General features: G+C 37.6%; 1 protein-coding gene and 1 long non-coding RNA gene across 2 annotated transcripts; one reads left to right on the forward strand and one right to left on the reverse strand.

The window, feature by feature from the left end:
- Positions 1-8,415: 8,415 nt before the first annotated feature.
- On the forward strand, positions 8,416-40,408 carry LOC136711175 (glycophorin-C). The gene is made up of 4 exons (XM_066687234.1): positions 8,416-8,578; positions 10,517-10,695; positions 36,701-36,736; positions 37,373-40,408. Exons 2-4 carry the CDS (start codon positions 10,641-10,643, stop codon positions 37,567-37,569), a joined length of 288 nt encoding a protein of 95 aa, XP_066543331.1. The 5' UTR covers positions 8,416-8,578; positions 10,517-10,640; the 3' UTR covers positions 37,570-40,408.
- An 8,155-nt stretch (positions 40,409-48,563) lies between these two features.
- Positions 48,564-52,559, reverse strand: LOC136711534 (uncharacterized). The gene is made up of 5 exons (XR_010804737.1): positions 52,463-52,559; positions 51,847-51,925; positions 51,283-51,441; positions 51,077-51,172; positions 48,564-49,808 (listed from the first exon to the last, which is right to left on the reverse strand). It is a non-coding gene; the product is annotated as an uncharacterized LOC136711534 (long non-coding RNA).
- Positions 52,560-72,089: the final 19,530 nt, after the last annotated feature.

Here is a 72,089-nt window from a genome sequence, read left to right on the forward strand (position 1 = left end):
GTGTGTGCACCCTTAAAATGCTTGCAAGCCAACATGCAACTCTTTAGAGTGAAGTCCTTGATGTAATGACCTGTGATGCCAATGAAGGACCTCATATCCCTGCTTGACCATAGATCAATTGTTAGATATATATTTAGCGGATTCTGAATCTCCAGAGATAATTAATCTCTAACAGTTGTGGCAAGTTGTGGGATTAGTGTCTGACTCACATGTTTCCTGCTGGGCATGGTGAATCGTGGTTCTGCTTTTTGAAAGATTTTACGAAAGGCTGTGCTCTCCACAACAGAAAGTGGCATTAGATCCTTGGCAATAAACTGAATAATATTGTCAGTAAGTTTCACCTGGCAAGGATGTGTGCCATCCCACTTCCTGGTGTGCAATGTCTGCCCAGGTTCAGAGGTCCCTCCATAGATCTCTGGATGCTTTTTCTGAAAGTACATAATACATTTTCATTGATTTTATCATTTCAACCACAACTCAGATATAAATCATCATGTATTAGTTACAGTACTTTCTTTGAGATGCCTTATGAAGTCTGAGGTTGTTTTTTTTTATCCACAGACAAGTATTCCACAATGTTTACAGGAAGCATGACGGTTTCCTTCTTTGTTACCATCATGTAAGTTTTCAAAGTGATCAAACATCAGAGGCTTCTCTGACATTGTGAAAGTGTTGATCCAAATCGGTTGGTAGTGGGTGGTCAGTAAACAAAAAAGGGGTCTTTATCCAAATCTTCAGGTCCTGAGTCAGAACAGGTTCAATCACAAAATCAGGGTTCTCAGTAACAGTCTAAGTCCAAGTCCAAGTCCAAGTCACAAAGACAAGCAATCCTTCAGAAAAACTCTGTTAACAGAGTCAAAACAACCACAATCCTTCTATTTAACAAAAAAAAAAAGCAAGGTAGGTCCTTATATAGTTAGTTTTAGAACAATTGGGTAATTGCCAGTAATTGAGATGGTTCTTGGACACTGTCTAGGACACTGTCTTGTATGAGTGTCTATTGGGCAGGGTTGGGGTCAATTCCACTAATTCAATTTGAATTCAATTCTTTATCCCTTTAAATTCAATCAAATCAATTCATTATCCAAGACACTTTCCTAAATTCCTTTTCAATTCAATTCATCTCAATTCCAAACTCGGATCAATTCTGCTAACTCAATTCCAATACAATATTTCTCCCACACCAATTCCTTAATCCTTAATGGTTTCCTTATTTGTTACCATCACTTAAGTTTTCAAAGTGATCAAACACCAGAGGCTTCTCTGACATTGTGCAAGTGTTGGTCCAAATTGGTAGGCAGTGGGTCCTCAGCCAGTCCAGGTTCAATCACAAAATCAGGATTCTCAGTAACAGTCCAAGTCAAGAACACAAGCAATCCTTAAAATAAAAGATATGTTAACACAGTCAAAACCACTACAATCCTTATACCCAACAAACAAGGAGAGCGAGGTAGGTCCTTATATAGTTTGTTTTGGAACAGTGGGTAATTGCAGGTAATTGAGATGGTTATTGAGATATATCCTTCCCAACAAGAGTGCAGGTCTAGGACACTGTCTTGTATGAGTGTCTGTTAGGCGGATGAGGAACTCATTGTCTGAGATTCAGATAATAGAAATTCCTCAGATGCTAGGAGGCCAGGAAAAATTTACCCGAGAAGCTGCTGAGATGCATTTGCCCGTAATTTTAATAATAAAACATTGTCTTGTAAACATTGTATTGTCTAAATCATTGACAAGTGATGAAAACACAATTTTTACAAAATAAAATAGTTTAAGAACAGGTAATACATCATTATAGAGGATTCATAATGGATTAGAAAGGGTAAAATGGTCAAATGATTAAAACATGGCACATGAAAAGCATTTCCAATTCAAATTCTGAAGCATGAGATATTGACATTAACAAATTCAATTCCAGCTTAAAATGTCTAAATTCCAATTCAATTCCAATTCCATATACTGAAACATTTACAATTCCAATTCAATTCCAATTAGAAGAATCCCAATTCCAATTCATGAATTTGAATTACAAGAATCATTACAAATTCAAATTGGAATTGACCAATTCAAAAAAGTATAAGATCTGAGTTGGAATTAGCCCATTAGACCATCCACAACACACTTTTAAAGAAATAAAATGCAAGACTCCAAATCTCAAACACAATTTGAAGATCAGATTCCAACCTTTTTCCCGGGTCGTTGATAGCCTTGGCTGGGAGGAGAATGCCATTGGGTTGGTGCCTTGCCTGTTATGCTTTTGTTATTTACAGATTTATTTTACTTTTTATTTTCTGCTAATATGCTTGGCTTCTGAACGGTGACATTAGCATCACTGTAGCTGGACTGCTGTTACCCATTGAGGTATATCTGTACCTGTACCTCTTGGCTCATGTTACTTCATATTAGCACACAGTTCACTGGACTCCTGTGCCCACCTGTTCTCTTTAGTGAATGAGCAAATAGTGAACTATGAATCATTTATTCCATAGGTCCACATGCCTACATATGCCGTGGTACACACCATGCACGGTAGCACATATAAGAAACACGCTTAACACTTGTTATTAATACACATTGCTCAGTGGGTGGGCAGTGGATAGAATATAATTGAATGCACACAAAACGTTTTGATTGTTTAGCACTCGACAAATGAGTCTTGTCAAAAGAAAACTGTGAAACGGGTATCCTTATATTTTAGACAGAGAGCAGATTTATATATTATATTACAGAAAGTAAAGTATCATAATCAACCTTAGTGAGTTCTATACATTACTTTAAGGGTATCATGATATTTTATTCCAATAACAAGTGCATCTACCCTTCTGTTGTGCTACATATTTTAAAAAGCACCCTAAGGATTTCACAAGCTGGTTGGCATTTTCAAATGTTCCTATCATGTCCACAAACATAATTAACCTAAATTCGTAGCTAAATTAGTAAGGCATCGTCTTGCAACAGAACATAATTGAAGCACAACTGGTAATTTCTATGATTTTTTTTTTTTAATTTTGCTCCCCAAAGGATGTAAAGCAATGTAAAGACCTTTTTTCTTTCTTTTTATACTTAAATGTAAAAGACATAACAGCAGGTCCTGTTTTGTACCTACCAGAATATTCAATTTGTTCATAATGAACCCCCCCCATTTCATTTTAGCATGATCTACATTCTACAAAGGACATTGTGGTAACAGGATTTCTTTTAATCCCATATGTGCAGGGATTCAAAGGAGAATTCAATACATTTTTAGTCAAAATCCTATCATTGCTTCTTGCAGCTTTAGAGTATGACAGTTTGACAAATCCGATGGACTGGATTTATTCAGAATCACTTTAATGCTTGGATTTTAGTTAACCAGTTATTTGACTTACTCGATTAAGGTGAATGTTCAACCAGTGTGGCCTTCATTCGTTATTACATTTAAAATGAAGCAAGATGTGCAAAAGAAGGACGAACAAGATGTTGACTTTCCAGCAGCAGCAGCAAAAGAAATATGTTAAAATGAAACTAAAGAAAGCTACACCAACAACTAGAGACTGCTGTAGGCAAAGCAAACTGGACTACACTAGCCAACTGGAGGGGAAGCGTGGCCAGGAGTATTGATTTCTAAATCAGTCCAGCAGACGGCAATATTGCTGTGCTTTAAAAAACATAGGAAAGACTGGAGACAGTGCAGGCAAAGCAAGGGAATGGAAAACTCCTAGGTTAAACAACAAGCTATGAGTGTCAAATGCAATGTTCTTAGCGGTCAATGGTGGGGCGTAAATAGGATGCAACACTCAAAATGTTCAGTAGCAGTTAGCTTCATCGTCAAGTGTCCGCAGAACATCTGAAGTATGGACTTATAATCTACAAATATATGGCTACTACGCATGGTTACAGATAAGACCAGCATAAAGGTGGTTTAAAAGCTAAATAAACAGTAGAAATCACTGACAATGGACTTCAAAGCATATCCAGGGCACTATGTACACTGTGATGCAATACATGATGTCACCGCAAGCTTAGTAATGTGTGGGAAAATGTATTCACCCCTCAAACTAGAGGTCCGAGTTTCAGCGGGTCCTTGGGGTAACCGATTGCACACACCTGGACTTCAAACATGGGAAAAGCACACATGTATCAGCTACATCAGTATTCAGTCAGTGTGCACACAGACTTTGATGAAAATAAGCTCATCCTAACACCAGTCTGCAAACTACCCTAGTGCAACCAATGATTCATTACTCTCAAAAGCCCACAGGTGGTTTTCTTACAGGCGAGGCAGCTCCCAATTCGGCCAAAGCTTTTCACATCTTTCCTTAATCCTCGTAGCCCCATCAAGTGTCCGTGTGCCATAACCGATTCCCAGAATTTGACTGAGTGCACATTTAAATTATGGAAAATATCTGAGCTGGGATTTTCAACTTTGTATATACCCAAGGTGACTATAAAGACTTATAAATCTAAGGTGTAAAATAATCTACCATCAGAGTTTTGCAAAGAATGCTTCACACTTCTTATCTTATACATAAGTATTAAAAATATTACAGTCAATGTTAATATAATCCGAGTATTTTCATCTATTGGAATCAGGCCAGTAGTAGTAGTGCTAGGAGAAGTATACTGCTTATGATATGGTAAGCAAATAGAAACAATTTATCTAGAGTAAAACCACATGGGATAACAGTTCAGCGATTCACTAGCACCTAAAGTCTATATTTTAGCATTGCAATGTCAGTGTGTTAATGATGTGTAAATATGTCAAGTGTGCCAAACTGTGTGTATTGTGACACAATAAAAAAAAAAAAAAAAGGAGTTCCAACCGCAAAACCCAATTCCTATTTGGCCTCTTACTCTCTCAATAAAACCTGAAAAATGTCAATCACTGCGCCCATAAACCACACGGAATGTTAATTAGAATTTGGATAACTATTAAATGGATCATTTGTAACCACTGAAACAGACAACCTCCCTGGAAGAAATGTAGTCTTATCGTTTGTTACTCATGCATAATGCATCAAGGTTTTTTTGTGGGGGGGTTCTTGTTTTGGTATGACAGGACAAATTCATCTGTGACAGCTTTGAATCGCTTGAGAAACTCTGCAAATATAAAATGCTGTGTAAACCACTGGTATGTGCGGAATGCCAAAATACTTTCATATTGAAATCAACGTTTTTTTTGTTTTTTTTTAATGAAGCCTTTTTCATTTGGAACCTCTTAGGGGTACAGATCACCAGGAATGCAAGATCGACAAATCTGAAACACACACAAAAAAATCTTGTAAACATCCTCCCATGTGCATGAGAGAACTGTAAAATGTTAAATATATATTTATATATATCCTATTTAGACTAACTGTAATACCATCAGAGTAGTTTAAATGATAGCAATTCAGCCCATCTTGCTTGCTGATTGTCGATAGCTCTTATCACAGTATTGTATTGTGTTTCCAGAAGCAAACAAGGAGGAAAGTCCTTCTCACAGATTTATTATGTATATAGTCTGTATCACCTACAGATGTGCAACAGCTGACCTAAGCAAGAAAAGGGTATTTGCCAGTTTAAAATACTCTTGGATTTCCTGTGCTAATATAACTATACTGACTGTAGCTTTCAATTTCACACATAAATGAGTCTCATCCGATGGTGTATAAAAGCGACCGTTTAACATGAAATTCAAATGTGGACACTGGTATCTCACTCTTCAGAAGCAATGAAGTCAGAGTGTAGCTCCACCCAAACTCAGCTGTAGCGGAGTAATATAGATCTTGCAGAAATGCATTAGAAATAAGTAATGCAGAACAGAAATCGTGACTAACACCCCAAAGAGATTGTGTCTCCTAGTTTCTGGTCTGCTATGGTATTTCGTCACGTTTTTTTCTAGATCTGCAGGAGATGTATTTTGAGGTTTCTTCGAAGTGTAATAAACAAACAATGAAACAATCAACACATAAAAAGAGCAAATGCTCGATAAGGTCTGTCCTGTCAATGGATAACGTTAAACTGTATGCATATATACCTTGGTAATAAGTAATTCAAATCAAATTGACTGTGGGTAATAAAAGTAGAATTCTCAATAGTCAGTATGATAAAACTATGATGTTTGAATCAAAGGAACATTTGTATAAATTAGATCAGTTATGTTCAGGAGCGCAGAGTACAGAAGCTACAAACCTGTCTGTCTGGTACATGGAGGGCTGAATTAAGAGCACAAGCTTGTATCTGCTCCATTAAACCGCTGTTTTTATGTTTTTGATGGCTGGCAATCATCACAGAGTGAACTAACCATTTAAGGAGCCATTAGCAGAGGATCAAGATGGCTTCTGAGTGCAGTGTGAGTCCAGGCCAGCAGATAGAGGAAGATATTTACTGGTCAGGCTAATTGTGTAAAAAATATATATATATTTATAAAAAATAAAAAAAGGCTCTGTTTAGAGTCACCAGCAACCAGCACGATCAAGGGTTTTGCAATCACTTATAACTCTATGCATGCATTAATTATGTTTCATATTTTGGTAAATATATCTTAAAGAGGCAAAACTGTACCTATTCCAGTAATGGTGCTAAAATGCTAATTATGCTAATTATACAAATGATAACTGATAACATGTTTTCTGGACAGAGCAGGAAAAAAGGAGGGAAATCCTCTGCCAAGCATGTGGCTCGTACAGGTCAATGCTTAGTCCTCCTGGTTTCATACTGGGGATGACAGGGACTTGAGAAGATACTCAAAGGCCCAAGAATAATGAATGATAAGACTGCTGCGCCCCCTCCAGGCCACGCCGAGCTGACAGCTTAGCCTCAAGGTGGTATAGCAGCTGGTCGGTGCACAAAAGGTGAATCTTTATCAAGAAAAGTGAAGGCCCCTCTGGGACGCATGAGAGGGGGATCAGTTATTTTCCCAGAGGACGTGATGCATCTGTTGCTCCTGCTGCCTTCGTTAAAAATGAGGGATGGGCTGTAAAGAATACAAGGATATTTTAGGCACAGATTGGAGATTGAAATATTCTCCATTAAATATTGTGAATATGTTTGGTAAGAACTAAATCTTGTTCATAAATGCACTGGTATTGGGGTAAAATGTACTGTTTTGAGGCTCTATTAAGGCAATTTGGCTAGCTGAATTCAGTTAGTGTACTGATGTCTTTGAGTTACAACACTAATCGCTATTCCTATGGTCCCAGTGTAACCTTCTTTCTTTCTCCACCTGAACTATATGTAACCTCGCAACACTAAATTGATCCTTGAAATATAATAGGCAATTCTAGTCAATGACCTAAACTAATGTAACATAAGTGAGTTTTTAAATCAATGTTAACAGATAAAATGGCTAGCATGCAAACAGGATTAAGTAATTACTGATTTAACAAATGTAAATATACATAAATACAAAAAGACTGCCAACTGTAAATACTGTTGAGAAGCTAACTAAACATATGTATTTTACTGTACGACTCAGAAACAGAAGTGTCTTTAATAGTACTTATATGAAATTATGGATCTAACATCTCGTTGGAGAGAGTGGGAAAGCTAATTTGTGATTTTTATAACTCCTCCCATTATTGGATTACATAACAATGATGCCACAATACAGACGCTCATTTAAGCCCATGATCTGAAACTCCAACACAAACCTAACTTTGTCAAACGGTCTATGTGTAGCTAATCTAGGGACCCAGTACTGTTGTAACAGCGTCAGTACAGATCACCTGTTCGATGAAACAATACCGATCCCTGGAGATGCCTTGTTAAAGCAATCGAACTGAATAAGTGTGTAAATGCATTAAACGTCAGACAGAACAGTGGATTAGACATGTAAAGAGACAGATAAAAGTAAGATCGGAGATGAATAATGTGTTTGTTTTACAATCTCACTCCTAATAAATAGCTGTCTCTTCAAAGTGATTCAGGAAAAGCGTGAGCTCAAATTGTGGAAAGTTGGGGAAAATGTACTCAAATGTCTATAACTCATACCCTGCACCAGGTTAATTATGATAACAGAATTACTGACTTCCCCTTTTCCTTTATATCACTCCTATTTCACCATCAATTGTAGTTATTAGCCTGCAGGACATTGTAACCGAACCAGAAGGTGGAGAGACTGGAAAATCATCCCAGACTCGTCTTTCACTATCAGAGAGGCCTGGGAGTGTTGTTTGTCTTCGCAGTGGGCATTCGTATCAGACCCCTGCCCTGTACAAACAGCTCCTTGACATTTCGTGTGACCGGGTAGTGGTCTTCCAAAGCAAACTTGTGGCTGAAACGCTAGACCAGCTACCCCCCCTCCTCCTCCTCCTCTTCTCCATCTCTCTCTGGATCTCCCTGACAGCAGCTGTGGATGATTTGCATGGGAGGGGAGGGACCCACCAAGCTATTGGCCAAACGGAACAAATAATTAGCAAGGGGATAAGCAGAAAAGATATGGCACCACCCATACTAAAAACACAGAGCACAGCCCTCAGCAAGAGAAAAGACACTTTAATGTATTTACTTAGTAAAGTGCTATTTGCAGGACATTTAATCTGCATTTATCACTTTCCAACGTGGACCAAGAAGCTCTAAAGTAGAAGGAAAGTATTGCTTAGCTCTGGAAAACTTGGTGAGTATGCTTTTTTTTTGTTTCTTCCCAGCACTTCCAGAGGATGTTATCTGTATGGAAAGCATTAATGCAAATAAACTACTCGACTCATTCTACCTCCAGGGACTTTTATGTTAAAATGGATTCTCACAGCATTTGAGTAACGTCTTGTGACATGCTTTTATTAATGCATTTCATTTTCCAAGGCAGGCAGCATTCCGGCTAAATATAAGCAAGAATATGAGCTACTTGTTACTAAATTGCATTGTGGAAACAATTACTTAAAAGTAAAGCAAGTTTGCAAAAACAATGAAATTAGATTGTATTCTCTCATTAAGTACACAGCGGACTTCTGAAAAAAATATTGATTCATGAGATGCTCTCTCTCCCCTGTGAGTGCCCAGAGGTGTAGATTTAAATAGGAATTGCATCACTTGCATGTACCCAAACTGTCTGCATATCAATTCTCAAACACATGCCAAAACTCACAAAATAAAATGTCTAGCCATCATGCGTCTTTTGTGTGTGACTGACTCCTGTCATTCCACAAAGCTTTACAGTAACTACCAAAGTTTAGGAGCTTCTGGATATGCTAGCATTTCAGGGGTTGCGTCAAAGACACAGTGACAAGTCTTAGTGCCAAAGTCAGTTAAAGGAGAAATAAATAAATAAGAGTAAGATTTTTTTTCTGACAAACATACAGAAATGTCAAAGCAGAACCCAAAAATACAGTGTGTATTTGAAGGAATTGTAAATGCCAGGCATATGCCTTGAAACCTGTCTATGGCGGTCATTCTCCAATATACAACAGGTGTCAAAATGTTGTTCTTCAGCACCTGAGGGAGATAGACTCGGGATGAAATGCATGTTCTGGGAAGCAAAAATCACCTCGGATGGGGTTCAGAATACATATCAAAATTAGAACGAAGGCATGTGAATCAACACTTTATGAAAAAAAAAAAAAACATTGATGGAGACAAGTCGGTGAACTGAGTATCCCTTATCTCTCTGAAGCTTATTGACTTGCATTAAATACGGCCGTTCTTCTCCAGGGGCTGAGAAAGCAGAAATGTCATGGGTGGGACACTTTCACGTAGCTGATAAAACTCTAGGGAGATAACAAGGTCAGAATTTCACCACAATGCTGGTGGGGGATTTTTGTCAATCTTCTTTACATTGTCCTAAGGCCCCCACTTCAGACAGTGAACAGTCCAATTCACTAATTTAGATATTAAAACAAGCAAAAACATTTAAAAAACAACATAAAAGACCAATTAAGCAGCTATATATATGTATATATATTTGTTTCAGAATTAGGAAGCCTTTGGGAGTAATTTACCGCAGGTTGCTTGGTTTAACTGTGTAAAATTCACACACACACACATGCACACACACACAAAAAGTTACTGACTATTCAATACATGTTCAGTGTAAGCACAAGACAGTAACCCTCTTGTGTAACTTCAATTAAGACCTCTTTGATTTGCAAGCATATTTCAAAACCATGCTAACTGTTCATGAGTTATTTAAGATGAACTTGGGCTGTCAAGGGTGAAATAACTCAGACAGAACTTTAAGCAATCTCTAAATCAACCATTATTTAAATTGTAGGGCTATTTATTATTGCTATTGGTAGTATTATGCAGTTTTGGTTGTTGATTTTTATCTCTCTCTCTAATAAAGGGAATGTTTAAACAGAAAACCAACACTGTGAAATGCAAAACCTCAAACTTTGAAACATAATGAACTGAAACCTGCTGGAGGAATCTTCGAAACGATAGCCTTTTCGATTGTGACACAGCAGCTTTAATTGTATTCATTAGTTTGTTCAGTTAACCACACCTATTTTCATTTGAACTCCTGAAGCGAGTGAAGTCTGTGCACGCTTGTGTGCGTTTCCCAGAGCAAGCAAGAGGAAGAGAATGACACACACGCACTGCTTCCTCTTTCCACTTGCAGAGATTTGAAACCAGAGCCTAGCGTCCTCGCCCAGAGTTTCTCCCTTCAGGGTCTCCCGGCACAACCCCCATTCCCGGCCCACCTGTCCTTCTCAATCTTCACCCCACCAGCCCAGCAGCTCACCATGGACGGCAATAGTAGCACTACCGACACTACACAAGCTCCCAGTACTGGCCCCGGTGAGTACAATGTCTAGTTGGCCATCTCTCTCTCTTCTCACTGTACTGTGTTCTCTCAGTGGGTCGGGATTGGCGTTTGCAAGCTGCTGTTTGTTTGATACCATCATTTCCTGAAGTACTGAGGCAGGGGGTGCAAAAACAAAGCTGTTACATGGTTAAGCCCCCGGGGAATGGCCTAACACATGGCACAGCTAGCGGTTAATATCAGCTGTTTTTTATTTATTTATTTATTTATTTATTTATTTATGTTATACTCTATTTTGCAGGGTGAGAGCATCACTAGCTATAGGTTTTTTCCATCTGCCACTTTCCGACTTTTAGTGAAATATTACAGGAGCACAGGAGTAAAATTGCACTCCTGGTTTGATGTGATCATGAATCACAGGCATACTGAAAGTCTCCTTTTCAGCTCCAGTTATGATTCACTTTGGCAATATGTTTAAAAGGCCTTTAAATTACTCTAAATGGAGTTTTTTCTCCTCGTTTTGTTTTTCAGCACTCATAAATAAATAAAAGAAATGATATTAAAAAGACAGCTTGGAAAAGATGCGATGCCACCCTCTTATTTAAATCTCCTGAAGATATCACACAGTGCTTAATTGTTTTTGGCGATGTTTAATCAATAGGATGTGAAATCTAATGGATCGATTACAGAATTCGTCTACTCTGCTCAAATTTGTTTTATGAAAGGGTGCAGACTACACTCTAGTAATATTATTTCAATAGATCTGAAAACTGAAACCTTATTTCTCATGTAGAGTAACTGGGGATTATAGTTTCCCATAACATGCATACATACCTTGTTCATTAAACTATTACATTTTAGACATTCCAGAATTTAGCATTGATAAAAGAGAAGTCAACAACAAAGCGCTAATTTAAATCCCGTTTTCTGAATAGAAAGTCATCCAAGATAAATAAATACAGACAGAAATAAATATAACGAATTATACACTTTTGGATGTTCGAAAAGGAGTTTGATATATGTTTGCACAGACCAGGGATACTTCCGTTTCAGACAGCTGGAAAAACAATGCAGGAGCAAGAAAGTGCATCCTGTTTTCTGAAATAAGCCAACCCACAATTATCCGTCAAAAAACTGAACCCTCAAGATCAAACAACACTAAGTAAAATACGCTTTTTTAGATTTATAAGTATGTTTTTTTATGAGCAGAGCACAAACTCTGTATATATCGGTTATAAAAAGAGAAAGGTTTGGGTCGTGGTTTATGCAAATGCCAAGATTTCCATCGCGAGTCATAAACAGTGCATGCCAGGAGTGTGATAGCAGGCAACCCCACTGATAGTGAGAATGTCACCTTATGAAGTGCTGCAGAAGGAAAGCAACCACCCCCTTGACAGCTGTAAGTGTCTCTATTGTCATTTCTGGCAGCTGAACCTCACTGCCGTTAGGGTGAAGGCTTAGAGGATAAGCTATAGAAACACAGCGTCTCCGTGCATTTGCAAATGTTAGTCATTCAATTGCTGGGGTTTTAACAAGTACAGATATCAAACGTCTAATATCCACAGGACTCCACTGGTGAAAGAGCATATATTTACGGTATTGTTGTTAGTGTTGTTTAAAAAATAGCTCCTATGTGTAGATTTAACACTTCCCAGCCCCCAATGATGTGGGAAACCTTGCTTATAACTTGAGTGTAAAGTATATGCAAACAGTGCTAAACTTTAAAAGTTTTTGTTGTTTTTAGTATTCTTCATATGGTGAAAAGTACAATTGCTGTAGAAAATGCATAGTTTTAGTGCACTCCCTCCCCAAAAATATAACTGTCAAAAGAGAACTTGCGAGATGAACATTTTGTGTTGTTTTGGCGGAGTAAAACAAATTGGAAAGGGAGCAATGAAACATTTATGCAGAAGTTCCTGGAATGCTGAATCTCATTTATCAAAGTAGCAAAAAAAAAAAAAGTTATCTTAATAAAATCCTGAATATAATTTTCATAAACTGGGTTCTGGGTTTCCCATCGGTATAGTGCATACCTGCTGTTTAGATGAAAACACATGATTAAGCAAGCATAAATTAATTCCTTGCTCGGCTGCATATGTTTCCCTGATGTGCAACGCAGGTAATTTGTTTTTAATGTTAATTGTGTAATTACATAGTTATACCATTGACTCATTATACCTGAAGGGTAGGTGGTTCCTCAATGCAAAATCACATGGAAGTACAGGTAAATAAATTATATAGTATAATCACCGTGTTTTGCAAGTGGTACATAATTAATGCATTCCCTCATCACTACAAAAACGTAAGACATGCACACTGTGGTGGGACAATATAGTGATGGTAGAAGTATGTAAGGCATACAGATACAGTTTTAGAATTAACCGATTTTGAAAATGCATGTATACAAGTCTTTATGGAAAATACATGCACATCTCAGTATGTGGTCGTCTTCTAGGTATTTTGTGGTATCCATTCAATAGCTTCCTTTGTCCATCTTTGATCTGTTCTTCTTGCAGTGTGTCAGGCTAATCTCTTCTCCATATTCCAAGCATACAGCTTTCCATTCTCCTTTGTGTCGTCCGCAGTTTCTGTATAATTTTTGCATTAAGTGACCAGGTTTCCTTTCTACAGTGTGCCATTTCTTCCACATGTACTCCATGCCATTTTTACTCTGCTTTTGATTTCTTCCATATGTCCATCTGCACTGATTGTTTTCCAAGGTACACGTAACTTTTGACTTCTTCTTCGATCTACTTCAATTTTCATAGATTGAACAAAGATTGTATAAGATGGGAAGTAGACTAATGGGCGTATAGTTCTTCAGATCTTCTTTATCTCCTTTCCAGAGAAGGAGAATGACAGTTGCCTCGTTCCATTTATCTGGTATTTCATTATTTCTGAGACACTTTGTGAAATGTTTTGCCAGAATCTTCTCTATGTCTTCTCCAGCTTTGTTTAGGATCTTCACTGTGATTCCATCATCTCCAGGTGCTTTTCCATGTTTCATCTTCTTAATGGCACAGTCTACTTCTTCTGGAGTCTAATCGCATCTGGAATTTCACTTGTGTTCAGTGAGACCTTCTCTTCAACTTCACTGCCATCATCACTACCATATAGGTTTTTGTAGAATTCTTCCACTGTGCTGATAATTGCATCTGTTTTTGATCATTGTGCCATCATTTTTCTGATTTGATTCTTTCCAATTCCGAGGCCTTGTTTTGCATTTCTGAGGTTCCCATTATTTTCAGTGGTTTCGTTAATTAGGTTGCTGCTTCAGTAATATGTTTCAATATGGTTTTGCACAGCTCCATTTAATTAACATATGATTGGAGGTCTTGACAGTTTTTCTCTTAAGTTCTCTTATTTCTTGAGAGATCATTTTATCTTCTTGCGACGTGATAGTTCTTCCAAATTCTCTTGCAATTTCCATGGTGTCAATCAATAATTTATCATGTAACTGTAAGTACACTGAATCTGTTCATTTGGATGTGGTTTGATTTTACGTGACAGGGGTCAGGAAGCAAAACACAAGCACAATGTACATCTCAGACATAAACAGACATTCAAACATGTGTCTGCACTTTTTAAAATGAATATAACTGTTTACCGCAATCTGTCCGCCTCTCAGTTCATGTCCTTTCTATATTTAACGTAAACAACAATGTTGATCTGGCTCTATAAACAGGTACTGGTTGGAAAGAACAGTGTGGCTCAAAAACTCAACTTCCTGCAAAATCATTTGTTCTTTCGGGAACAGTGAGATTAGCGGTGCCAATGCAGATTAGAAAACACCATGCTGGGTGTGTGTTCTGTGTCCAGCAACTCCTGCATTGAACATAATGAGACACTGAGATGAAGGTCTGAATGTCAAAAGGGATTTGATTGAAAAGGAGATTCACAAAAGCATTTTCACAGTACAAACAACCTAATCCAAATATATATAAATCTTCATAGAGGGGAAAAATATACGCTTTTTCTGTTTGTTTGTCTTCCTGTGGCCTACTAATTTAAAAAACAAAAACCTTGTTGTAATTACTTAGTCATGTAAATTCCATAATGGTCCAGCATAACAATAATGCCATTCTTAAGAGCTTACTCTGGTGTGGCTTTGGAGAAAGCTGTGAGAATAAGAGAATTAAAATCCAAGCAGAACAGAGTTCAGGTATTATTATTATTTTGGCTTTCACTTCCTGGCATTCAGATTGTCAGCTACCAAGAACTCTCAACGCGTGACATTGCCCCATGCTATTTTTACTCTGAGCAGAGCACTGTTCAAGATCATCTGCAATGTGCTTTTTTTCCTCAGCTGGAAAGGGGCTGGTTTTTGTTTTAATTTTTGTCTGTGACTCTGTGTAAGATTTATGTACTGGTGGTGGAAAGAGAGACAGTAGTAAATATGTCGTAGAGTAGTAGTGTTCTAAAGCCTAAGATTTTAAAAAAAGTTGCAAAAACCAACTATACAAATCACTGTAATTCATAGTGACAGGATATTTTATTTACAGATATGCCATTAATAGATATTCTTATGCTTTCTTAAAGTATGTGTAGATATCCCACCATCTGTCAGCAACAAAAAAAACACACCCCTGTTCTGCATCTATATTGTACCAGTATTTACTTTACAATGAGATCTATTTATTTTAAAATGATTACCTGCTTTAGCTCCTCTTAGATTTTAAGAAAGTGTCCTTTGTTCTTAGAGCATGAAGTTTGGAATAATTATATTCATATTGGTTTGATGGTTTGATCGGCCTGACAAACAGGTTAGTCTGCTCATTCTAATTCACCCATTCATTCTGCATGTCGTAAACCACATACTAAGGATTAAATTGCCCTTTACTTTTAAACAAAACAGAATGGCATGTTGTTTGAAAGTGATATTATACCACTAAGATTATGAGGAATCTTAGTGTCATCAAATGGCAGTATCTAAGCATTGTAGGATTATTTTAGAATTCTCGGTTTATGAACAAATGTCGTGGGCAGACTGGATTTTTCCACCGTGTAGGGATAACACCTAACCAAGTTCCACTTCCCATATCAGATAAAAAAAACTTTCCGTGTTGTGAGCAAAGGTTCAAGCTACCATAATTGTAACATGTAGCACGTAGGTCATCCCAAAACCGGATCCGCAATAAACCAAATGAAATGGAAAAGGATAATCATCTTTATGCCTTAGGCCTCACATTTTTCCAACAGCCTTTGCTCCAAAGCAGAAGATGAGGAAACTCATGATTTGTAGGCAAAATGAGACACTGGCTTTTTTTCCCTACCACTAATACAGCACAGAAATGCCCAATGCTGTAGATGGCTTGTAACCTGTAGCAGAAGGGAGTGTCTATTTATCAGTGACCTGCAGACAAAAATGGGTGGAAGGAGATACCAACTCTCCTGCTTTTTAGTGATATAGCCAGACAAGAAGTCAGTTCCCTTCACCAAAGCAACTTGACTAATCCAAATAAAGTCCAGAAATATTGTAAAATATATATATATTAAGCCTTTGGCATGCAAACACAAACCCCTGGTCTATATCACCACAGAGGCCACACCAATACAGGATATGTTTTGGTGGGTTAAGTGGAGCTCTACTAAATAAAGACCCTTAACTGCATGAGGGGCACAATATAATTTCAAGTCGCACGATCTTCCTGAAGTGGTTTAACTATTTTTCTTGCAATACATTCAGAATCGCCAATTATTTTTGCGTTTCTCTCCCCGGTATATTTGGAATCGGCAATTGCCGAGAGAAGCCCTGCCAATTTAACCCACCCCAACCTGGGCGACGCTTAGAGAAATGTGCGTCGCCGTTGAGCTCTCACAATCAGCTAATGACAAAGTTGGACAATTTAAGTTCTTACAGAAATATTGCTCGACAATTTCATACTTCTAAGCACTTTTTAATCGAACTTCAAAAAACAAACCAAAACAACAACAAAAACTCAATGCAATTACTAGTTCCGAAATATGGATGCAAGTATGGAAATATTAAATAACCATTGCCTAACAGTGTTACAGCTTCCACTGCCCTATCATGTGAAATAGACCCGAAAAGTTATCTCGCAGCTCTCGAAAGCAAAATGGAAAATTAGTTCCAATACCCACATTATCTTTCCAGACAACAGCGCTAACATGGCGCCGAAAGCTTTGACTTAGATAGATCTTCGCAGTGACATAATCGGTACATCAATTAGGGAAAAACGAGCAGGTATTTTATCCCGCATTGGCCCTTTCTCCACATGCCATGCTTGAGTGTAAAGGTCAGTTTTGTTGTGTTTGTCTATCAGATTGTATATTTGAAGCCTTGAGCATCCCATTCAAATTGCAGCATAGCCAACAAGGTAATGTTTCGGCAACATTGTTTCTTCCCATTGTGATTTTAGAAGAGAATGCACAGCTGCTGCGTAGAAAAGAGATTGCCACAGCAGAATCACTTGTTTCCTTCTTTTTTGCCATTTGAGTTGCTAGGTAATAGTATGTAAACAAATATTTTTGGGAATCATTTTGCCTGGGAGTATCTACAATGAATATCGATAACACGTTCAGAGATTGGAAGGACAACCATACTTAAATATGACAAGATATGACAAGATTACCACTAATGGCACCACTAATGACCCACCAGAGGGACCCTACAGGAACTGCTGAATTTATCCTGAAATCCTGTGAATCACTACAATTTAACACAGGTGGAAGCCACTTAACTTGGTGTGTGACTTTAAGGGGACACCTGAGTTATTTAGGATTGCTATTACAAAGGGGTGGACACTTATCCAACCAAGATATTGCAGTTTTTATGTGCAACAAATTTGTGGAACTTTGTTTTTTTATAGCTGCAGGAAACCCTGCTTAGTTTTTCACATCTAAGAATGGCTTTTCACTACTCTCTCCTGCTGCTAGCTTAATAAACTGGGATGGGATGGGAGAAAGGAATACATTTGAGAGTTGTTTTTAAAAGAGGAAAGTAGGAACTGGGCATATTTAAATTTGCTAAATTCCTTCTCACAAAATACATTATAATTCTTCTTCCACTGCACAGCTGCCTGAAGACAAAAAAATGCTGATTTACAACCCTGCCAGGGTGCCTCACGTGACATGGCTTGAGATGTTAAATTAAACACGATAAAGGAAAAAGTATAGACAGCAAAGCTTCCGATTTTATCCTCCCACCATTTATGTGCTCTTCCGCATTAATCTTTGTTGATCTGTTGGGATCCATTCGCTAGCTTTATTAGAGCATCTTTGATCCATTCTTCGTGCAATGTGTCCGGCCCATTGCCATTTTGACAGCTTTACTCTTCCAATGATTTGGCAATCCTTTGTTTATTCTTGTATCCATATTTCTGATTTTGCATCTCGTCTTGTTATTCCAAGCATACATCTTTCCATGCTGCATTTCTGTTTAATTATGGCATTTGGAGTCCAGGTTTCAGAGTCCAAGAGAAATTATATATGTATGAGAGAGAGAGAGAGTCCTCTGTAAACCTTTCAGAGGTCAATATTGTACAAGACTGAGTTTCAAAGAAGAGAACAGAAACATACTGAGAGACAAGAAATGGCAACATGAGGCCTAACAAAGTATGTCCAAGCAAGCAGCAAGTCATCTGATCTAGTCACAAGATGTTTTGTTTGCTTCCCCCAATTACCAAAGCTGCTAGTCTCTTGCTGGATGCACTGGAAGAAATGTTTAGATGGGAAAGGAGGTGGAAAAAAAAAAAAGCTTGGCGAGTTACTTTGAAAGATATGAATAAAGTTTCCATTACGGTTTTCAATTCACAGACTGAGATATGAGATATGAGAGGGGAAAGAGAAGTAGTGAGGGTGGTTGTTCGGGTTGTTGTGCTTGGCTCTGCCAGGCCTTCACAATGGGACGGGGGCAGGAAGAGAGCCCAAGACTTTCTCACCTACCTCAGTGCCAACTGGGCATCACTCACTGTCAGACACAATGGCCCCAGAGTCAGGAACGGAAGTCAGCCCCACAGATAGGATCGTTCTATTTCTGAAGATAAGTTTCAGACAAGTTGGTTCTAGGCATTACCTAAAGGAACCACAGAGGCCATCAGTTTTCAGGCATTCATTAAACTTACATCAAGCTACATAGCACTGTATTAAAAGACATGAAAACAAGTTGTTCGTGGTGTATATTTTCAAGGACTGCACTAGTCTCCACGAATATACTAAACTTTATTTAATTAACACCAATTTCTACTGGTACTAAAGATGGATTCATTGTTTTCCTATCCAGAATGTATTGTGCATGCATTCAGTACATCAATGAACAGCAGGCATCTAGCAGTTGTTCCCACATTTCTTTGGGCTGTGTAAATACGCATTATCACAATATGAGTGCATCTGATTGGCGAAGCACATGAAACAAGCCTTTATTTTTTGTTTTTTTAAGTATGTAGTTGTTTATCTGGAATGCTTTGCATATGAATGTCAGACTTGCGGTCATAATATGGGGAGGTGAATATAAGGGGAATTTGCAGTGGATTGCATTCAAATATAACAGGGAAGACAGTCATTAAACAACACTAAAACCATCAAACAACAAATCCTATTCACACACACTGTATATTTCCTCTGGCAGAAGAAATAATGGGCCTAAGAAAACAGTCCTCAATCTTATCAAATAAAACAAAATGAAGACCACAGTTTAATAGAAATATTTTATAAGATTCAAATATTTCCCCCGACTCCAGGCATGCTCTGACACAAGCACAGCAGGCTATAGACATCCATCATTGCCCCTTCACTCCTAAAGTGTGGGTATGCAATTTTATTTTGCACTCTTGTGATGGTCATGCTTCAGCACTTCCAGGTTAGAGCTTTTGGCGAAATGTCAAAATCTGAAACTTTTTTTCTTAGTTAAATTATTCACATCGAATCTGGTATTGTGTTCAGGATTATCATTTATAAAACCATTTCTGCCACTCACAACTCTCCTTCCCAAGGATACTGTGTGAGTCTAAAGAATGGAAACAGACTTGAAAGATGGCATAAATGTTTCTGTGTAGACATGCAACAGCACTGGCTGGGTTTTAAGTGATTTGCTACCAGGGTTTATAGTTAATGTCTAGAATTTATTCTTTTGATTTAATAACACTGTAAGATGCTCAAAAATAAATTAAACTCACTTTAAAAAATAGGTTTGTTCCAGCTATTAAGTTACTTTCATATGCAAGTTATCTTTCAGTATTTATTATATATATATATATATATATATATATATATATACTGGAATTAAGTTTCTAAGATGCGCAGAGGGACCTCCTAATCTCTTTGCAAATAACCTTTTGCTTCCAATTATTTTCTGTATCCATTTTTAGGTAGTGAATTGTGATGGTTCTCCCCTGACCCCAGTAAAGAAAGAACACAAATAATTATTTCAGGGAGGAGGGGATCCATAAAAAAACAAAACTGTCATTTTGTTCGACTGAAACTACGAGTATTACAGTAATATTGTTTGTTTGTATTTTAACAAATTGGTTCTTGCTAGTCCTGTGGCCAAAATTATAGAAGATTGCAGTCCAATCTTGAATCTATAAAGATTAATAGGCTTAAAAGATTGGTTTTCGTTCACAGCGCATCCTCGGTACAAGTTATATGAGAAACATAGCGTAATTGACCAAATTAGAGTATGCAATAGATACATGGGGGTTTGCCTAAGCAGAAGTCTTCAATAGATTAGCTGTCTCCGGTTTCCCACACACTGACTGAGTAAGACCTTATATCTGACTGATTCCCCAGCAGAGCGGATGAGAAATCCTGCCTCTCAGAAATAGCTTTTCTCTGGAAAAAACACTATCAGGGCTGGAGTCTTGGGGAGTCGATGTATTATTTAAGAATTATAGCAGGAAAAAAAAAAAAAGTCTGCAACAGAAACTACTACTGTACTGCTCTGTCGAACTTATAATCTTATTATTATCGCTTATAAGGATTCCCTTCACAATTATCAGTTTTTTAACTGTAGCTTGCCTATTTATCTACCAGTTCAGCATTTATAAGGTTCACACTTCAGTTATTTACATTTGCTTCTCATTCTGTTAACTTCAATTAGTATTTGTACAGTATGTGTAATATGATGTAATAAAGCAGTTGTAGATATGTTGTGGGACCAAAAATGTTTGTTAGTAATCCCTGGAAACAATGAATAAAGACAGGCTTTCTAAACACGTTTTACACAATCTCTTACCCAGTCAAACAAACAAGATTCTTTAGTTCACTTTTTATGTCAGGTTGACAGAAATGGTTCTCGCAGGAGAGGAGGTCAAACCTCATAAAGCCTTGAAATCACCGAGCAATACGGTTTCCTTTCATAGTGTCTCCGGTTAGAAGAAAAAATAAAAGAAATTGGCAGGGCTCATTTCCTCGTGAACGTTTACTTCCTTCCTGCATTCTTGAAAAGTTCCCCAAACTTCCTCTATTGATTGGTGTTTGTACAATGTGAACTAAACAGGGTTTTTCTTGCACACGTGTGACTTGTCTTAAATCAGAAATGTCTTGTGTGTGTGTGAGTGAGTGAGTGAGTGAGAGGGGGAAGGGTCTTTTTAACCCTGCGTTCCCAGTGTGTTATGCTGAGATGTATGGATTTTTACTATACATACAACAATTATATATTTCATTGTGTCAAATGAAGGGGGTGAATACTTTCAGTTACAACAGCATATTGATTATTAAGCTTCATCCATTAACATCCAGTTTAATGTAAAAACCCTTCCAGGAAATGTCTGCAAAACACATAATGTTGTTACGCGACGCACAGAGCATTAATTAAGAAAAATGGCAACAGGTGCAGCACAAACAAAAGCAAAATGCTCTCTTCTCTGGATCATTATCTGAAGAGACACACAATTCCACAGCACTGAATCAAAGTGACAGAAAAACTATTTTCTCTAAGCAACGTATTGCTTGACAAGTAACGATCGCTGGTGCAAAGAGAGAATGTATGGCCCCTCCAGTGCGATCTACCCATCTCCCGTGAGAAAGCCCTGACAGGAAACAGGTGTGCACATCCAGAGGTTTTACAGGCCCTCCCAGGTGTGGATGCTCTTCTGCGGTACCCACCACCGCCAACTAACACCATTTCAACGATATAAAACACCAACGGGAAATGCCAACGCAGGGGAACTGTACAGGCAATCAACAAAAGCTTGGAGAAAAGGGCCAGAGGATATAACAGGTATTCCTTGGCAAGTGAGAAATTTCAAAAGGCACAGGAAGCAGATGCTGTGAAAAAGGAAGCATACGTGCTCTTATGAAAAATGCCAGAGCCAATTCATACAGTAAACATTATGTACAGTTCACTGTTCATGAGGAATATCTGTCGATTAGGAAAAATGTGGAGAAGTTCAGATCCTCCGCTTAAAAGTCACGTACCATTCTTCAACACTGCCGTAGTCCGAGTGACCATCAATCTAGCCAACTGTCCGATGCTTGTGTAATAATTTGACCTGGCCATACCTTTCCCAGTCCATTGTGATATTCCCAAAGAACATCAACTACGCTCTTTGATTAATGCATTTCTTTTCCGATTCATTCCATTCCATTCCAGGTACCTGTAAGGTTGTGAATGATTGTGGCACTTGTTAACAGGCTGCCCCAGCAATCCTTAACCCCTTCCAGAGAGACGTTGTGTTACTCTGCGATTAATGACACAGTGTCTGCGTCTCGAAATGAGCAACTGGGTGCCCTAGGCTTGTGTAGACAAATGTCACAGTTCAGTTAAATATCACACCTCAGACCTTTGAGTCTGACCCAGCTGCGTCGATCACGTGATGAAGGAAAATGCTTCCTGATAGACAAGGACTGTGTGTGAAAGCTGTTCTGTAAGATATGCACAGATGTTTTTAGTAGATGTGTGGTGTACCCAGATAACAATGCGGTAAAGTGTGGTAAAGGTGTTGGTAACTGTGAGAATGAAGTGTATTGTAATTGGAGGCAGAAAGGGACACAGAAAGAAAAGGAGATATGCTAGTAAATATGCAAACAAATAAATAAATGGAGGATATAAAATAGTGAAGGCCATTGGCTTCAAACGAGAGAAGGCCAAAGTCTGTTTATCATATACACATTCTCTCCCCGGAATAAAAAAAATTCTGCTGTACAAGCTGGAGCCAAACAACACATTAGTTTAATTTCCTGCCTAAAAAAAAACTTTGCGGCAGGGGTTTAATATGTTCACAGAAAGAATCACTCATTAACACTTTCTGTATGTAAGCCCATCAGAGTTTCATTTCTAAAGCCGTGGTTTATACAAAAATTGTCTTGATATTCAAGTCCGACTCTACAACCGGAAGTTTAAGAGTCCTTCCTCATTACTGCTGCTTGTGAGGATTTTGATTTTATAATTTTTGCTGTACCACCTGGCTATTCGGACAGAAATTGCCACTAAAAAGCTGATTAGCAGATGGTTTGCAGTGGCCAATTAGCCACACACCATGCTGAAAATTTTTTGGGAGAATTTGTTGCTGTAACAAATCAAATGTTGCCCTGTACAAATTGCCCTCAATAAGTGATTTCAAAAGCTGTTATGTGCTTGAACATTTAATAAGCAGAAATAAAATAAAATCACACACCCAAACAATACATCTTCAGTTAAAGTTAACACTGGGTTTCAGCGTTTTCACCATCAACAACATTATTGTAAACTTAACAAATTAATCTTACAGTTAACTTCTCTTTAAAGCTTCACAACTTATTAATACTGAGCAAATCTAAGACCATAATGTCTCAAATCACATTCATTATACCGAAATACAAAAATAAGATAAGTTCACTTATTAAAAAAAAATTATAATAATGAAAACGAACTCGTGGCTGACACAGCAAAACAGGTATCTCCCGTCTTTTCCATTTTAAAGCCACAAAGGGTGAATGTTTTTAATTTGATGTACGGGCACAATTAATTTTCCGTGATAAAACTCTGATAGTCATCGGCAAGAATAATTTCGATTGGTATAGGCTTAAGTCTCTTCTTATTAAGTTAATGATAAGGGGGGGGGGGGAGAATATGTAAATGTAAAGCCTCTCATTAGGGTCATGGTCCACTCAGCTAATGAAAATAACATCAGCTTTGCAAGAGGCTTTTTTTTTTCTTTTTTCTTATCTCAGAACGAGCCAAGAGCAGGAAAACTGTCAGGGAAATATAACTATGTCCCTTAGCAGCACACACACTGAACAGAGGGTCATGCTGGCATGTTTCAGCATCACAATATCAGATCCTGGGAGGACTACGGGTATAACCTGAACCAAAGACACTGACAAGTTTGAAGTGTAGGAGAGCGAGAGAATTCACTGCATACTAATCAGGGTGGGAGTTACGATGGTGCTGGATGTAATGTTTTATTAAAGGTAAGCTTGTCAAATGATGGCAAGCACATCTTGTCTAATGAGTATTTATACAGCAGGGCTGTAGTACAGACCTCACTCTGGAAAAACCTGTTCACTGTGGTTTGTATATGATTTTCTTTATTTGATCCATGATTCTAACTCCATTACATCCTAAAAGCACTTTTTACTAAATATGAATACAAAACTATTGAATACATACTTTAAAAATGGTTTCACAACTGGTGGATACAGAATAATATCATTTGTAAAAGCAGCAACATCTTTGCAAGAAAGGAGCAGTAATTGAAACGTCTTTTGCACACATGCTTATAGATTCTCAAAGCATTACTCAACTTGTGCAATTTCTGTCGACCCAGAATTAGGAGGGAGTAGCTGGGAATCTGTTGGCAGCAAAGTAAACCCAACAAGATTTGGACAAAATACAAAACCAAGCAAAAATGCGATTAACGGAACTGCAAGCAATGCAATGATTCAACAGCAAACATATCCAGTCAATAAAGGAAGGTGCTACAAAAAGGAATAATAAAGTTTGGATAATCGATGACAGACTTTTGAGTGGAAAGCAAGATCTCCAACTGTATGAAACAATGGCACAGTTCAACCTCTAACATCTGCATGTGTTCTGCTCAGAAAAAGACTAAATAATAAAAATTATAATCTTATTTGCTTCGTTGTTAGCAGACCATTCAAGAAAAAAAATACATTCAGCACAGCCAAAAAGCTGTAAAAGTCTGTATCAAAGGTTGGAAACACATAACATGGCCCATTACAGTTCGTTTGCAGAAAAACAACCACTTGTGCCAACATAGTGTGAAGCCTCCTGCCTCTTTTGAAAATCACTTTTTGGATGAACCAAAAGAAAAAGGCAAAGAAAGGGAGACACACAGCCATTCAAATGCATACAAGGAATATACCTGTAGAATAAAGAAAAACAGTAGTGTATGTGTTCGTATTGCTTCTGCAATAACAAAAACCTTGGAATTCAAATTAAATACTCCCTTTCCATCATTTTGTATTATTATAAAGGCAGGGAAAAACTGAATTAAATGAACAAACATCCACACTAGCTAAACACAGTAAGCCGTCTTGAGAATACCGGTCAGTGACATTTGCACCGCTCAGTGAAGCCAGTCTGTTGATTCGAATTGGACACATCCGAAAGCAGATGCATTTAAATGGGTCGTAGTCCCAGTCAACTGCTTCCAGTCCAGGGAAACTGAAAAATCATGTGTTTCTTCCTCAGATGGGGATTGTATGTAGAACCCATGACCTTTCCCACAACCGCGCAGCAGGGTTTTAAACCACAACAACGGTCTTGATACTGGAGGCAACAGAGCAGGGCAGTTTAGCACCGGAGGGAAAATGACACATTTGGTTAATAAATTAATGAAGAGAAGCTTTAGCACACAAGCAGACTGCGAGAGCTATAACACAGGAGACCTATAAACCACCGCAGTAAATAACATCAATAAAACTAGAATGAGCGATGCATGTACATCTGTTAATGAGGATGCAGAGATGCTCAAGATTTAAACTGCAGGCCTCCGATTCTGCTTCCAATCCAGAACGGGGAGAGACAAACCAGGCCCATTATGTCATCTGATAGGAAAAGGCTGTCAATTCTGGTACTAGTCTGATGAATCATTTCCAGAAGTGCTGTCATCTGGCACATAAGAAACAGTAAATAAAAGAGGTGGGGGGATAGGGTGTGTACACACTACGTGACGCTTGAAATAAAACTGTGGGGCACCAGAGCATCGACCAAGGAGTTTTAAATAATGTTTAGAAGTATCCAGGGAATACAATCCCTTTGTAAAATGACATAATGTTACATAAAGTTATACCTATAGACAGAACATGTCAAAATAAATTACGTATTTATTAAAAACAATATCAAAACTTTAATTGACTTAAGCTGTGCATGCCAAGACCTGGGGCAACATAAACGTGTTTGCATTGTAAATAATATTAACTGGGCCAAGTACATTTGCAGAAATGGCTTAGGAAAACTTGATGTATCTCACTGTAATGTGGAGTAAGTGGTTTTAAATTGCTGTACCTACAAAACAGGTATCTATCTACACTCTACAAATGAAGGTTCTTTAGGGGTTCTATTTAGAACCTTTGGGTTCTTCGTGAGTTTATTTTCATTAAATGTTCGTTTAAGAACCGCGAGGTCCATCGTAAACACGAGAGATCATTTAAGAACCCTTTTCATCATGATCACAGTTGATTTAACAGGACATTGTTTGCAAGATACCTTGGTAAAAGGTTCTAATAAGAAACTTTAAGGGAACCCCAAAACGTCCTTATTAGAACCTTTACTTCTTATGAGTGTAGTGTTAAACAGCACATACAACCTATTATGCCTTATATTATAGTGAAGAATACGAATATATAAAGAATTAACATACCTAACTAACTCCTTCTTGAAGGCTAAAACTGTTTGTGGACATTAGATAATAATAATAATAATAATAATAATAATAATAATAATAATAATAATAATAATAAAGGAAAAACATGATGTTCTTACCTGATCTTACCCACCTTCTGTGGCCGTAGCTCAATTTGAAACCGTATCACTCACTGTCTGGCGCACATTAATTAGTCACTAAAATATATAAATAATAATAATTACATTTCAAATCAGTATTTTAACTATTTTTAAGCTATAGAGATTGGAATTGTGACTCCCCATTCAAAAGTGGAGGGGTGGGGGAATGACATGATGCTCCCCGTTTCATTGGAAAGTGTCCTTACTTTCCATTTGTCTGTTCGTTCAAACTTAATGTGCTTTTTTTTTAACAAGTATTTAATGGATTTAATTTAACAGCTTCACTCACATGAAAACATAAAAAAATATCAATTACCGCGGGAAAACGAAAGCAATACAAGAATGCACAATCTGCAATATAATGGCCGAAAAATCTGATTTATTTATATTTGCGTTGAACACATCACCAAAAACACAATTTCATTATGCAATTATAAACGCATTTGTCATGCTTAGAAATTATACATGATCAGGTTTCCACTCTCTATTTAGCATAGCTACTGTGACAATTGGCAACAAAGACAACATCTACATAAGGAATAATCAATGTAATTTTCTTATGCATTCATTATTATGCTGCTTTATTTTCTCAATCCCTTACCTGTAGATAAGTAAATACATGGACAGGTCAACAATGCACCTTCAGCACATGGAGTAAATGTTATTTAAATTGGACTAGATTTCCCTGGTTTCAAGCAGATCTGACTAGTGCTAACGATGCAACCTGCTGACCGGAGGTGGAAGAGACTGGGTTTTCCCATTGCGAATAAGAACGATTTTTATCAATGATTTAATATCAACAAAATAATGTATTAAGCAGGAGCGCCACCTCTGTCACTGATTTACCATAAGGTTACCATATTCCTGAATTCATATGGTATTGAGCAGCTGTTAATAATGCTTTACATTAATCTAAAGTTCATGAAGTTAGACATGCTCTTATCTTAATGGGTATCACTCTGAAAGCATTGCAGGGGAAGCCTGCTGTTGGTGATTTGAACAGGTGGCTGAACAACAACACGGTTTGCCTCGGTTTCAGCGACACATGTTTGGGTGTATTAGGTTAAAGAAAACAAGTTATAAATAAAATAACAACGACTGCCTTGGTTTGCCATGCATGCAGCAACCACTTGCAGTGCTCTAAGTGAGAGGTGTTTTAGTCCAACATGATCTTGGGGCTGATTCTGCACAGAATTGCAAAGGGGGAACATTGATTGCCTCTGAGTGCACATTTCTGTCGACTTTTTCCTGTTGTCTTTGTCTACATCTTGCAAACATGCTTCTATGAGGGTTGAATGAACTATATCCAAACTTGCAGTAGGCCTATAACAAAATAACAAAAAATAACAAAATAACTGGTGATTTCAAATACAACTATTATTAATAATAATTATAATAATAAAATTGTATTCAAGACCTTTTTGGAGACCATGCAAATGTATGAAAGTAGGCACTGGGATGAAATATCGAAATATGAAATACCCCTACTTACCAGAACTCAGAACTGACCAGAACTTGGTCTCTGTGTGATTTTGAATCAGATCCGTTCAGTTATTTAAGATCTATAAATGTTCTATTAATAAAACCTTTGGGGAAATTGGGATTGTGATGTTTGTGATGTTTGCTTTTTAGAAGGTACAATATAAAGTCACTTAGCCAAACCCCATCTGGTAATCAGAAAAGGGATCTATTCTCTAACCTTTTTCATATTGGTTATATATTTATATATACCTCTCACCCTCAAGATTGATGACTGACAGACAGATAGACAGAGATACATAAATACATATTCTTTTTTTGCTTTGCTTTAATGTTCTCCGTCCGAGTACTCATCAAAGTACTGAGCACATAATTCTAGCCCATGCTCAGCTGTACCGAGGTTGACTGCAGACACAGCGACAGTATTCTTATCGATTCAAGAGGGCAGAGACTTTGAAGATGTTTTTCATGGACTGTTAATCACAATTTCCGAGCAAAACTGGTCTCTCCAGGATGAGACGATGACAGTATCAATGACATTTTCACCCACTATATTGTATAATAGATGCTCAGGGATACTGTGTCCATGTGTCTAAAACATGCTTTCAACCAAGTGGTTTGTTTTTAGATAGAAGTGTGTGATGATGGAATTAATTAAATCTTCACAAGGGAAGTGGGTGATGCTATTGTGAAGATGAGTCATTTTGTGAGGGCTTTTTAAACATATAATTTAAAGAAGGGTTCATCATAAGATTTTCCCCAAAATTTCAGTGCTCCCTTAATCCGCTAACTCCAACTGTACAAAATGTCCCGACAGGACGTGTACATTCAGTACAATCTATGCAACGAGTGCCAGAAGTGACAGGATGTTCTGATTTGTGAAAAGTACAAGCCACAGAAAACTCTATTCACAGAACACAGAGTAAGACACAGACCACTAAAACTTCTGTCCTTACTATTTTTAATCCAAACCACAAACTGTCCACACACACACACACACAAATCTGCATTAACATTTAGTTTAATAACACAAATATTGACTTCAGCTGTCCTGGCAAAATCCTTGCAAATGATTACTCCTGGGCTTAAAAAAAAAAGATGTCAATTGTACAATAACGTGAGACGATTTTATTAAAATCTGTGAAACGTCTCTTATCCTCGGGCGATAATTTACTTCCATTACCCTCAAAAGCACTAATGATTTGTGAGCTGCATTCCTCTAGGTAATACACTCTGACATCACACCCTCTTGTGTAACTCTCTCTGTACCTAATTAACTTCTACAAGTTGGCTATGGACCTGAATGATCTCAGCACAAAGCCATTTCCACAACTCTCAGAAGACAAGCATGTAAAAGACAATAACTACTTTCTTTCTTTTCTCTAATGTCTTTTATTTGGCACCATTGGCTGTTAGGGAGGCTAATTAACAAATAGCAAATCAGCAACTTTTAATGAGAAAGAGGTCATCAAGGGGAGATGAAATAAGAAACCAAAAACTAGTAAATCAATGCCTATAAAAGCGCTGCCTGGAGGCCCCTAGTACTTCTTCTTTTACTTCACATTGTATATTTAAAAGAATGTTAAGAGGTCATGTATTAATTTAAACATTAGTTAACAACTTTCTTTAACAATGTACTGTCATTGTTAACCTAAGCACAGGCAAAAGGAGTGTTTTCAGCTCTATGTACAAAGTTTAAAGTAGGCATAAAGTGTTTGATAGCTTGGCTTGGTATAAATGATCATCTTGTGGTGCATCTGTGCATGTATATGGTAGTTTTCAATATTAGAAAGTTGTAGAAATTAGTATAGTATTTGTATATATGTGTGAAATCATATTCTACAGTCATTTTTTAGTCCTTTTCTCTTTTAATTGTCCTTGTATTCTTCTTTCAACAACATAAGCTTCCAGTGATGTTTTTCTTGAAGAAATAATTCACATTTTTGGCTACCGAACCAGTTTTTATATATTTGCTTAATTAGTGAATAAAAGAGCCTCTTGTTTAACTTTACTGTAGAGTCCTCTGTCTATTTAATCTGTCTCACAATCCATATTTGGCCTAACGCATACAAGTAACAATATATAGATATTGAAACGCCATAACAAAATCAAAAGTAGTGCCAATACCTTTTCAGAAACTGTGAATCAATGTATCTTAGCCTTGCCCTGTTTGTTTGCTTATTTATTTATCTCTTACATTCTGCAAACATTTGGCAAATCATTCAAGATTACATTTAATAACCATGGATATAAATACATCGATTTTTATAAGACATGATACTAGATATACATTACCCAGAGAGGTATTAAGAGCAGGGTTTTGCTGTAGGGGTGGGAGACAGTAACCGCCCCCTGCCTTTTCTGTTATCGTGCCCAAATATTAGCAATTTCACAGCTCTTCACTCCTTAGATATGTGTCATTTTGCCAGCATCAACAATTTTGTGGTTCTTGATCCAGTGGGAAGGGAAAAGGGCTGTTACTGCCACTACATCATCTATCAGCGTGTCAAGGTTTCCCTAATCAGGATTCTCAACAAAAAATAGAGCACCATTTAGGAAAAGAAACATTTTAAGACCAATGTGGTTTCAATTAATATGTTTTCAATTAAATCAGCATGTCAATGTTTTCTGAGATAAACATTTCACCCAGCCTAGACAAATACGCTTTTGAAAAATCGTTGGATTAGACACTGCTTTCTGCGTAGCTGAACAATTTTCAGGACATACCTCTCAATTATCAGGCCAGGACACCATCTCACCTCTATTCTGAAGATGGAGTAAATTAAAGGATTTTAATACTTTGTTCAGTCTGTTACTCACTTTTATTTTAGAACTCTTACATTTTTGAAAACGTCCCTGCAGGCAGAAAAGGTTTTTGTCAAATACAATAAAATCCACCCCCTAGAAAGTGTAAAGAAAATGTTAAGAACTAGTTTCCCCCTAACTTTTGTATAATTTATCTTGCTTCATACAATAAATAATCTGCTAAAACATAAACACCGCCAATTCTATACACCGTAAGTATTGAGAAAAATGGCAAACTGATTGACCAATTAGGAAAACAGATAAGCAGTATATGAGAACTGAACAAAATATTGATTTAGAATATGACACAAATAAAACGAGTTGCAAAAGTATGGCCTTTGGAGGATCACACAATAAATACGCATCTCTGTGGAATACAGCATGCACTTGCAGACAATGTATCCAAAACTGGCAACTGTATTCTATGTCTTGAGGAACCTCAGTTGGCTTTTTTGGTGTTTCATAATCAGTGTAAATGAAGAGCAGTGTGTGTTATTTTTAGTGAAAGGATTAGACGCGTTCCTGTGTAGTAGCAAAGGATCTGAAGGAGACATTTCTCATTTGACAACCTGGGACTTTCCTAGCTTGGAATGTTTTCAGATAGTTACTAGCTCCTCAGGGCTTGATTATAACTTTCCGACTGACACATTTTTTGTACGTTTTTCTTTTTTGCCATTAAGAAGATTAGCTGACAGGACCTCTTCAGAGCTGCCAACTTGTCATCACATTTTCGTTTAACATTACATGTGTTTAACTGGTCTTGAGAGTGAAGAGCTCTAACACCTTCTCATGCTCCAAAGCAGCGCCTCATTACTATTCTCTGTTAGCATCGCAACCGTTCTGTCATAGGCATCTAATTGCTATTCAGAGCCTCAAAAAACAAGAAACATAATTTAGATTATATGACTTACCTTATGTCACACTCCTCCTCTCTTTCATCTTGTTCGAATTATTATGGTCTTTTATTTAGGAGATTTGTTTTTATAGGTTTTACATCTAAACGTATTTCGAAGCAATTCAAATTAAAGAGAAGGAACATTTATGGGGATCCAATTTAAGGATTTTAATAATATTCCCTGAATAAGCATGGAAGATATATTACATTAATTAGCAAGGCAGATGATTAATAAGAAAGTGTAATCACAGAAGCTGACTGTAAGAAAAAAAAAGGTTAAATTCTGTTTCTTGGTTGTTGTTTTTCTCATCACTGAACAATTGTTTTGTCTGTCAATTGAAATGCTGAATAAACAATTCAAATAGTCGGTCATAAATCAGGCTTAATGCATGATGAAAAGCTCAATATACATGTTTCAACATGTGATTGCTGCTTCATATTCAAACAAACTCTCTCTGCCTTGCCAAAAACAAATCGGACGTTGTAAACCCATCTTGTGTTCCATAATAAATCATCTGTAAAAACAACTGAAAAAATAAAAGCAAAACTGAGCTTTGACTTTGGAGTAAATTACTTTTTTAGGCCTTTAACCATCATTAAACTTCAAAATATATTCTTCCAGTGGCTTAAAGCACTGATTTAAATAATTAACAGAGACGTATATGTTAAGATAGTTTAGTGATCTGGATTAATTCTGTGTTAAGCCTGAACACAGACACAGCAAAACTGTGAACAAGTTACGGACAATTGATGAGTGAATCACAATTCTGAATAAAAAGCAATGACAGACACATGAATCTCTTTAACTCTGAACCCAAGGCCTCTGTCTGGAATTCAGATTGACCTAGATGGTTCTTTTTCATCTTGGCAAGTTACTGTTATTGTTTCCTTCCAAGGGCTTATATATATATATATATATATATATATATAGTTTATATATAGTTTATAGACCATTTACCTAATCTTTCTTTCTTCCTTCGAACTCAAAATGCTGCTGAATGTCACTGCTGTAATTTAATTATTAAAACCTTCAGCAAAGACAAAATGAAAACCCTTTTTGCATTACCCACTTTCAAAATAACTCTGTTAATGTTCCACCCTCAATACGGCTTTAGCAGATTTCTCAGGATAATAAAATTCACAGTTTCAGCTGTGAACTCTCACTCAGTTTACAGAAAGTTTCTTTATGTCCACTTGTCAAATCCTAAAGAGGGGGAGTGAACTGGTATCTTAATTTGATAACCTTCCCAAAAAGTGTCTTTGTAGATCCTCAGTTCAAAGATGTAACTCGTCAAATGAATTAAAAGTAGTGTTGAATGTATTTTGCATAATTTGTTGTTTTGTATCAATTGTAAAACAAGTAGAAAACATTTAAAAAGCTAATAAGGGGGGAAAAATGAATTTAGCTCATACCTGTATACATATGCATTGATATTAAAATTACAATTAAGGAAAATGAGAGCACTTGGGAAGAAAAAAGTAATATACCTGGTTAGAGCTCGTCTCATGTAATTAATTAAGTGGATGAAGAGACAAAACCTGCAAAGGGAAATTAATTGAATTTCTAAGAGAGGACCAGTAAGAAAACATGTTTTCATCACTCAGAATCACACATTTGGTGCTTTATGCAAAAGAAGAAACCTACATCCAGATCAGAGGTGTGAAGTTACACAGGAGCCCCACTTACCTGTGGACTGACTGAAAACAAGATGCCTTCTCTCCCACAACCAGCTTAATTTGAGCAAAGTGTCATTTCTGCTCTGTTTGCCTCACTGGGGGGGCTGCTGCGCTGCTGCTGTTGCAGAATAAATGCTGCAGGTGGCTGCTTCTCGGCTGTAATTTAAAGTGCTGTGTAAATGCTGGCTGGTAGTGTTTGCTCTTTGTCAGGGGTTACTCTTCACCTAATTAACACCAACTAGTGGAAGCTGGCTGTGACTCTGTGCTGTCAGTGCATGAATGGAAACTTTACCTGTACTGGGCTCTTTTAAAAGTTTTAAAAAGGTAAAAAATCACGCATTGGTGGTCAATGGGCTCTTGTTAAATTCAAATAAATAAAGTCAACCCTCCTTCCGTTGAAACAGAGATATAAAGGCCTATTTCATTATTAGCCTCATGCCTGTTACAGTTCCTTAGTTTCATAAGCCATCCTTTTCCAAAACCCATTTCTCACACGTACTCAAGCTGCTAGACGATTTGGCGGTGCGCTGTCGTGTGGACAATGTTGATTAATGAAATAATAATGGTACGCTAATACCTAATGTAAGAAATAATTAAGCATTAATGAGGTATGCTTGAACTCCATTAGCAAGTGATCCGCAGAGTAACTTTGTCTCTAAAACTTTCCCCGTCAAATACCTTCCTGCAGAAATAGTTTTGGCGCAGCAAAAGAAAAGAAACGTGAATTTGATCAATAGCTAGGTGGGTGCCAGCCAAATATTCAGGGTTATTTTCTTCTTGGGAGCATTTGTTTTTCTTTCTTTTTGACACAAGTCATCTGTGTGTGCTGTTGTGTTAACAATGATTGCCCCTGACAGAAGTATTGTCACCTTTTGTGTGGGTTGCATTGTATTTCCCGTATTTGCTTGTGAAAGGCTATTTTCATTGTCACTGTCTTCCAAAAGTCATTTACAGAATTTAATTTATATTTTCAGTTATGATATATAAATTCCTTTTTTTTTTTTTTTTGGCAACATCAGAGTACTTTACACTATGTCCAATACTATCTCAGGACACTCACCAGCAAGCTTACCTCTGCTCTGTTTGGAGCTCTGTAACTGTGTACCATGGTTTTATATTTCACCATTTCTCAAGCTGGGTTCAAGGACCTCTGAGATTTCAAGGAGTTCTCAAGAATGCCAGGAACTTTACAACCTAAGGATATAGAGAATACATTAAAAATAAACCATGCCTCTTTGTTATCAATGTTATATTGTATTGATATTTTTTTTTCAGAATGGTTAAATATATGTAAGCAAAAACATCACCTATACCATGTAACCATTTTGCCCTTTCAAATGTCTCTAGAAACACTGCTTCACAAAATATAATGATGCTGAGACTCAAGAGCTACTCAACGACCCCTCTTGGCTGGTGGCCTTTGTCAGATCCAATTCTCAATTCAGTCCCAGTTCTGATTAAAACTAATGAACCTGTAGCTTTGAAAGCTATGGAAACCATGATTAACTAAGTTGGCACAAGCGGGTGATATCAAATCGCGTTTGCATATATTAAGGTAAAACAAAATTGCATGTTTTGTGTTTTTTGTTTCAATGTGTTGTGCTTGCCAGAATGGGGCTTAACAGATCCCTTTTAATTTTGTAATAGAAATAAATGTACCATACACACTGGTAATTGATAGTAGGCCTGGCACATTTGACAGAGTTATTCATCATTCTGGAGAATAATGGGTTTTACAACATTCAGGGTCTATAATTGTGTGAAATCCTTAATCGTATGTTGGGTGCCATCTGGTTGTTTCTATTGTTGTCTGATACGGGTTGCTACCCAAAGGGATAGCTAAAGAATTAATAATTTAGTGCTGTTAGATTTCCTTTAATAGTCTGACGGCATTGCATGCTCAGAACAGGTGTCTTATATTAGAGTCATTTTTTTTCATTTTCTAAAGCTGTCCGTTGGTTCCAAGACACAGTTCAGCCCTGTCACAATCAGTGTGCTTATATGTTCATGTAGACAATTCCTAATTACTTGCTTAACAATGTGTTTAATTAATCTTTCCACTGCTGTTGATGGGTACACCTCAGAGCAATGACTTTTCATCATACAAAGCAGCTGTCCAACATAGATGAAGACGTGATGTCAATGACAACAGCTAAATACAAAAAAAGCCCACTTTGTTATGCAACGCAATTCTTACATGTAACTGGGCTCATTGTGTATGAGTTCCTGATGATGAGTAAGTGTGCAAATCCCCTGCGTCACTAGACCGATCTCTTGACGTTGTGGGATTGTTGTCTGGTTCGGAGGTTTGCCTGATATGGTACCCTTTGCAACCAAGCACCACCTATATATCCACGGTCCATATTTCGTCATAACAGACCAAATAAGAGCTTTTCAGATCAGTAAAAGGATCAGTTTAATAAAGCACTTATTGAGCATCAACATACACCCAAATCTGATATGTTCCTTAACTGGTTAGACAAGGTGTATCTAAATATCATATCCCTTCATTAGACTACAGACAGTTGGGATAAAACATTTGAATATACTGAAACGGTTGTGAGAGTGTTTTGTGAAATAATAATGTGACTCAACACAGTCACTAAAAACAGGTTTATACCTTCATACAATATTAATTCACTTTAGTAATATCATATCAAACTATTCTGTTTTATTATAAAGTCCAAAGCTTGACAACCCCTATTGCTCAGACCTTTCTGATTGACTGTAAACAGGTCTATTGCATATCTAAGTTGTTGTTGTAGTGAGTGCACTTGTTTGTGTTTATTAGTATTTATTTATCTACAGTATATATGTGTTTATTTCTTAAAGCTATTCTTGGAAACCCTGTTTACTTTTTCTTTTAGAGAGCATCTCAATCTGTTTTTCCTGCTTTGTTTACTTTCGCAGAAAACAGGAAAACCGCGCTTTCCCAACATCTCGTAATTCACATCTGCCATTCCTTAGAAAACAAAGATCCCTCACTGCTTGAAAGTAACATTTAAAAAGCTTAAATCCATTCCCTCATGTCACACAATGGAATTTCTCCCATTAATTGCGTAACCTTCAATTGATCAAAACATTTGTATTTTCAAAATGCATTGCTGTAGGGTCGGAAATGAGGTGATGAAAGGTGTGTCAGCGTGTAGTAGATGCGTTCTCTAATTTTGGTCTGGTTTCCCCCATTCAAGGGCAACTGGATAATTTACACATCAAAGGAACACTGCATGCTGTCTTTAACTCTTCAACTCACTAGCTTTATTTGTGTTTTTTGCAGGTGGGAAGATGGGCCAGGATGCAGTTCTCATAGGAGGTAAATGAGACAGAGATCTGCTTACTTTAGTTTAGTCATTAAGCATCTCATTGAGATATCTTTCTCCTCACCCACAAGACACACACAAACACACACACACACACACACACACACTATCCATACAGCACTATAGCAATGCAAAAGTATGTCAAACAGTGTGAGAGAACATTTCAGAGTTCTAATTCAAGGTTCTAATGGTTCTAAATTACATTGCCTTTCTTTCCCCCAGCCCACCCATAATCCCCCTCCTTCATCTTGTCAGACACCAGTCCAGCTGTCATTTTCTCTGGTCGGCCTTAATTTAAAATCCCCGATGTATTTTGCACTCAATTAAATTTGATGAGTAACTGTAAGAGCTGTGGCTCCAAGCAGTAAAAGCAGCCAACCAGAGAAGAGGGTTTGCAGTTTAATGTTCGGTGTGTTTTAAATTAGCCTGTATTGTGTATCTTTATGGGGAACCTGAAAAGGGTGCATCCTTGTTAGCCAGGTATATTAAGCACTCTTTGGTGTCTGTAATTTACAATATAATTCAGAGAGGCACCTCAGACAAATTCGGGAAGGATTGCAAGGAGAATTGCAAGTAGCTTATCTACCTTTGTTCCACACAGACGTCCATAACCAGTCCTCTCTTTGCAGGTGTCATTGCCGCGTTGATTTTGGTCCTGATTATCCTGATTATAGTGGTGCTCCGGTATCTGTACCGACACAAGGGCACCTATCACACCAATGAAGCCAAGGGTACAGAGTTTGCAGAGAGTGCCGATGCCGCCTTGAAGAGTGACCCCTCTCTGAAGGACACTGTGGATGAAAGCAAAAAGGAATACTTCATCTGAGAGGCATTGTGAAGGCCTCTCGAGAAGGTCATGCTAACTATGAGTCAACCCACCGTGGTGGAGGGAAACAAACAAAACAAATTGGAGGCCTCGAACTGTCAAGAAAAACAACTCGCCATGTGGCAATTTAGTGAAAATAAATTTATGTTGTCCCGCTGACATTCAGGTGATTCTGAAAATAACCAGAATCTTGGGTTAAAAGCTGAGGTCCTGCTGCCAATAAAAGACCTCCCATAGACCTTCCGCCTTTCTTACACACAAGTGACTTTAGCATCTGTATATTTTTTCTGCGGAGGGAAACACAACCCCAGTGCCTAATTTTTGCAGATATCGCATGGACTACAATATGAGAACATTGCAATCTGGGAACAAGGAAAAGGCAACTATTTGTAACATCCTATCCATGGATACTTAGCAACCATGACTTCCTGTTGTCATTGGATTGAAAACAAGGTTCATACCCAGCATGCTCTATGGGCCTATGAAGGATTCTCTGAGATCCCTTTGACTAGAACTAGGAACAGATCTGCAATAAGCAGCCGAGAGATCTGTGAAGGTGCATTTGACAAGAGTTTTTAAGGAGAACCTGAAAATACTCATATTCAAACAGTATGTTTTACACTAAACTGACATTATCTTATGTGTTTATTTCCTTTTTTCATTATCAAAAAGCATATTAATTAGGGATTATAATAGGATATGTGGTCACCTCTTTGTAATTTGCATAATGACTAAAAGAAAAATGTTGATGCTGACACAGTTTATTTTTATTTTGATGACAAGTATTGTTTATGTATATTGCCAAAGCAACAACAAAACCAGTAAAGAGTTTTCATTAAGTAGGGAGAGAGCAGTGACCCAAAACAGGGGCTTTTTAATCAGGTTAAAGGTGGAGGTAAATTAATTATGTTGGCATACTTTAAATTAAAAGGTAGAGCTGAGCATACAATTTAACAGTCACGTAATCCACAGCTGTTAACAACATTTACCGAATGGTAAAATATGACTTGCCACTTTAATCGATTTAACCAGAAAATATGTTAAAATGCACAACTTGTCCACTGTAGTGCCATTTCAAAGCTCTGTTACAAAATATGTATTCATGAAAATATAATTTGCAAGAAAAAAACAAACAAAAGGAGGCTACTTTGCATACACATCAAGATAGATTAGATATTTCTCTCCAGGCATTGTTTGGATCTGAGTGTTTGGAAGCTGAATATACTTTAAAAGCTTTTATAATTTGATATAATGTGTTTAGATGGCAGATCAATACTAGTAAAATATATTGCATTGGGGAATCAAACATTTCTTCCATGAGTCTTTATGAAATAAAACATTATTGTTTGTTTGTTGTTAATGATAAGCATGCACCGAGTGGCATGAAAACAAACACAACATTTCCTTTTAGTCATTATTTGAACAGGATTATTAATTACAGGAAATTAACATATTTCCAGATTAAACTTAATAGTATGCAAGGATCTCCCACACACATAAGTATATACATTTACTGATAGTTACTATTAAAAACTGACATCAGATTCATAGGACAGCAGAACCTTAAATAAATCTGTAATTCTTCCTGTACTTTATTTTTATACCTCACAATGGGTGACCTACACAAATTTATAAGTACAGTGGGGAGGAGATGTAGGAAAAATATTTTTCCTGGATTACAACCAAGGCAGTTGAAAAATCTTGGGACCACCTTCATCAATAACAACATTGCTCAATAGGTATCTATGTATCAGGCTAATTGGTTTGTGGTTCTTAAAACAGATTTCATCTTAAGGCTCAAATGTCTCTTATTGTAAATGTATTACTATTAATTTGAAGCTATCCTTTGGACTTATATTGCCAATGCCGATTAGAAGTGCTGGCAAATAGTTTTGTCTTCCTGCTGATGCTTTGATTATTTGGTTGTTGGTTTCAAAGCTGATGCGCATTACACAAAACACTCCTAGGTTTCTAAAACATGTGTCATAAAAGTTACACTGCATATCACATTTGTGTCATCACAAAGACGACAACTGCCTGACAAACGTCTTTGTTCTGGTTTTATTTGGGGGGAATTACAGACATGGGTGGTGGAGTTGATCAGAGACTAACAAAGTTACTGAAATATGAACTGTCAATCATATCACGGGAAATTATATTATAAGACTGAGCCAGCCACAACAGCCTCCTGCTTGTTATTCAATTTTAAGTATGTATATTGCTAATAATATAGGAATATCATATTTTTATATGATAAAGTTTTACAGTATCAAGTAATATTGGTCTACAGTGCATGCCACAAGCATTGCATTAATGTGCCTCAAAGTAAAGTGTTCAATTTTATTAAATGTATTTATCTGCTTTAATAAATAAATAAATAAATTAATTAATTAATAAAAGATAATGGATTTTATTTCCATTACCTTAATATTCTGAGCATTTCTTTTATTAGACTAGAGTGCACTTTAATGCCTTAGTAGACAGCATATATTTAAGAAAAAATAATTGAGATGAATTGAGAATAATTGAGACACCTGATGACCAACTCTAAGTCCTGTGAAACACTCTTTAATTTCTCAATTCACTTCCAAAATCTAGATTGAAAAAATGTTATGAGACTTAAAGTCGTTAGTTTTTCTGTTCACCTCTGCAATGTGAATAATCCTGACGACATCACTTCAATATCTCATTCAATTTCAGTATTCCATTATTTCTTTAGTACTTCTCTTTTCTGTTTCTCAGCTCATTAGCCCACTGTGTCATCTGTTACTCAAATCTCTTTCTGATTCTGAAGACGTTTCAATAAAATGAAAAATAAAAATTGTGGCTGTATCATTCATACACACTGTATGATATAAGTTATTTTTTTTATTTGGTGATTCTAAATGTGTTTGCCTCTGTTCCGTCAGTGATATCCAACAGAAGGGCTTTTGTCAGTTAGTTTTCCTGGACTTGTTTTATCCAGCTGAATCAGTTTAATATTCCTTGGCTGCTGGCTATAGATAAGGTCTACTTAGCAGAGGTTGTTTGGTTTGATTTTTCTCCTTCCTAGACTAAGAGGGTCCACTTGGTATAACCAACTGGGATAATCATCTGCCTTAGAACAGAATTAATCATGGTTTAGAAAAAGAAAAGAGAAACTCAGACAAAGGAATACCTTCAAGTCCATTTAGTACAGGCTGTTGCAAGAAGAAGAATTATGAATGAATAAATAACCAAACAACTGAAAGGAATATATGATGCTTGTTTTTAACTGCAATTAATAACATCAGATGCTTGACCTTGAACAAAACTGTTTAACCCCAGACATGCAAATTCCAATGTTAAGGGCAAGTATGTTTGAGCACAAAGAGCACCGCTGGGGGAGGCTGAAACATAACATCACTGGAGAGAAACTGAGCCGAAAGAGGCAGCCTAAAAATAATATGAAATATTTTTCCTTTGAATTTAAAATATGGCCGGCTCTTCAGTGGGGCTGCTGTCCCTGACCTGCAGGAAGTATAATTAAAAGAATTTCTCAAAGTGCCCTTTATCAAAACTTTATTCTTAAAACATTTATTTCAGTTGCTTTCTCTGCCTTTTGTTCTCTCAAGCAATACATACTACACACACACACACACACACATATACATCCAACGAAAGGGAATTCTACATCATAATCATTATATTTTGCTCTATAGAATAAAGAGCTTTATGTTTTGAACAAGAGCCAACTGAAACAGAAGAAAAATACAATTGTACAGCTCCCGGTGAGGTCTTTTTCTCCATGCACACCATGAAATGATAGAAGAGCTACTGTATACCACTGTTTTTCCTTGCATTGAGCCATTCATTATTGAAATAATTGAGCCATTCCTATAATTTCATACCTGACATTCTATTGTATATGAAGCGTACAAAACTATATGATATATAGAGAGACACGCTGAGAGGTGGAGGGAGAAACAGACGCTATGTAAGGAGCTCCAACTGATTGCAGGTCTCCATACACAAAAGCACCCGTCAGCCCTACAGGTCAACCACACCTGCTGACACTAATGAATCAAGCCGTATTAAAGGATAACGCCCTTGCTGCCCACTTGATTTGGATATCGACCCAGAATGGACCCTAACCACCAATACTTATAACGACCTATCTTTCTTCTGAACCACGACAACAAAACTCTTTTGTGATTTTGATTGTCTGCATGGTGATCAATTGGGAGACCGACCAGTGACCAGAACTTAGACAGGGAATGACAGAAGTATGAGTAAGAGCCCAGACCCAGGCTAGGTTTGGTTTTGAAAAGACTCCTTTTTTTCCCCAGCGCCCAGCCAGCTGCTAGGCCAGAGTACATCCATGGATTCCAACTCTGATTGCCGGGCACTGCTGCTGCTGGATTCTGTAAACTCTATGCCAGCCTTACCGCTGGGTGACTGTTAATATTGTTACCACTACTTCTACATAGTTATTTAAAAGATGCCCTTATCCATGAGAGTTGTTATAATGTGGAACAAACTCCCCAGCGATGTGGTTGAAGCCACAATTTGGGAACATTAAAAATAGACTGGATAGGATCCTTGGATCACTCAATTATTAATGGACACCAAACGAGCACGATGGGTCGAATGGCCTCCTCTCGTTTGTAAATTGTATTATGTTCTTATGTGACTTACACAATGTTCTACATATACACAGTATTACATCCCTATTCAAAAGCATCCAAAGTTAAGGTATAAGAGAAGATTAGAAGGTGTAATCAAAACAGAGGCATCTAGAGAAACAGCAATCCTGTGCAGCTGGAGTCTGAAGGGAAGGTGTCACTCTTTGTCCTGTAGAAAGGGAGTGGGAAGGGAGAGAGAGGGGATATAGGGAGACACCAGAGACTGGAAGCTGGAAGGAGCAGCATTCCAAGTAGACATAAGAAGTAGTACAGGGTGTGGACCATGCCTGTGAGACCATGACATCATTGTAGACTACATTCCTGCAAGAGAAACTGCTGCGAGAGCTTCTGCCAACTTCAGCTTAAAGTGACTGATAGGAAATCAAGGCACTCTCAAACAAAACAAACAAACACTCTAAAAAAACTTATTGATTATGAGTATTGTTGTGTATACTGCATTTGTAATCCACATCAACACACCAGGAGAATTCAGTGTCAATAACATATAGAAATCATGGTCAGCAAATGAGAAACCGTTTTATAAAACAGAAAACAGAGCATTCTTCTAATAACTAGTCCACATTGTGTTCCAAAATGTATAGTCCAAAATTGAAACAATACAGAAACAACTTTCATTGTGTGATTTTATTCTCAAATGTTTCTTTTACATCTCACAGTGGGTAGTTAATATAACTGAGCAGCCAAAGCAGGACAAAAAATGCTACTAATATAACTGACACCTTGAAGAGAACTAAAATTACCAGTATTATATAATCTTTAGACAGATAGTCAACTTTTAATATCACATAAGTAACAAAATATTAAACGTTTAATCTATTTGCTCCTAATCACATAAATTAGACGGTATGATTCAGTAATGTTGACATTGGACATAGCTAGTCTTCTCCCAAACTGCCCTCTAGTGGCAACCTATACTCATTACTATGCACACACATGTTCTCACACACATACAGACAGGTGACAAATTAAAGGAAAAACCTGAATAAATGAGTGGAGGAACATAATGAATGCAGACGCCTCCAAACAGGTGTACTGCATGATAAAATTTAGCAATTAACATTCTATTATGCTCTGTGGCATGTATAAAAATGCTGAGCAGGCCCAGCTGACCTCGATTTTGGATCAAGATGGCAAGAGGAAAGGATCTAAGTGACTTTGAAAGAGGGGTCATTATTGGGGCCCAAATGGCAGGAGCTTCAGTCACAAAGATGATCAGCTGGCTAGTGATTTCGACAAGTGGGCGAGTGCATGTGTGGCGACACCAAAAGAACAGTACAGGCCTGACTGCTTGACCCCTACAGTGAGGGGGACCGGAGGCTCTGTTATGCTGGGGGGGGGCATTTTCCTGGCATGGTTTGGGTCCACTTTTCCACTTAGAGGGAAGGGTCACTGCAAATCATTACAAAGTTATTCTGAGTGATCACCTTTATCCTATGGTGAAACATTTCTATCCTAATGTGAGTGTTCTCTTCCAGGATGACAATGCCACCACAGGGCACGAGGGTCACTAAATTGTTTGATGAGTATGAAAATGATGTGAATCATATGCTATGGCCTTCGCAGTCACCAGATCTCAACCCAGTTGAACACCTATGGTAGATTGTGTACCGACGTGTTAGACAGCGCTCTCCACCACCATCATCAAAACATCAAATGAGGGAATATTTTTTTAAAGAATGGTGTTCATCCCTCCAGTAGAGTCCAGAGACTCGTAGAATCTTTGCCAAGAGCATTGAAGCTGTTCGGGCGGCTCGTGGTGCACAACACCTTACTGAGACACTTTATGCTGTTTTTTTCCTTTAATTTGTCACCTGTCTGTATGTAGTTGGTAACAAATATGTTGTTGTCATTTTCAACAGGCCTGGTGTTCTCCAGAGTTATTTGTAGATCATCTGAACCCACACGTATCCAACACAGACACTCCAATGCATTACATAGACAACAACACAATTGCACATTTGACTTACTTGTTTTGTTTTAATGTGATCTCTCGTCTGATTGTTCATTATAATCACCTCTAATTGTATTGAGGCCTCGAGCGTCAATGCAGCGATATCTGTTTCCCCCCCAAATGTATAACATTATGATTCATTACTAAAGAAAAGAAGACGTCGCTAAGTCAAAAATTATAATGAGTCACATTTCATCCACTTTCATCTCACCCTTAATATTTTCAATTAGAAACAGATACATAGAGGAACAAACAAAGGGCAAAGGACAATATAACCTGCGTGACATGAACAATTCTTCACTGAAAAAGATCCACCCAGAAAACTACCAATCAGAAAGATTTGGGTACTAACGATGTCACAGTTACAGTCTGTGGATGTGAATTGTGAATTATATGCGGATTAGCCTCTGGGGATAGACACTGTGACATTTCAAATTTTCAGAAATAAATCATTTGCCTTCTTTCTTTCTATCGCAAACCAGCACTTGGTGACACAGAGTTCAGAGATAGCAGACCGAGTGTCAACTTCGCTTGTCGGCTATTTCAGAGCAGCTGACTTACAATTTTCAATTCATTACCATATGATTATAAAGAATGACCCCATTTTGCCTGATGAAAATATTTCTAATTAGCTTTGAGCTGCATTTCCCTACAATAAGTGATCAAAAAAAAGAAAATGTCAATAATACTGAGAAACCATCTGAAAGAAGAAACGAAATTAGCCAAATCACAAAGGGACTAATTCCACAGCAATTGATTCAGTGTTAAATTAGCTTTTTTCCATCAAAAAAGCATGTAATTAAAAAATAAGGGAAAGATGAACAAAACACAATTCAAAGACACAGAACTAAACTCTCTATGATACTAGGAGCTGGATAAACTGTGTACCTTTGTTGATAAACTTCTGATATGGAGAGAAATATAAATCTTACTTTGTTTTAAGCAGAGTTTTGTCTTCAGACATAATTACTAATGCTGACGTGCATGGGAATTGATTTAAAACTCAAACATTTCTCAAAACATTGAGGGAAGGATTGGAATCTATCTACTACCCACTGTAAAAGGACAAATCCACTCCGGACACATTAATTACTTTACTGACGAAATGCCACTGAGAAACAAAATCTTTATGTGTAGTTAATGTGACAGTGGCAGATTTCACTCTGAATCTATGTTTCTTCCACTCCTGTGTACATTAAGTTTAAATGAGACTGATTGTCACCCCTAACATAACAAATAGTGGATGGGTGGCAATCCATGACAAAGCTGTAGTCTGTCAAGTGAAGCCAGGAAAGAGATCTTGACAGAGAAGCTTAATAATTCTACCAGATTGTTTTCTCGAGATGGGATAACAAACAATCAACATGAACCTGGATAAAACAGTTTGACATTTGGACCTTTTCAGTAGTTTTAGCTGGCTGAGCGTGTTCCTTTATTTTCTCCTTTATTTTTTGGCCAGTTTTGTATGTTATTATTTATTACTATTATTTCTTGGCAGATGCCCTTATCCAGGGCAACTTACAAAATATAAGCGCAATACAGAGTGATGTTTTCAATTGGACGTTTTAGTGATTGGAATGTGGTATAAAAGTTCCAAAGATCTATAGCTATTTCATATGGTTCTGATGTGTGACTTGTACAAAACATTTTTAAATTAATGTTGTGACTATCAGGGTTGGGGTCAATTCCACTAATTAAATTCCAATTAAATTCTTGATCCCTGTAAATGCCATCAAATCAATTCATTATCTAAAACACTTTCCTACATTCCTTTTCAATTCAATTAATCTCAATTCCAAATTCCGATCAATTCTGCCAGCTCAATTCCAAATTCGGGTCAATTCTGCCAACTCAATTCCAATCCGATATTCCTTCCACAACAATTCCTTTTTCTAAATCCAATTTAATTTTAATTCCATTTAATTCTGAGGCATCCCTACTTCCATGCAATTATTTAGTACTAGGACAAAACTGTCTTGAAATCTGTTTATATCCAATGCTATGGTAGATAGTTTATATTACCGTATGAATTGCTTCAATAAACAAATAGTTGTAGAACAAACCAAAAACTGAAATCAAATCAAAACAATACTGTATATATCCAACAAGATCGTTGTCTAAATGACCAAAAGTACCTCATGGGCTGTCAGGTATTAAAATAGCATAATACTAAAACAGGTTGATTAATGTACTTTAATCCTTTTATTTCAGTAGTGTATGTATATGACTAGAGTGTGTTTAATGGAGTAAAACACAAAATGGAAAGAGAACAAACTGCACATTGTGTTATTTTATTGTTTACAACATGCAAGAACAAATAGTTAGTTCGTTTTCTAGGTCATTACATCTGATGAGCATCAATTGTTCAAATCTTATGTCAGACAGGTTACAACGCTCAGGTCTAAAACCATTGCCAGCCACACTAAACAATCTCTCAACTGGTGCAGACGAAGCTGGTATGGCCAGGTACTTGTAGGCTAACTTTGTCAAGCAGGGAAACTCCTTGTTTTTCTCCTTCCAGTAAGCTAAGGGATCAGAGTCTTCTGGGATGCATGGCTCTCTAAAATAGGTTGAAACTTCCACTGAAGCATCAGAAGTGTCCAAACTCATGCATCTTCCACTTGAACGGTCAGTCATGTATGTGAAAAGCTTGGACCACGACTTAGCTGGAGGGGTTGTGGGAATGTCTGGAGTTGTCTTCAGAAGACCGTTGACCTTTGTGAAGAGCAGTTCCCTCATGCTCTCCACTTTATCACTGGAACACCAATCCATTTTAAAGAGTGGGTCCAGGCATGTGGCCAGCTGAAAGCATTCCATTGCTTCATACTTCGAAAGCCATCTCTCTAGAGCAAACTTCATGGTCTCCACCATTTTGTCTTACATTTCTGCTTTGTTTGCAATGGCATGGCGAAGACCTCGAACACATGTTATAACATAACTTGCAGTTACCACCCGGTCACCTACCCTGGATCATGTCAGTGGCATCCTCAAAAGGTTCCTGAATTTCACACAGCTCTCCAGTGTTTTTCAAATCAGTAGCTGTAAGTTTGCATGCATCATGGAGCTTACTGAGGACTTCATCTGGAACCCTTAGGATTGACTTGAGCATCTTCAGCTGGCTATTCCATCTTGTGGCATTTGCAATCTGAAGTTTGCAGTTTCCCTCCAGGAACTCTGCTGCTCTGGTGGATTTGTGGCAGTGAGACACTATTCTGGACACCTTTGAAAGACCCTGCTTGAATGGCCCAGCCTGCTCCAGAGCATCACGCACAACCAGTTGAAGAGTATGAGCAAAGCAAGAACTGTGCTCAGGTGGAAAGTAATCCAGTTTATCATCCAAAGGTTCAACCTCCAAGTCATCATTCTGGTCTTCATCTTCATAGTCATCCCTTTGTGGGACTGGGAACATGGTGAAGGCTTTCACCATGCTGGCGGCATTGTCAGTTACAATGCCAGTCACCTTTTTAGCAATGGTGTACACTTCAATGGCTTCCTCATATGTTCTGAAGATGTGCTCAACAGTGTGTGCACCCTTAAAACGCTTGCAAGCCAACATGCAACTCTTTAGAGTAGTCCTTGATGTAATGACCTGTGATGCCAATGAAGGACCTCATATCCCTGCTTGACCATAGATCAATTGTTAGATATATATTTAGCGGATTCTGAATCTCCAGAGATAATTGCTCTCTAACAGTTGTGGCAAGTTGTGGGATTAGTGTCTGACTCACATGTTTCCTGCTGGGCATGGTGAATCGTGGTTCTGCATTTTGAAAGATTTTATGAAAGGCTGTGCTCTCCACAACAGAAAGTGGCATTAGATCCTTGGCAATAAACTGAATAATATTGTCAGTAAGTTTCACTTGGCAAGGATGTGTGGCATCCCACTTCCTGGTGTGCAATGTCTGCCCAGGTTCGGAGGTCCCTCCATAGATCTCTGGATGCTTTTTCAGAAAGTACATAATACATTTTCATTGCTTTGATCATTTCAACCACTACTCAGATACACTGTAAAAAATAAATTGTTGAGAAAATGTACAAATATGAGGCAACTGGATGCAGTAATTATTTTTTAGTACTTCTCAGTAAAGATACTTTGTTTAGCCAACGTAAATTTGTTTGTTCATGCAATGTTGACAGTGATATTTTGCTAATAAAAATATTCTTGTCACAGCAACTGAAACAACAATTACTGTTGTTGAGGTAATTAATTTCCTGGATGGAAAAAAATGAATTTGTAAAATAAAGTGTCACTACACTATCCATTTGTTTTAGTGATTTTTTATCTATTTACAAATGACAAACATGGACTTATTCTTTTATCAGTTTATCTTTTATTTCAATATTAAAGCACATGCAAATTGTAACAATTGCATTAAGAATGTAGTGAAATGTTATATAACTCTTAAGGGATAGTTCACCCAAAAGTGTAAATTCTGTCATCATTTACACACCCTCATGTTGTTCCAAAGATATTTTGAAGAATGTTGGTAACCAGACAGTTGACAATAGCCATTGACTTACTTAGCAGGAAAAAAAATACTATGGACATCAATGGTTGTCAACTGTCTGGTTACCAACATTCTTCAAAATATCTTTGAAAGAAAGAAACTCATACAGATTTGGAACAACATGAGGGTGTGTAAATGTAAACTATCCCTTTAATGTAGCTAAAATGTAGACAACATGGAAACACTTGTCCAAATTTGCTTCAAATGCCTTTAGAACAAAGCATAGACAAACAAGTCAGTCAATGCCAGATCCATAAACATTCAAAAAAATATCTTGAGATTTTTGTTTGGAACTTGCTGACAAACAAAAAAGAAAGGAAAAAAATGAGTACCATGCAGTCTGGTATTGTAATATTCACTGGCAATTCCAACATTTTTTACATAGCAGCTTAAACATAAATGCTTACTTTTTTGGACTCTAAACAGTTTTACTATGTAGAGGAGTATCAATAAGAGAGTGCAGCATGTTTAATTTGAAAAGAGCTTGAAATCTGTTTTAACTGGAATTAAAAACAGCAACAAAAAACAAAAACAAAAAACAAAAAAACATCCACAACACTGCAAGGCACAGTTTGTAAATATGAACGTATTTTTGTTGTTTGTAACCAACAATAAAATGCAGTATGTTTAGTGTCTTGACAATGTAAAATCTTAACCTTTTCAAAACATTTAAACAACTGGAAACACTGGTCCAATTATGCCTCTCCAACAACCATTTGTTTTTAAAAGAAAGGACATGGAAGGTGCATCCACACTCCAAACTGTACTTTGTCTTTTTTGGCGACAAGGTATGCCACCACAATGTTCCGTTTTTTCTTATAACAGTTTGTTTTTAAGAGAAAGCACACATTGGGTGCACCCAGACCCTTGCTCCATGAACAAATTCTGAATCGTATCAAAAGTGTACTTGAGGTTTTTAGGATAGGAAAAGTTAAGAGCATAGAGAAGCCCAAACAGGTATGCCAGAGCAGTAAACGGATCAGGAAGATCTTCCAGAACAACAACCTCCTCCAGTACAACAGCAATGTTCTGGATCATTGGTGGTGTTGTTTGGGTGTTATCTTCTAACACATAGAGAATGCCAACAGAGAATCCTTTTGTCCCATCTTCAGTTTCCTGTGACACAAACACAATAGGAAAATATTTTAGTTTAAAATTAAAGTTGTTCATGTTTTGCTCTCAAAGAAAAAGAAAAAAAAGTAAAAAGCAAGTGGTATTTGAATGTTTTAAGACTATGAATAGACTAGTTTTCAACTTTGTAGTGGTAAATAGATTTATAATGTGAAATCATTAATCAAAAGTGAATATTATAATAAAACAGATAACAAAGAATTGCATGACCAGGTCTAGAACAAGTTAATAACACCAAATCTGGAAACAGTTTAAACTAGGGGTGTCCAATCCTGCTCTATGGGTCACTGTGCTGCTGAGTTTAGCTTTAACTCCAATTAAACTACCACTTTCAAGGCCCAGAAAGGTAGTAAAGACATCATTAAAGTAAATGTGACTCCAGTGCTTTAACCTCAATTTGATAAGCAATGCGAGTGCTCTATGTGTAAAAAACGAAAACAAAAATGACGTCTTTATTTGCAAAATATCACCACAAGATCACCATGACGCATGCGTGTTGTGTTGACGAGAGCAGACGTTCTCACCCAGAAGCGCTGCACTGTTTAAAAGCAGGGTAAGAGTGATGCTGTATGCAAGCTTTGTTTATTAAACTCTACACTGATCTTGCTTTAGGTCTTGGTTTGTTTTCTAAAAATGGTGCTTCCAGGATGGGTGAGAACATCTACTCTTGCGTCAACACAACACGCATTTATTGGAGATTTATTTTTTGTGAATAAAGACGTCTTTTTTGTTTTGTTTTGCACATACAGCATTTGTGTCACTTCACAAAATTGAGGTTAAACCACTGGTGTCACTGTGGGCTACTTTTTTTTACTGTTTTTCTACCTTTCTTGGGCTTGAAAGTGGTAGTTGTGTAGGCTGTCAATAGAGGGACTGAAATCTCTCAGATTTCATTACAGATATCTTCATTTGTGTTCTGAAGATGAACAAAAGTCTTACATGTTTAAAATGACATAAGGGTGAATACATTATAACAGAATTTCTGGATGAACTAACCCTTTAAGCCAGTGGTCTCAAACTCAATTCCTGGAGGGCCACAGCTCTGCAAAGTTTTGCTCCAACCCTAATCAAACACACCTGATCCAGCTAATCAAGGTCTTAAGGATTACTAGAAACTTCCAAGCAGGTGTGAGTTGGAGCTGGTTGGAGCTAAACTCTGCAGAGCTGTGGCCCTCCAGGAATTGAGTTTGAGACCACAGCTAAACTCACTACTAAACACCACTACTAAGCCTTTTGAAGTCTTTGATACATACTTTACACTTCTTGAATAGCTCGGTTGGGTTCTCCCGAAGAAAGACAGGCAGGCCTTCCAAAGCAGCAGTCCTCCTGTGATTAACAATGTCTGTTGTCTTGAAAAACATACAAAAGAAACAACCAAATAGCCATAGTATGAAAAGTGTATTTATTATCAGCCAAAGTAACATAGATAAAACCATCAAGACACTGAAATTGAACTTACCCTTTCATCAAGTCTTTCTAGTAGCGCAGCCATGTCCTGACCGAAAGCTCCTTTTCTGGCTCTGTAAAGTTTCAGGAGCTTAGGTGTGTACATGTCAACGGCTGCCATGAAGACTCCCAGAAGGTCTTTTCTGGTGATTCGAAAATATTCCTCACAAATCTGTTCATAATAAACAATTCAGTTGTATTGATGAAACTTGAAACACTGCATTAAGTCTTTAGATCATCCTGGAAAATAGAAAATTATCAGTTATATTATTATATTATAAAAAATAAAGTTAAAATGTAATGCATTTAAGAACCATATTCTACACTTTTAGAACATATTTTATCTTTATGTCCCCATATTTAAAATGATATGATCCACATCTCTATGAAATCTCTTAATATTTTTAAAATAATTATCTGTTCTATACACACACATATACATATTTACATACATATGCGTACGTGTGACATTTTAACGATGAAACCGCACATAGAAACGGCTAACATACATTTACATAATAGTTTATCCATCCATCCATTGTGTATGTGAGGATACACACTACACGTTCTACCTCACCGGTTAAATGATTCCCGCATCTCTCCGCGTCTTCTTTCTCTCTCACAAACGCGCAGAACAGATACACAATCAGCGCCACCTACAGACAAAAAAAACCTCAGCGAACAATACGATTTAAATAATTGTATGGTGAACAGAAATATTACTTGCTAATTGTATTGAAACTTTATCATGTGTACAATTATTTATTATGTATTTAATTATTTACTTGGCAAGTATTATCGTGTAATATAAGCGGGATAACATACTGAGCGCTGGGATCCTGGTCACTTAATTGAAATGCTTAAAATAAATTATCTAATCTACGATAATCTGTCTAGTGAACTTTAATGAGCTAATCTTCCTCTGACCAGTGACACAGACATAGCCTACATAAAACATTTTTGTTGATGGCAACGGTGCTTCCATGATATGTCTTTTAATGTATAATTATAATTATGCCAACATATGAGTTAAGACTTAGTTAAAAAAAAAAAAACTATACATGAATTATTCGCTGTTTAACAATTTGCATTTTTTACCTTACACAATAATTCCTATATCTAATAACACACCGTCAGCTCAGAAATATGCAATTCATTGCATGCATAAAATTAAAAGTAATATTAATACTTACCTGAAGCCATATGGCAATATTTAGATCCTCGAAGAATCAGGATGAGCTCTAACAAACACCGATAAAATGTGGAGCTAAAGCACAATGGAGAACGAAACCCCTTGCATTCGCCACGATTTTCTGGCTCATCACGCATGCGCAAACTATTTAAATCTTACCATTGCTGTTCGACATAAAAATATTTGTCCAGAAAACTTTGTTAAACATGTAGCGGTGACATTTTGGAGAATGTTGTTGGACTAACATGTATTTTTATGTAGATTCACAGTTATTCACAATTCCTAATATATGTGACTCAAAAAGCACAGTATGCTGGACAAATGGTATTTTCATTTTTTACAGTAAAATCATCATATATTGCATTTAAAGTAGTTACTTTGAGATGCCTTATGAAGTTTGAGGTTGCTTTTTTTGATCCATAGACAACCATTCCACAGTGTTTACAGGAAGCATGATGGTTTCCTTCTTTGTTACTTAAGTTTTCAAAGTGATCAAACACCAGAGGTTTCTCTGACATTGTGAAAGTGCTGGTCCAAATTGGTAGGCAGTGGGTGGTCAGTAAACAAAAAAAGGATCTTTATTCAAATCTTCAGATCCTCAGCCAGTCCAGGTTCAATCACAAAATCAGGATTCTCAGTAACAGTCCAAGTCAAAACCACAAGCAATCCTTAAAAAAATTATATGTTAACACAGTCAAAACCACTACAATCCTTTTACCCATCAAACAAGGAGAGTGAGGTATGTCCTTATATATTATTATTATTATTATTATTATTATTATTATTATTATTATTATTATTATTATTATTATGTCTTGGCAGATGCCCTTATCCAGGGCGATGAGGATGAGGAACTCATTGGATGAGATTCAGATAATAGAAATTCCTAGAAGGCCAAGAAAAATTGACCTGAGAAGCTGCTGAGAAGTATTTTCCTGTAATTTTAATAATAAAACATTGTCTTGTCTAAATAATTGAAAAATGTGATTAAATCACAATTATTACAAAATAAAATAGTTAAAGAACAGATAATACATCATTTTAGAGGATTCATAATGGATTAAAAAGGAATCTGTTGAATGAAAAGCATTTCCAAATCAAATTATGAAGTATGTGATACTGACAATTACAAATTCAATTCCAGCTTAAAATGTCTAAATTCCAATTCAGTTCCAATTCCAAAGACTGAAACATTCACAATTCCAATTCATGAATTTGAATTACAAGAATCATTAAGAATTCAAATTGGAATTTATCAATTCAAAAAAGTATTAGAATTTAAAAAAAAAAAGTTGGAATTAGCCCATGAATTTCAAATTATATTGAATTGACCCCAACCCTGGTGACTACACTTTATATGTAAAATATTGACCCTGTGTGTATAATAAAACTTGCACATGGCCGTTGCTTGAATGGGGATATTCTGAAATCTAAGCTTGCCCACGATAAATCATACTCTGTATTTAATGTATGTGGTACAGGAAAAGACACAGATATTGCAACACTACTAATGTAGGCTAGTCATAATATTAGATTCACTTTGAGAGTAAGGGCAGCACAAAATAGCAGTGAATGTGTTCCCTGTAGAGAAGAGCACGCTTCTGCAAAGATTTTCCAAACAGGACAAACAATTCCCAGAACATCTACATGTTTGGCTTTGAAGGTCATTATATGGGATTGGTTCATTTCTACATTGCAGTGCATTTGCAATGGTTTCTTTTTACTAACTAATGTACCAGGGGTGCATACTTCCAGTAATCCAGAGCTGCAGGCTTTTTCAGCAGCTCTTAATTATATAATTGAACTAAATGCTCAATTTGGACCATGGAAAGGAAAGAGAAAAAGTAGAATTACCTCTGGACTGCTGTATTTTTACATGGAGGAAATGAATGAAAAAATCCTCCAATAATAAAGAAAAAGATGCAGATGTTGTATGACATCACAGAATGACAATTATAATGAAACACACCACTGTACAAAATGACTCCCTGGTGATTATGGTCATAAAAAGACCATTATGCAAAAGGTGCTCCTGTGAACAAAGCAGCAGGAATGCAAACACATTGACACAGATTATAAATGTAAACCAGAAACTCTTTCTACAGAGGCTGCACATATGCTCAAAGGCGAAGCTACACATTTGAATGCAAAGGCTTGAATGGAAACCAGAAACACACAACATTAAAACCAGGAAAGGAAAGTCGATTTAATGAGGCTTTTCGGTGTCTAGCATTATTTTCGTATTTAGAGATACGTTAACTGCAGAAAAGCACTGCTGGTTTGGGGACTGATGGATTAGTCAATCAGTACCTTCAGTGCCATTAACCACCGCCAGCCAGTGTGCTCTGAAAATAATGTGATCTTATCTGAGTTCAGCACCGTTTTAGCAAGTACATGTGATGCCAGTTATATTAATATTAATTCACACCTTTACATACTGATTTGCATATCAAACATTCTTGCTATCAAGGTGAAAATGACAAGACACTGGCACAAAATCAGCAAACAACATTCACCTTTTTATCCATCTGCTAGAAATAGAAAATTGGCTAAATAACTTCTCAATGGTCCACCTTATCTGCAGCTGCCAGTGCCAGGTGGATTCTGCATTTCAGTGGTGGACAAATGGAGTACCCTTGTTGTAAAGTGCTTTGGGATACTTTGTCATGAAAGGCGCTATATGAATGGAAGATATTTTTTTATTTAGTAAGAAATACAGTGGAACAATTTAGTCCACTTTATTGTGTAAAAATCCACATGGGACCCGTCCATCCCTGTCAACAAATATAGGAAGGAGGGGAAAGACATTCCTTACATTTCTATTTCTTGTAATAAATAAGACATTTCAAATTTTCAATAAACAAATGGAGATGTATTTTGTTAGGATATGCAGGTGCAAAACTAAATCAAAATAAATGAGATTTTACCTTGGCATCTGCTTACAAATTTAAATGAGGCCCTGTGAGTAATTTCAGAACTGCACATTTCCTTAAAGATTATATATGAGAAGTAATTTGCTAAATTATCCTTTTCTGTGTGTGAAAGTTGCTACTCATTTTGTACATTGATGAAGACTTTATGAGATGGATTGGAGATGCATGTATTATTATTATTATTATTATTATTATTATTATTATTATTATTTAGTTCATGTATCATAGAAAACTCTTTCTGAGTGAAATTCATGATTTTGGACACACTTGTATGTTAACCGATGGCAGACAGTTGGAAAAATATCTACAGTAGTAGTAGTAGTAGTAGTAGTAATAATAATAATAATAATAATAATAATAATAATAATAATAATATTAATTATTATTATTATTATTATTATTATTATTATTATTATTATAACAATACAATCCTCACAGGAGACAGCACAACACAACACAACATGGAATAGAAATACAACTCCAAGGCTACAAACTTCAAAACATGTGAATTAGTCATATTGCTTTTACAAATATCACTCTGCAATTAAAAATCTAGGTATATGTCTCTATTTCCCTTGATTGGGGGAGTCAATTTGCCAGGCGTCATATTAAAGAACCCAGCGCTCCACTCCAGATGTTTGCTTCTGAGCAGGACTTGTGCGTGTGAATGACACAAGTGTACAGCTCTCCCATAAGAGAAACCCAAGTGTCTTTATAGCGTATGAAAATAAGTAAATACTTAAATGAAAACACAACAACAAGAATAATAAGTAGCGTGAAGACTCAAAGGCTGGAAAACTGAGCATTTATTTCTTTCTCCCCTGAAAAAAACTAATCAGAATGTGGTTTTGTTATAATTGTGGCAAGAGATGTATCTTTTGTCAGTGCTTTGGGGTTGTGCACTCCTTTACTTTTGATGGGTGTTTAGTCCTGTCCTTTTTTGTATGTCTATCTCCATCTCCCGCAATTCAGGTTCACTCATGACTCATTCACGTGGCGCAGCATCTTTTGTCTCCTCCAGCTGCCACCAGTACCCCTTCATTATCCTCGTTAGTTCTGAAGAGGTGAAGAGGTGAGTCACGATTCATATACCGTTTTTATCAAGGCACGTCAGTGTTGCGCAAAGATGGGAGAGTAAACGTTTCCCATTGGGGAGACTGTGAACGCGATTGATTGCGACGTCTGCTTTGGCGAGTTAAAAGTTTTACGTTTATTAAAATCACCAAACTTGACTCTAATTGTGAATAGAGCCAGAGGCAATGCGTGTGAACTGTGAGCAGTCTCCGCCGGTTCCCCCGCACAGTTAGACTTGTCAATAAATCCAGTTAAACACATTAATTGGACTTCTGTATGGCAACTAGTCCCTAGTATGTTGTTAATCTGAATGATAGCCTGTTCGTCATTCCCAAGTCCGTTTTATAAAGTTGTGTGCAAGCTGTTGTATTCTCCTGCATGCTGCTCACAGCCCCCAGTAGAAACCTAAATCACAGCGGTGTGGTTGAATTTATACACAGCTTTGGGTGTTGGGCTACTGTGCTATAGCTCAGAATTAACGGCAAAGGTAGGAGCCTGCTCTAGGTCAATCATTAATAACCCTCCAATCTGTGGGACTTCATTTTATCTGCTAACCATGGTGATTACCGGTGTAATGCTTTGAAAATCTGTTTAATTGAATTGAACAGAGCTTTGGGAATGGATGGTGCTGACATCATCGATAGGTTATTTTTCAAAAGAAAAAAGAAAAAGTGTCACATCAGAAAGATCCATACTGTAACTTGGATGTGGAAGTCACACCTATATATCAAGAGAATTCTAGCCTTTTCTTTAGGCATTGGCAGAGCTAAAGCCAGACCCACTTTCTGAATATAGATTTGAGCTTTGAAAGTCTGTATTATCGATTTAAATTAGAAAAGGCCACCAAGAAGGACAAATGTAAATTCCAAATACTCAAGTAAATGACGTAAAAACACGCCCATTCCCACATTCTGCGTGTAAATGCTACTGAGATAATCATATATGAAAGTGCAAGATTTCTGGTTAGTTTATTGTGGGTTTCAAGGTAAAGTAAGTTGCTGATGGACATTTCATGGATAACACAATAGTGTATTTCAGGTTAATGGTAAGGCAGAAAGCTGTTTTTTTTCCTATTATCATTATACTCTATACTGTTGTGGGTCTGTTGTGCACTGTTCAGTGCTGTACATTGAGTTGTAATCCTAACTTTATAAAACATTTATACACATGGATCGCTAGCTCCATCAGTGACATGAAAAACTTCCGCCAATGTCAACCGATAGAGAACAGTATAGTCCAGAACATTATCTTACCAAGAGACTAAAGTTGTTGAACATCCAGCACTTTCTATTCTCGGAAAACTGATGCCATTCATCAAAATACGGATATCTAGACTTTCTCATATTGAAAATAAACAGAACACCTATACACTATTGACAGAACTTGGGAGAAAACAGTGAAAGCCTCAACCTGCCTTTCATGGAAAATGCCAGAGGTCTTGTGCTGTGGAGAGATTGGGTTTTGAGACGTGCACCAGCACCTACTGAGATCAACTGATGCACATTTTATGGTGAGCGACCTTAAGCTACACACCATCCACTATGCACCCAACCCAGCGGCAGTAGTGCGATGTGTTGGTGCCAGTTGATCGATTTTACAGCTTGCTGAGCCCTGACCTTATGGTTGCAGGCAGTAAATACATTCGTTTTGTCCCAGACCTCCTATTGTGGGTGTACAATTCAGTACAAAATGACCATTCGCTTCTCTTCAGGGGGTTACAATTCTGTTCTTTGATAGCTTTTGAACTGGAGAGCAAAGGTGACATCAGGTATTTGTGTGCAGCCTTGGCCCTGCCCCTTTCAAAACTTTACAATACATACATAGCCAGAGAAGTCCCATTTCATTGTAGGACTTAGTTCCAATCAGGACTTCATTAACTTATTTGACCCTGCCACTGAAGATCACATCAGCAATCTACAATTAGGTTGAAAAATGTAGCATTGGAGTAGAGAAACTACAGCGTTGCTTAACCTTGCAATGGCCAGCATCAAGCGTTCAGAATCCACAGAATCTGCACAAGTTACTGTTGATAATTATTTTGTTTCAAATGAAGCACATAAATACACACCATTAAATTGTGCTTTGTCAAAAATCCAACTTGAGATATCATAGATTAGATTGAAACGACGGGTAAATGTGAAATGTCACAGAGACAGCATTCCCTCCGTGGGCTCAGTCCACTTTTCATACAAGGGAAGGGTAGGGGCAGGAGTCAGACAATAAACAGAGCATCTTGCTTTGTACGGTCGTTGGGGTCGATCGTTAGAAAAAAGCATCGGTGTGTAACCTTTTCATTTAGACTTTAATGAAAGCCAGCATCCACCACAGCCTAAACTCCAAGCACACTAACTCAATGCAGCACAGAAATGTAATGTAATTTATACAGAGTCGAAGGAAATCTGTTTTCTGTGGAGGACAATTATGGTTGCTGGCAGATCCACAAATCTTTTGTTTTTTTTAAAGGCAGAAAAGCCTTTCATTAGAAAAGCACATCACCTGTAAACTCCAGCATACAGTATTGTTGCTGGCAACCGTCAATCAATCATCACTTTTTTTTTATTTTGGTTCACTTGTTTTTTTAGTCATTTATAGATTCATGCTTTTTTTAGGTCTCTCCCACTTTTCTGATGAAAGCACAATCTAGAAGACAATTTTGTTTTCAGAACCAAATGAACCCTTGATTAAAAGGAGCAAAAATGGCTATATCAAATAAACATCACAGGTAATGAGCTATACCGTAATCTTTAAAAATGTGGAATATATTGTACTTTATTAATAATTCAAGGGAATCAACCAGAATTACACATTTCTCAAATTATTAATTCCATAAAAAAGTGGCATCCTTGTTTTTTCAGTACTTTGTGGATTTTTATGTGGACTTGGGGTCATTGTTTTGCTGGAACATCCACTTGTGGTCAAGTTTGTACTTAAAAAAAGTTGAATGTTAATGCAAAATCCTTAGGGGTGCCAATAATTATTACATCTATGCTGGTGGTGACTGTATATATCATTATCAAAAAGCAACAAAGAATAGTCTCAGTCTCAGTCTCTCTCTCTCTCTGTGGCACAGCCCCCTGACTGACAATAGACATGTTTTCTATCAGTAGTGCCAAGTACAACTTGGTTGCTACTGGAAACAATAGGTGTATGTAGGTGTAGTCAGTCACGTCAATTAAATCAATTGTTACCAATTTACCGACTAATTTAATAGAGTTTATTACAGAGCATTTGCATCTATAAATGGTGTTGATTTTAATGACTTGGGGCATTTCTGACTGTGTTTCCTGCCTCGTTCTGTTCTTGCTATTACTTCAGCTGCTCTGCTAAGGAGATTTCTGAGAAGTGCGTGAGGAGAAGGTGCCGGGGAAGTAAATGAGTGTTATACAAGAGTGCTCCTAAAAGGTTGAATAGCTTTTTGAAACACTGATATTCTTCTCTGGCACACTTTGTACCAAAGACGTCTGCAAGACTTTTCACTCCAAAAATCTAAATGGGAGACACATAGAAAGGGAAATGGAGAGGAATCACTTTTTAAGGTGGTGTAATTTTCTGTTAATCTTTTTTAAACCCAGTTTTTTGCCATTCAACTGCAGAGACATTCTTAATTCTAGACCAGTGTTATTCATTCCAACTGCTCGAAGGCTGCAGGTTTTATAAGCGACTTAAAATCATTAATGGCAAAAGACTGGAAACAAGGATAATTTAAAGTGATTAAATCATTGATTCTGTAAAGCCATTAATGGCTCAACTGGAACCAATACAAGAAGACAGGAGTGACTAATGTTGTGGATTGTGTTCATGTCTCATTTAAATTGCACATTTGTGGGAATTTTAAACACAAACGTATTAGAAAGCTGCAAAATATCCCGTACGAGAAGAACACAAACACACACTATTTACCATTGTTCTGGCGATTACTCAAGACTCAGCTGTTCAGACTGCACTTGTAATTTAGCAGTTTATTCTCCTGAGCAGTTCGGCTCTCCTGTAATTTTGCTCTTTATATAACGATGTGTCATTATGCTGCTTACTTATTCATTGCTAGAGCTCCTGTAGTTTATTTGTGATTTCCCCTATGCCCCCTGCCATTAGCTCGTAGCTCGGACCTCACCGCATCCTGTCCACACTTGTTACCTCTTTAAACTAGGATGTTTGTTTTGTATTTTATATTTACCTGTACATTTTAACAACTGCACTTCTGTAATTTTGTCAACTGTACTTGTCCACAGTACTGTTCATATTTCAAAAATACTGTACTGGTTAGACATGTAAGTTAAAGGTCTTATCCCAGCTTACAAATACAGTGAGGGAAAAAGTATTTGATCCCCTGCTGATTTTGTACGTTTGCCCACTGACAAACAAATGATCAGTCTATAATTTTAATGGTAGGTGTATTTTAACAGTGAGAGACAGAATAACAACAAAAAAATCCAGAAAAACGCATTTCAAAAAAGTTATAAATTGATTTGCATGTTAATGAGGGAAATGAGTATTTGATCCCCTATCAATCAGCAAGATTTCTGGCTCCCAGGTGTCTTTTATACAGGTAACGAGCTGAGATTAGGGACACTCTCTTAAAGGGAGTGCTCCTAATCTCAGCTCGTTACCTGTATAAAAGACACCTGTCCACAGAAGCAATCAATCATTCAGATTCCAAACTCTCCACCATGGCCAAGACCAAAGAGCTGTCCAAGGATGTCAGGGACAAGATTGTAGACCTACACAAGGCTGGAATGGGCTACAAGACCATGGCCAAGCAGCTTGGTGAGAAGGTGACAACAGTTGGTGCGAATAATTGCACATGGAAGAAACACAAAATAACTGTCAGTCTCCCTCGGTCTGGGGCTCCATGCAAGATCTCACCTCGTGGAGTTTCAATGATCATGAGAACGGTGAGAAATCAGCCCAGAACTACACTGGAGGATCTTGTTAATGATCTCAAGGCAGCTGGGACCATAGTCACCAAGAAAACAATTGGTAACACACTACGCCGTGAAGGACTGAAATCCTGCAGTGCCCGCAAGGTCCCCCTGCTCAAGAAAGCACATGTACAGGCCCGTCTGAAGTTTGCCAAAGAACATCTGAATGATTCAGAGGAGAAAGTGTTGTGGTCAGATGAGACCAAAATCGAGCTCTTTGGCATCAACTCAACTCGCCGTGTTTGGAGGAGGAGGAATGACCCCAAGAACACCATCCCCACCATCAAACATGGAGGTGGAAACATTATGCTTTGGGGGTGTTTTTCTGCTAAGGGGACAGGAGAACTGCACCGCATCAAAGGGACGATGGACGGGGCCATGTACCGTCAAATCTTGGGTGAGAACCTCCTTCCCTCAGCCAGGGAAAATGGGTCGTGGATGAGTATTCCAGCATGACAATGACCCAAAACACACAGCCAAGGCAACAAAGGAGTGGCTCAAGAAGAAGCACATTAAGGTCCTGGAGTGGCCTAGCCAGTCTCCAGACCTTAATCCCATTGAAAATCTGTGGAGGGAGCTGAAGGTTCGAGTTGCAAAATGTCAGCCTCGAAACCTTAATGACTTGGAGAGGATCTGCAAAGAGGAGTGGGACAAAATCCCTCCTGAGATGTGTGCAAACCTGGTGGCCAACTAAACGTCTGACCTCTGTGATTGCCAACAAGGGTTTTGCCACCAAGTACTAAGTCGAAGGGGTCAAATACTTATTTCCCTCATTAACATGCAAATCAATGTATAACGTTTTTGAAATGCGTTTTTCTGGATTTTTTTGTTGTTATTCTGTCTCTCACTGTTAAAATACACCTACCATTAAAATGATAGACTGATCATTTCTTTGTCAGTGGGCAAACGTACAAAATCAGCAGGGGATCAAATACTTTTTTCCCTCACTGTAACTAACTATCTTTAGTTTGTCCCTGTTTGGTTCGATATCCCGTCTTATTCACATTCAGTTATAAATGATTTATAAAGGTATATCTGGAGGACTGCAGTGTATTTGGGATAAGGAAGGTCCTGTGAAACATCAGCTCAGGTGTCACTTCTTTTATTGCCAGTTGTTGTGAGAAATATTTAACAGAAACAGTGCAACAAAGCTTTCCATTTGTGTGAATTAAACCTAGTCTTAGTAATACGCCGAAGTGAGAAACACATTTGTTTATATTATCCATTCTCTTACGCATGTGATCATGACTCTTTGGAAGTTCATTACCACCGTAACAGCCTATGAAATTATTTTATAATAAAAAGTTATTGAACAGTCATTTACGGTCTGTGGCTGAAATAACGCATTTATTCATCCATTAAACAGGGTAAACGGTATATATTAGCACCTCTCCAAAGACAAAAATATGTAATTATTCAAAGCAAGATTGAGGTTTACGAGGCACAGATAAAGGCTGAAATTTGGGCTTGAAAGAAAAAGTGTTCAAGTGATTTAGTAAAGCTGCTTATTTTTTATCAAACTAAAGGGATGCCTGAAGCATGAAAGAGTTCTTAGTGCAATTTTAGTTGTATGTTTGATTTCACTTTAATCTCTCGAAGTGCAGGGGCAGCATAATTAAAAAAGAAGACCCGTCCTGCACCAATCGACTATAGAAACTTGAATTCAGCCCGTTGTTTACTGTATAGCATTTAAAAAAAAATATATATATATATATATATATATATATATATATATATTACAGGTATTATAATTATATATATATATATATATAATTAAGTATGCAATGAAAAAAAGACAGGTGTGTTATGTAGCATGTGGGGAAGTTTAATCATATAATCATATACAGTATATTATCTCAGGCTTCATGAAATAATCCAAATTTAGAGTGTCCCCTGCAGAAAGCATTTGATTACCAGGCATAATCTTAACTTTATATGATATCCCTGCATGCTGTGCCAGGTTTTTTAATGTGCATAGCTCAGCAGTATGTATGTTTAATGCGAATGGTGTGTATCTGTGCCAGGATCACAGCAAGTTAGGATTGTTTTTTTTTTTTTTTTTTTCAAGCATCTGTGCATATGATGACACAATGACAATCTGCTGTGCTACCCATTTACCCTCAACGCAGGTCTTAATATATTTACTCAACTTATATATTTGTTTCTAAATTAATAACTAAATAATATAGTCGTTACAATCTGAACAAACTCCCCAGCAATGTGGTTGCAGCTGAAAATGTGGTATCATTCAAAAATATACTGGATAGGATCCTTGGATCACTAAGTTATTAATGGACACCAAACGAAACAAGCTCCTCTCATTTGTAAACTTTCTTTTGTTCTTATGAAAATCATATATTCTTTTTAAACTGGGGGTAAACACTCAACAAAGTCAGTTTGTCAGGAAATTTTTGAAATTTTAAGAAAGAGAACTAAAACCTTATTAAAATAATAATAATAATAATAATAATAATAATAATAATAATAATAATAATAATAATAATAATAATAATAATAATAACAACAACAACAACTCAACAAATGACAGTGGCTTTCCTGTAGCAGAAGGGATTTGTTGAGAACAAGGAGGTGGATTGAGAATAGAAACCTGTTAAAATAACAAGAGCAACAACAACAGCAAAACAAAAAACAAAAAGACAATAAATGTGCCGAAACATCCATCAGTTACCTGACACCAATGACAGAATGTCACCTCCTATTGATTTTGAAAACCCAAGGGTGCAAATCACTTACGGGGCTTAGATGTGATCACTGAAGCTCACTGAAACTTGACTGGAAACTTGGCAATGAGTTCTAACTGGGTCACCAAGCACTCCTAAATGTTTCCCTTACCTTATTTGTATGGGATGAGGGGGAAGATGTTGGCAAAACAAAACACACACGAACGGAGCTTGTGGAACAATACCTGAAGTTGATTTGAAATTACGTTCTGTACTGAGCAGTTACTGGGACCCTCCCCATTGTTCCCAGGGCATTTCTCTCCTTCACCCCCCCAAAGGCACAGAATAATATTAGGGAGATCAATCACTTTATGACGTGCTTCTCTGGGCAGAAATCAGAATGGAGCCCCACTTGTCAGCAAAACTAACCTTATTTGGTGAGGCAAGGGAAGAGATACAGACGGGTGACAAATTAAGGGAAAAACCAACATAAAAGTGTCTCAGTAAGGTGTTGGGCACCACGAGCCACCAGAACAGCTTCAATGCTCTTGGCACAGATTCTACGAGTCTCTACTCTACTCTACTAGAACTCTACTGGAGGGATGAACACCATTCTTCCAAAAGATATTCCCTCATTTGGGATTTTGATGATGGTGGTGGAGAGCACTGTCTCCCATAGGTGTTCAATTGGGTTGAGATCTGGTGACTGTGAAGGTCATAGCATATGATTCACATAATTTTCATACTCATCAAACCATTCAGTGACCCTCGTGCCCTGTGGATGGGGGCATTGTCATCCTGGAAGAGACCACTCCTATCAGGATAGAAATGTTTCACCATAGGATAAAGGTGATCACTCAGAATAAGTTTGTAAGGGGACAAGTGGACCCAACCCATGCCAGGAAAATGCCCCCCACAGCATAACAGAGCCTTCGGACCCCTTCACTGTAGGGGTCAAGCAGTCAGGGCTGTATCATTCTCTTGGTGTCGCCACATCTCTGTAGACCAGTGTCTATGGTGCCCCAATAATAACCCCTCTTTCAAAGTCACTCAGATCCTTTCCTCTTGCCATCTTGATCCAAAATCGAGGTCAACTGGGCCTGTTCAGCATTTGTATACATGCCACAGAGCATGCTAGGATGTTAATTGCTTAATTGTAATATGCAGTACACCTGTTTTGAGGCACCTGCATTCATTCTGTTCCTCCACTCATTTATTCAGGTTTTTTCTTTAATTTGTCAATCGTCTGTACAGTGAGGGAAAAAAGTATTTGATCCCCTGCTGATTTTGTACGTTTGCCCACTGACAAAGAAATGATCAGTCTATCATTTTAATGGTAGGTGCATTTTAACAGTGAGAGACAGAATAACAACAAAAAAATCCAGAAAAACGCATTTCAAAAAAGTTAAAAATTAATTTGCATGTTAATGAGGGAAATAAGTATTTGACCCCTTCGACTTAGTACTTGGTGGCAAAACCCTTGTTGGCAATCACAGAGGTCAGATGTTTCTTGTAGTTGGCCACCAGGTTTGCACACATCTCAGGAGGGATTTTGTCCCACACCTCTTTGCAGATCCTCTCCAAGTCATTAAGGTTTCGAGGCTGACGTTTTGCAACTCGAACCTTCAGCTCCCTCCACAGATTTTCAATGGGATTAAGGTCTGGAGACTGGCTAGGCCACTCCAGGACCTTAATGTGCTTCTTCTTGAGCCACTCCTTTGTTGCCTTGGCTGTGTGTTTTGGGTCATTGTCATGCTGGAATACTCATCCACGACCCATTTTCCCTGGCTGAGGGAAGGAGGTTCTCACCCAAGATTTGACGGTACATGGCCCCGTCCATCGTCCCTTTGATGCGGTGCAGTTCTCCTGTCCCCTTAGCAGAAAAACACCCCCAAAGCATAATGTTTCCACCTCCATGTTTGATGGTGGGGATGGTGTTCTTGGGGTCATTCCTCCAAACATGGCGAGTTGAGTTGATGCCAAAGAACTCGATTTTGGTCTCATCTGACCACAACACTTTCACCCAGTTCTCCTCTGAATCATTCAGATGTTCTTTGGCAAACTTCAGACGGGCCTGTACATGTGCTTTCTTGAGCAGGGGGACCTTGCGGGCACAGCAGGATTTCAGTCCTTCACGGCGTAGTGTGTTACCAATTGTTTTCTTGGTGACTATGGTGCCAGCTGCCTTGAGATCATTAACAAGATCCTCCTGTTTAGTTCTGGGCTGATTCCTCACCGTTCTCATGATCATTGGAACTCCTCGAGGTGAGATCTTGCATGGAGCCCCAGACCGAGGGAGACTGACAGTTATTTTGTGTTTCTTCCATGTGCGATTATTCGCACCAACTGTTGTCACCTTCTCACCAAGATGCTTGGCGATGGTCTTGTTGCCCATTCCAGCCTTGTGTAGGTCTACAATCTTGTCCCTGACATCCTTGGACAGCTCTTTGGTCTTGGCCATGGTGGAGAGTTTGGAATCTGATTGATTGATTGCTTCTGTGAACAGGTGTCTTTTATACAGGTAACGAGCTGAGATTAGGAGCACTACCTTTAAGAGAGTGCTCCTAATCTCAGCTCGTTACCTGTATAAAAGACACCTGGGAGATAGAAATCTTGCTGATTGATAGGGGATCAAATACTCATTTCCCTCATTAACATGCAAATCAATGTATAACTTTTTTGAAATGCGTTTTTCTGAATTATTTTCTTGTTATTCTGTCTCTCACTGTTAAAATACACCTACCATTAAAATTATAGACTGATCATTTCTTTGTCAGTGGGCAAACGTACAAAATCAGCAGGGGATCAAATACTTTTTTCCCTCACTGTATATACATTTGAATATATACAGCTAATACACAATAGCAACCAAAAAGAAAATGGCCAAAATTTGAGTTAAATTTAAAAAAAGTCCAGCCACCCGCAGAAACAATGTGCGATGATTTCACACATATTAGCAGTTTGCCAGGTCCAGTATCATGCCACTATTACTTGATTTTTGCCAGTAGCAGTGAGACTCCAGATAATTAAACCAACTCTTTCTCTGACCAAGAAGTAACAACCAAGAAATTCACCTACAAAATAGGCTTGCATTATGAAGTAGGGACTTTTTTTTTTTTTGCAAGACACATTCTGTTACAAGTGTGCTTTTTCTGCTGAGATAATGGAGCTAACACTTTCTTTAACAGTGTCTTTAAGTGTGGCTGCAAAAGTGCGGAATAATAATTTAAGGCCTGAATATTGATGAGAGCTGCTTTAGGCCACAAAGTCCACAAAGTATTGTTCATTTAGAAATATCCCTTTTCATATTTCATGCATGCAGTTCTTTAGGATGTAATGCAAATGATGAGCCCATTAAAAAACTTTAGAGTGCGCTAAGACAACCACACTCCTCACCTCATTTTCTGTCAATACTTTTTCATAAAGGAATGGCATACCCTGTCATTATTTCAAATGGGAAAACTGCTGAAAGAACATTTCAGTAAGAGTCTAATAACAGACCTAAAGTGACTCAACATGCTACAGGTTGTTATGTGGCCATGCAGCTTAACTTGTCATATAACCATTGTATTGCTTTTCAATTTAAAATAAATATCCAGAAGATATACTATACTAAAATAGTATATAATAGATATTTAACGACACTTTGATACATGTAAAATAGTTAGTCAAATTCATTATAAATTAATTAGTATGCCTATAGATGGAAATGAGCTACAGTGCCTATAGAAAGTCTTCACCCCCTTTCCAAACGTTCACCTGTTGTAAAAATCAATTTGTTTTAATTTATCTACACATCCTACTCCACAACTTCCATGTGAAAAAAGCATGAAGACATTTGTAGATAATTTATTAAAAAATAAATCTGAAATAGCTTGGTAGTAATAGCAAAATTAAAAAAATCAAAATTAGCTGAAGTGTAACCAGTCGCCTCCAGAATCACACATTAGGTGCCCTCCATCTGTGTTAAATTGCAGTGATTTACATAATGTTAGGATAAATTCAGCAGTTCCCTCTGATGGGTACCCACCTTGAGTCCCGTTTGAAGTATAAAACAAAAAAAAAACACTCAGGAGATTCTGTAGCCATGTGGGAAAATGTTTTGTGGTCTGATGGAAGTAAAATTGAACTTTTGGGCAAAGCATTATGTTTGGCGCAAACCCAACACAGTGCATCACCCAAAGAACACCATCCCTACTGTGAAGCATGGCGGTGCAGCATCATTTTGCTCATCAGGAGGGACTGGGGTACAAAAAATGAATGGAATAGAAAAGTCCTTGAGGAAAACCTGCTGCCCTCTGCAAGACTGAAAACTGAACCTGGGGAAAGAAGTTTACCTTTCAGCAGGACAATGACCTGAAGCACACAGGCAAAACTACACTGGAGTGACTACCTTAACAGTTTGGAGTAAGTTGTGTAGATAAGTGAAAACATCCTAATTGAAATCCATGAAACTCTGAGGCACTGACACGAGAAAATGGAAATGGTCTGCTGTGTAAAAGGCTGCTGAAAAGCCAAGAAGAATTTCGAAAAAAAAAGATGGAAAGGCAGCTAGAACAAGATGGAAGAGGCCAAGAAGTGATCAGAAGATATGATGGGGGAAACAGGGCAAAAGTTGTGGATAGAGCCAACCCTAAGCAAGTTGGTGTGAACCTCTCTTACTGGAAGATGTGAAGGAGAGATGGAAGGAGAAAGAATGAAGAACAGGAGGGAATGCTGTTGAGATATTTGTCTAGCAGACAAGAAAAAAACGACTTCCAGCACAAAAAAATTGAAGCCCATTGTGCATTAATGTACTGTAATTGTGTTCTGTGAAAGAATGGCTCTGACACAGCTTTCTGTATTCAGTTGCCCGTGGAGTGACACCGAACTTCTGACCAGCACAGTGGCAAGGGGGTAACTCTGCTCTCTGGGGCATCGACTGACTTGGGAACCCCTGCGCTCCTCTATGTAAATCTCTTACTGTGTGTGACTACCATGCAGGTCCAACCCTCCCTGCCATAATCCAATAATCAACATAAACCCTAAAGTCCCTAAAATGATAGCAGGGACCCTCCCACAATTACAGTGCTATGTGCCCTTGCACTCCTGTTACATACAACATATTCTTACGCCAATATGCAACAGGAATTAGGCCCAAACAAGACTAATCACATTAAACTCGCCCTACAACGCCGTATATAGCACTAGTCGGGAGGTGTAATGCCCCGACACACTACAATCCATCTCAAACTACAATAAACAAAAGCACTAAAACACTCAATACAGCCGAGTCTCCGACTGACTTTTGCTAATAGACTTTTAAGCTGAAAAACACTTCAAAACAGCTTAGTCAACAGTCCAGCTTCAAGGCGAGGCGGAACAGCTTGCTTATTGCGCCACATGGAAACGTATTCCTGCTGACTTCCAGTTCGTGGCATGCCTGAGCTTCCTTAAACGTATTATCTGTCATAAAGTTAAATGTGTGTGAGGGCCAATCAATACAAATTAGGTCAGAGGACTTGATAACCTTGTAAAACTGTAATTACATTTGGTCTTTGGAAACTGGCGATAAATTACTCGGTGGGTTACTTTTACTTTTTCTTTTTCTTTTTTTTTGTTTTGCTCAGAACAAACGCTCAAATGCTTGGCTAAGCGAAAAACCAGCACACTCAGTTCTGCTTCAGCAGGTCGCTGATGAAACTGTTTGCTTAGTATGCAAATGAGTCAATTGGTTAGAGACCCTTACCACTAATATGTTGACTTATTCTTCAGCAGTTTTGATAAGGCTGGGTATTCAGGGGGTGCTGGGCACACAAGACACTGGGCGAGGAGCGTTACGCTCCTGTGTGGCAATCAGAGCTGCTGCGCTCTCCTCTTTCAAAATCCGACAACGCCTGCTCTCCATAATGAAAGCTTATCGTGCTGACTTTGCACAGTCATTTTTTCGGATATTGGAAACGGTCCCAGATGAAGGAGGCTTAAATTGAAACGGCAAGACACCAGCGTTGAGTAGTCAAGTGTTTCTTCTCGGTGCTCATTTGAAATCAATTTTCAACCAAGTGACAGATTGAATCTTGGCGAGGTTTCGCTGAAAGTTATTCAGACTTGAAAAAGAAAACTGAGATCAGGGAATAAAGGCTGAATATTTTTAAATAAATAAAATCTGCATAAAACTTATGTCGCTCACCGGTTCTTCCAAAGGTTGTGGCAGTCTTGTGTGTTGAGTTCACAGGTGAGATATACAGTGGGGCATCCGTGAATTTAGAAAGGGATGCGGATAGATGCATATTATTTAGGGTATGAACACAAACTGTCAGAAATACAATTGTTTCAACATATCAGCACTGATCCTAAGCACTACCTTTGCCTGTTTTGAAATGCCACGTAAGTTTGGGCTTTATCTGGGAATCTTTTATTTTGATCGACTAGCTTCCTTTGATGTACTGTATGTCAGTAAAAAACAGCTGAAGTTATATTTACCATTTTAAAATAATAATTGTACAGTGGCCTGCCTTGAACTCCTACTAGTCACCCAGTTAATACACTGTTTAGGAGAAAAATATAGATTGATTGTAAATACGCCAAATTTATGTCACAGAAGATTATCCCTTTGAATTTTTTTTTTTTTTTAATATTTATTAACTATTTTGCTGTGTTTTGCTCACATATATTCTATATTTTCCACCGATTGTGTGATTTATTTTTGAGCACCATTTCTTTAAGCAACAGGACACTGTAACATGCAGTCTGTTACATCTCCTTCCCTCCCATCAGCCCCATGGCTTTTAAAAAGATCGCTCACCTGCCAAGTGGGAGAGCAGGAGAACCGCAGCAGCTGGTGCTTAGTAAGTCAAGGTGGGAAGGAGACACACGCTGGGCATTGAGAAGGAAGCTCTGTAAGTCCGCAACTTGTGGACAGTGTGAAGCTGTACACCTTATTTAACCCTCTTTTGGCAAGGGTGTTTTTTATGGTATAAGAAGAAGAAGAACACAGACACCTACTGAGGGTATCTGGAAATAAAAGAGAACAAAGTTAATGCAGAGATACCCACTGGGCAAAGGATGTGCTTGGAGTTTGCAACCTGAGTGGTTGTGTGATATCTGGTGGTTGTTTGGATGTGAAGAGTGATGGCAGTTTCATTTTGGGTTTATTGTGACTTTTCCACTGTGGCTAATTTAGTTTTAGCATACTTACTTTTTAGAATAGATTAAGGGAATTATAGTCTAGTTGACATTATTGACGTTGTTGGTTTTATGGCTCTAGAGCACATTTTATTTGCCCACTGTTAATTAAAGGCATTTTTTCTACTTTTGTGATATTTTACTGTCTAGTATTTTTTGTATGTCTACTTCGTGCCCTCCACAGTATTAGCTCCTGGGGCTGGTTGTATAAAACTATATTAGACTAGTCTAAACCGTTAGATTGACAGTGTGATTGACTAAGTAAGACCAGTCTAAGGAAAGACTGTTTTATGCAACGGTTTTAACTGACTGTCTATCGTTAGTATGACTTATAATTATACTGAGACATGTTTATGCAACCGGGTCCTGGCCTGTGTACCATTGCATTTTTTTTTCTATGTAACCTGTCAAAAAAAGAGAATTGTTAATTATACCTACCTCGTGTGAGTGTGTGTGTTTGAGAGAGAGGTTGTAGGTAGTCTATGTGAAAAGTAGAAGACCTCTTAGGGGGCATGAAGTCGGCTACACACATTGAACCTCATTTTAATAGTGTCACCTGGATTGCATCGGTGACGTACATTCGCTAACAAGACACAGAGTATCTCTCTACAGACCTTTTGAAGATCGCCTGATTTTGTGAAGCGGTGCATTGGCGGTTTATGAAGTACGATTCTTTGGCAGGTATTCAGAGTAAAGCTCAATAGCTCTCTGAAAGATCAGCGTCCTTAGGTTCCTGCTGCTAACTGTCCCGTGTTCAGCACTTCCAGATATTACAATAACCATCCCATTGAAATGTTCCAATTTTCTCAACCACGTCTGTGCCTATTGTATAAATGACAGCCCTGTGCAAAATCACC

Source organism: Amia ocellicauda, chromosome 16 (assembly GCF_036373705.1).
Source record: "Amia ocellicauda isolate fAmiCal2 chromosome 16, fAmiCal2.hap1, whole genome shotgun sequence".
Lineage (NCBI taxonomy): Eukaryota > Metazoa > Chordata > Actinopteri > Amiiformes > Amiidae > Amia > Amia ocellicauda.

Coding starts and splice junctions, on each gene's coding strand:
- LOC136711175 (XM_066687234.1), top strand. CDS start 10,641: ATGGACGGCAATAGTAGCACTACCGACACTACACAAGCTCCCAGTACT. Junction 10,696..36,700: donor AGCTCCCAGTACTGGCCCCG/GTGAGTACAATG, acceptor TGTTTTTTGCAG/GTGGGAAGATGGGCCAGGAT. Junction 36,737..37,372: donor GGATGCAGTTCTCATAGGAG/GTAAATGAGACA, acceptor CTCTCTTTGCAG/GTGTCATTGCCGCGTTGATT.